The 72,089-nt window shown below is 44.3% G+C and overlaps 1 protein-coding gene across 1 annotated transcript; it reads left to right on the top strand.

Annotated features, from left to right (window-relative positions):
* Positions 1 to 26,912: 26,912 nt before the first annotated feature.
* Positions 26,913 to 71,391, top strand: PTCHD4 (patched domain containing 4). Its single transcript, XM_040347673.1, has 3 exons — positions 26,913 to 27,083; positions 28,713 to 29,193; positions 69,173 to 71,391. The coding sequence occupies exons 1-3, from the start codon at positions 26,913 to 26,915 to the stop codon at positions 70,804 to 70,806; spliced, it is 2,286 nt and encodes a 761-aa protein (XP_040203607.1). The 3' UTR covers positions 70,807 to 71,391.
* Positions 71,392 to 72,089: the final 698 nt, after the last annotated feature.

Genomic DNA, 72,089 nt, shown 5'->3' with positions numbered 1-72,089 from the left:
ATCCCCAGTGCCCCAGATGACAACCCCCCTTTTTTTTATAAAAAAAAAAATGTTTATTTATTTTATTTTTTATATATATATATATATATATATATATATATATATATATATATATATATATATATATATATATATATATATACTGTATATAGATATATTTATATTTATTAATATTATTATTATTAAAGGGCCCAGAGGTCCCCAGGGCCCCGGATGGCCACCCCCCTTTTTTTTTATAAAAAAAATATTCTATATATATATATTTGTTATTGTTATTAAAGGGCCCAGAGGTCCCCAGGGCCCTGGATGGCAACCCCCCTTTTCTTTTCTTTTTCTTTTTTTATAAATGTTTATTTTTTTTTTTGTATATATATTTTTTATTTATTTTTTATTAAAGGGCCCAGAGGTTTCTTTTTTATTATTATTATTATTAAATGTCCCAGAGGTCCCGGATGGCCACCCCCCTTTTTTTATAAAAAAAAATCTTTTTTTTTTATATTTTATTTCTTTTTTTTCTTTTTATTTCTTTTATATATATATATATATATATATATATATATATATATTTTTTTTTTAATTGTTATTAAAGGGCCCAGAGGTCCCCAGGGCCCTGGATGGCAACCCCCCTTTTCTTTTCTTTTTCTTTTTTTATAAATGTTTATTTATTTTTTTGTATATATATTTTTTATTTATTTTTTATTAAAGGACCCAGAGGTTTCTTTTTTATTAAATGTCCCAGAGGTCCCGGATGGCAACCCCCCTTTTTTTTGTCATTTATTTTTATATACAAATACATACATTTTTATATATAAATATGTTTTGTATTATTATTAAAGGGCCCAGAGGTCCCCAGATGGCAACCCCTCTTTTTAAAAATAAATAAATATATATTTTTTATTTCTTTTTTTATTTCTATTAAAGGGCCCAGTATGGCTATGTCCCTTTTTTTATATATTCTTCCCTATTTCTTCTGTAAAGGGCCCCCCCCGCTTCTCAATTCGCGGCAGCCCCCCCCCCCCCCCCCCCCCCCGGCTTCTCAATTTCATGCAGCAGCAACCCCCCCCCCCCGATTCTCTGCTTCAGGGGGCCGATGCCTGAAGCTGTGTAAGGGGCCCCATAATTCCTGATGGTGGCCCTGCTAAGGTGGCCACTTAAGTAGCATTGCTGAAAGTTGAGACAGGGGCAATGGAAGGACAGGGGGCTGAAACTGAAGACTGGAACTTGGGATCCCTGGTATCAGATGAGAAAGACTATGGCTGGTGGTACACCGTGGATACACCAAGTTCAGTTATAAGCAGTTGGGTCCAGTAACAGCTGAGGAAGAAGGCACCAAATCATGGGCAGGGTTAGAGTCAGGAACAAGCAGAGGCCAGCAACATGCAGGCAGTGAGGTACAGAGTTGATGGGCAGAATCTTAGTCAGGAGTCCAGGCTGAGGTCAGTAACAAAAGATAGACAGCAAACCTATACAAACAAGGGTAATCCAAAAGCAAGTAAACTGAGGATCATGGGAATTGAAGTCCGGGACACCAGCCATAGAATGGGAGTTGTGGACCCTCACACTACAATTCCCATAGACACTGAGGAGGAGGGGAGTGGTGGAACAGCTTTTAGCAGACTGCTCTGAAAACATATTTCTTTTGGCAGCGCAGAAGTCTATGTGAGCATCTGTGAGGGAGACCAGACTGGTGGGAACCAGATCTTGAGGACTGATAGCGGTGACACTGGAGCAGCGCTGCACGGACCGCAGCGATTAAATCGACCCTTGCTGCAGGAAAACTGGAGGGTTTTCTCACTCTCCCCTCCTTTACTTTTAAACACTGGATTAACCTGTATAGAGACAAAAGGGGCCCTTTTCCTACAGCAGAAGTCAACAGCTTCACCATGGGTGCTGATGAGAGGACACATTGCCCAATCCTTGCACACTGAGACTAAGTTACTGGAAGCAGGACACTTAATACACAGCATCTACACTGTATGCTTCATCAAGACTGTTGTTGCGTGCACCAATGCTGCTTATGGGCTCCAACAATAGCCGGCAGAAAAACACAGTAAAGGACTTTCTTGTATAAAGCCATTCTATCTACTACCCACATAAAGGGCATAAAGGTTATCACTGTCCTGTTAGCCTTGGCCTAGCATAGCTCCCATAATGCACTTTGGCAGTATAGTCTCCAGAACACAGTAAATTTACTCATTACTGGCCATTGCTGAACTTACAGTGATCTTGCTACTGTTTATGCTGCTCTTGGTGCATAGTGTTAATCTATAGCAACTTCTGACTACAGATCATACCATATATTGAGTTGTACTTTTACTTATGCTAATCCACTTTCATGCCTTTATCATTACCAATCATAGTGAGTGATAATGCACTAAGACTAGCTTTTACTAATTTGTTTGGTGTCTGTTACCTGACCCAGCATCATTATTGTGTACCCGGTATTACCTTCAGAGATTTATGTGATATTGCAAGCTTTGTTCATACACAATATACAGAAACATTCTACATTTTCATAAATTCTCCATCACTTATTAATAAAGAGAAATCCTTGCACTCAAATTCAGTGACTTTGCCTTGGGTGATGGAATTTATGGGTCCTTCTCTTGTTGACTGGGATCCTTACTTTTAATCAATGTTAAGAGGAAATTTACTTAGGTACATAGGTCTTTAGCGATGGGTTCCATTGCTTAACAACAATTTACTGAGTAACAATTAAGATACATCATTTTAATAAACCTGCATAAAATATATATAAAAAGCAAAAAAATCAGAATAACAGGCAGCTGGTTTCCTGTGGCCTTCACAGCCATCCATTCCATGTGATAAACAGAGGCACATAATGATTAGATATCCCCTCAGCTGAACTTCCAGGATGGGTTTTGAAATTGTTTTATCAGATACATCCCCCTGCATTCTATTTATCTGCTGATGCCCAGACAATATTTATTCGAGACGTAGAGAGTTCCATAGAGCATCTGATTGGTATCTGCCAGTGAATAATTCAATGTCTCTATTTGCAACTCAAGTATCCGGCGAGATCTGATTAAATGTCAGAAAACTTTCACAAGGCACCAGATAGTGCGGATGAATGTACGCATGGCTTCTCATCGACTATAAAGTCTTCTGACAGCCTAAGAGCTATGCTGCATAGCAATTTAAAGTCATTTCTGTCTAAAGGATACATTGTCAACACATGGAGGCATTAAAGGTTTAAAAAAAAAAGATATAAGTCTGGTAAAGCTTGTCTAATAAGTCTAGGACAGATTTCTAAAAGTGTACCTCCAAGTTTATTGCTAAAACATTACAACTGGAAGAGGCATACATCACTAGATATACCGTTGCTAATTTGGACTTTAAAGTAGAACTAAATGCAAAACTTTTTTTTTTTCATTTTGGATAGAGTAAGGTTATTACCCCTGTTAGGTATTTTTTGCCATCTGTGTCCCACTGGATAGACTTCCTTTTACGTTCTGTCCCATATATAAAAAAAAGAAAGTGAGAATAAATCCCTCCAAAGTGTCACCAGCACTAGTGTCCCCATTGGAAGATTTCCCCTCTATTCCTGTTCTAGTGCCAATCCAAAATTTGGGGTTTTCTTTCACTTTTGGTTTTATTGGTACTCAGGACACATAGAGAGGCTAAATCTCCCTAACTGGCGAACAGACAGCAATAAAACCCAACAGATGCTCTAATTATTCTCTACTCCACAAAAAAAAAAGAAAAGCTTTGCCTTGAGTACTTTATCACATTTTGTAGTATTATGATACAGATAGTTCATTGAAGGGTGCCTACAGTACAGTACATACAGTAGTTGCAAAGTGGGAAACTGTTATTTTGTGTAACAGACCCATAGACATCCTTCTGGACTGTTTAAGCTCTAGTGATGGATAAAAATTGTATTAAAAGCTTCCTGTCTGAAAATAAAAGCCCTGCAGTAGAGAGACAGACTGTCTTATTACCTTGGGATGATACAATAAGGCAGGACTTACTGTAGCTCACAAAAAGGGAGTTATTTCTATTTTTTATTCCTATTATTCACAAGAAAAACAATGGTGTGCTTGGTTTTAACGTAACTTTATTCTTTCATGAGTTATTTACAAGTTTCTGACCACTTATAACATGTGTTCAATGTGCTCTCCAGTGACCTGCGGCGAGTGCTATGCTGTGGGCTCTTTCTGAATGAAGCTAGGACAGCCACTGATGTTTCTTCATTAGTGACAGATTTCATGCGTCCATATTTTGGCAAAATCCTACACTGAACCAGTTTCACGAAACTTAGCAAGCAGTTTGCTAACTGTAGCATGGGAGATAGGTGGTCTTGTAGGCTGTATTGCATTGAAATCTGCTGCAATGACCCGGTTACTGCGTTCACCAGACATCAACACAATTTTTCCGCTCCGCACGTGTTAACCTTGGCGACATGTCAATGGCTGTAAACAAAGAGAAACTTGTAAATAACTCATGAAAGAATAAAGTTAAAACCAAGCACATTGTTTTTCTTGTGAAATTCCCAATAGGTTTGATGTGTCACATGACCCTCTTCCTATTGAAAAAACAAAAGTTGGATTCAAAATGGCCGACTTCAAAATGGCCACCATGGTCACCACCCATCTTGAAAAGTTTCCCCCCTCACATATACTAATGTGCCACAAACAGGAAGTTAATGGGCCAGATTCACGTAGATCAGCGGATCTATAGATCCGCTCGATCTACGTGATTTAAGATCCGCTCCCGTAAGTTTGACAGGCAAGTGGCTAATTCACAAACCACTTACCTCCAAACTTGTGGCGGCGGATCCTAAATCCCCCGGCGGAATTCAAATTCCGCGGCTAAGGGGAGTGTACTATTTAAATCAGGCGCGTTCCCGCGCCGATTTAAATGCGCATGCGCCGTCCGGGAATTTCCCGGCGTGCATTGCTCCCACTGACGTCACTAGGACGTCAGTGGTTTCGACGTGAGCGTGACTTGCGACGCGCATGTTTGTGAATCGGCGTACGCAAACGACGTTAGAAAATTCAAATTCGACGCGGGAACGCCGGCTATACTTAACATTGGCTGCGCCTGATAAAAGCAGGGGTAAGTATACGACGGGAAAGCCGATACGGAAACGTCGTAAAAAGACTGCGTCGGGTCCGCGTACGTTCGTGAATTTGCGTATCTCGCTGATTTACATATTATTCAAGGTAAATCAGCGGGAACGCCCCCGGCGCCATTTTTAAATCGAAAATAAGATCCGACAGTGTAACACTGTCGGATCTAGCCCTATCTATGCGTAACTGATTCTATGAATCAGGCGCATAGATAGGACCAGTGTAAGTCAGAGATACGATGGTGTATCTGTAGATACACCGTCGTATCTCTTTGTGAATCTGGCCCATTATCACCAACCATTCCAATTTTATTAGGGTGTATCCATATAAATGGCCCACCCTGTATTTTTTTTCTATACTCACTATCCTGGTTTTCTTGGTTATCTTCAAAACACATAGTCACAGTGACATGTCCAGCAAGCCCAGTAATGTCCTACTGTAATTTTTGTTCCACTACTGAACACTGCCATTTTCTTTTGCTTACATCAGGAGCTGACTGTCACTTCCAGACTCTTGCATCCGGGACCTTGATAACACACCGCCATGTATGTCCCATGGATTGCCCTGAAGCCTCCTGAGATGCATGACATGAGTATCCCAGGAGGTTGTGAGCAGCTGTGGATAAAAAGGCAGAAGCGGAGGATATATTATCTATGATTTGAATAAAAGAATTGTAGAGTTGCAATATTTTCAAAAGAGAGGTAAAGCTCCTCTTTAGTGTACTAGAGGAGAATGAAAAACATTTAATGGTCAGGACACAATACCAGATATTAAATTTTATCTGTAGTTGCTCATATGTGTGCATTTCTGTTTCAATTGATTTCAGTGAAAAAAAATAATCTGGGAAACATTACAAAGTAGATCCTTGCCATGCTCAAATCAATCAACAATTTAAATACATTAGCAATAAAAGGGAAGAGACATGGGGGGGGGGGGGACGACATAGCTGGAGCATTGCTAATAGGCAGGTTATCTTTGGTGTCCATGATAAGCAGAAAAACAAATCTGAAAAACAAACCTTAAATAGGTGGTTTCATAGAAGAAACCTGTTAGGCCATTGTAGATGGCCCATAACACACATAACACATAATACACCCATAACCTCTGAAGCCATGTACACACGACTGTTTTTCATGACGTGAAAATATATTTTTTTTTAAATGGTCATTAAAAACGATCGTGTGTAGGCTCCAGAGCATTTTTCATGACGTGAAAAATGGGCATTAAAAATTTAGAACATGCTCTATATTTTCATGTCGTGAAAAACGGTCTTGTGTAGGCTTTAACAACGGGAAAAAAATGTGCATGCTCAGAAGCAAGTTATGAGACGGGAGCGCTCGTTCTGGTAAAACTAGCTTTCGTAATGGAGATAGCACATTCGTCACGCTGTAACAGACTAAAAAGCACGAAGACTGAAAAGCGCAAATCGTCTCTCACCAAACTTTTACTAACACAAAATCAGCAAAAGCAGCCCCAAGGGTGGCGCCATCCGAATGGAACTTCCCCTTTATAGTGCCGTCGTACGTGTTGTACGTCACCGCGCTTTGCTCGACTTTTTTTTTGCACGATCGTGTGTAGGCAAGGCAGGCTTGACAAGAATCATATCGGAAAAAAATTGTTTTTTCTAGACCATTTAAAACGGTCGTGTGTATGTGGCATTAGGCTTTGAACTACAATATCATAAAACCTTTGTGAGATATTCTTCAAACTATAAGACATGGGGGTTGAATTACTAAAGGTAAATCCACTTGAGAGTACACTTGGAAGTGCATTTGTTGTACATCTGAGGGGTAGATATGAAATGAGGGGAAGCTCTGCTGATTTTATTATCCAATATGTGTAAGCTAAAATGCTTTTTTTTATTTATCTTGCATGTCCCCTTCAGATCTACAGCGACCGCACTTCCAAGTGCACTTTCAACTGCATTTGCAGTGCAGTGAGTGCACTTGTAGGGCAAAGTGGATTTGCCTTTCGTAAATAACCCCCATAGTATTGTAAACTTCAGGTACACTTTCCATTATCAAGACACATTGCAGTCCCACTACTGATTATTTGTTGAAAATAGGTAGGGAAAGGGGTAGAAGGGGAAAAGTGTTGGACTCAGAACCAGAACGAAAAGAAAAGGAAAAAAAAAAAGGGGGAAGAATGGAAAAAATTAAAAAAGGGGTGAGAAAGAGTAGAAAAGACGGTGAGTCTGTCTGAGGATCTACTGCTAGCCATTCCTGGAGTCAGCACCTTGTGTCTGGGACCTGCAAATAGGCAAGCCAAGTAGACCATATTTTGTCGAAGAGCCATTGTTTGTCTCGCAAGACCATTTTTTCATTTAGCATTATCCATGTGTGTTTATGTTTAATTAAGGCTATGTCTAAAACTGGGCAACGTCAATTTTGCCGGCTAGGAACAGGAAATATATTAAGGTCTGTGTGTGTCTTTAAACATTTTCGACTAGCTTATTCAGTAGGGCAACACTTTAAATGAATCACGCCCCCTACCCGCCCAATTTGAAATACGCGCCAAGAAATACACTACGCCGCCGTAACTTACGGCGCAAAATCTTCCTGGATTCGAAATTCTGCCAGGTTAGATACGGCGGCGTAGCGTATCTCTGATACGCTGCGCCAGGGCAATTCTTTATGAATCTGGCCCTACATTTTTAACATTAGATTGAGGCTCATTTTGTCAAGGGGAATCGGGTGTTTTTTTTTTTTTAATCGAAGCAGTACTTACCGTTTTAGAGATAGATGTCCTCCGCCGCTTCCGGGTATGGGCTGCGGGACTGGGCGTTCCTATTTGATTGACAGGCTTCCAACGGTCGCATACAGCGCGTCACGATTTTCTGAAAGTAGCCGAACGTCGGTGCGCAGGCGCCGTATAGAGCCGCACCGACGTTCAGCTTCTTTCGGCTACTCGTGATGCGATGTATGTGCCTGTCGGAAGCCTGTCAATCAAATAGGAACGCCCAGTCCCGAAGACCATACCCGGAAGCGGCGGAGAAGATCTATCTCTAAAACGGTAAGTACTGCTTCGATTTAAAAAAAAACACCCGATTGCCCTTCACAAAATGAGCCTCAATCTAATGTTAAAAATTGTTTTTCGGGTGAACTCCCGCTTTAAATTTAAATTTTTCAATCCTTCATTCCTAAAGATTGTTACTTCATGCCGTTTTTTGTCTGGCCAAATGTGAGTAGCCTGACTTTTGCTTCTTTTAAAGAATAAATCCACACATTGCAACAGTGAGCACTTAGTCTGTGATTATCTCTTTACATGCACCTGTCCTTTGCGGTTTGGTTGTCTTACGAGGATCTAATACATCAGCCTGGTTCCTGTTCATGACCTGCCTATTTGATTTGCTTTATTGACCATCTGTTAACTCAGTGGTCCATATATGAAGGTGAGAGTACCCATCTACAACGGTGGAGGGATCACTTCAACATTTTGGTGGATTGTCACGTGGTGGAGATTTATTTTCGTTTAATTCACTCATCTTCTGACACTTATGGACTTTTGGACTGTTTGTTTGAATTGTATTTAATTTTTAATATTTTTTTTTTTTTTTTCCATTTTTTCTGCATATTCATATTCACACTTATGGTATTGGTGTTTGAGTATACCAGTATCATTTATATATTTGAGTTTTGCGCTGCACTTTTTCTATTTTATTTTTTAAAAAATGAAATAGCCAACAAAGAGGATGAGTTCTCCTTCAAAAAGTAAACTATTCATTAAAAATACCGCTTAGTTCTTGGTATGAGGTTGACAGTTAAATGTAACTATTGCAATTAATAAATGTGCCAAATCTCTAATTAATCCCCTGATTCCAAGACTCTGACAGAAGATTTACAGCCTGCTGTGAATAGTAAGCCTCACACATTTCTCATTGCAGTTATGGCTTACTATACATTATTGCCTTTGAATGGATATTAAAGTGTAAGCAAACCCAAACACTTAAATCAATTGTCATGCAAATACTTTTGTAATTTCAAAAGTTTATACTCTTTTTTTTTTTTTTACTAGATTTCCTGCTTTTAACTAAATTATACCTGGTGGTCCTATAAACAAGGTATAGCCAAAGGCTCTTTTTTTCTTAGCATAAAGCCCTGTACACACGATCGGTCCATCCAATGAAAACGGTCTGATGGACCGTTTTCATCAATCAACCGATGAAGCTGACTGATGGTCAGTCGTGCCTACACACCATCGGTTAAAAAAACGATCGTGTCAGAACGCGGTGACGTAAAACACAACGACGTGCTGACAAAAACGAAGTTCAATGCTCCCAAGCATGCGTCAACTTGATTCTGAGCATGCGTGGATTTTTAACCGATGGACGTGCCGAAAAACGATCGTTTTTTTTCTATTGGTTAGGAATCCATCGGTTAAATTTAAAACAAGTTGGCTTTTTTTTAACCGATGGATAAATAACCGATGACGCCCACACACGATCGGTTTGGACCGATGAAAACGGTCCATCAGACCGTTCTCATCGGTTTAACCGATCGTGTGTACGCGGCCTAAGAATACTTATACAGCTTTGGTTGCGAGTTGCCCCCCTTTCCTGTGCATTCTTGAGTTGGACTAGACTAGCTGTTCCAACACAGTGCATTATTACGGGTAAAGTGTTTTTGTTCACCTGCCACTGAAACATGCACATTTCTGCTAGAGCAGCGGTGTCAAACTCAATTTCATTGTGGGCCGCATCAGCATTATGATTGCCCTCAAAAGGGCCGGTTGTATCTCTAAGATTAGATGTCCAGCGCATCCCTTCCCCTTTACATTAGATGTCAAGAGCCACCCCACCATGAGAAGTTGAGTCCCCTACTCTCCCTTCCATCATAGTGCACCCTCTTTCCTTATGCTGCTGCTGGGAAGAAGCTGGATGCATTGCTTGAAAGCAGAAAGTAAGGATCTGGAATAGGACCAGAGGAGGGCTGGAGCTCTCCAGCAGTTGCAGGAGAGGTGCGAGGGCCACATCAAATGGCCTGGAGGGCCGGATTCGGCCCGTGGGCCTTGTGTTTGACACCTGTGTGCTAGAGGTTCGTAAAATGAGTCCGCAAGATGTCCACAACACAAGGAGAACAATGGAAGGGAAAACTGTATTTACATTTTTTTACTTACCATTGGTGGTGGCAAAACAAATAATTCATTTGTAACAATTGAGTACTACTTTAACTAAAAATGAGGTAGGAGGGTGGGCCCATTACCAAGGATGGTAATAACAACTTAACTGTGGAGGTTCCAATAGAGCAGGGGTGCCCAACCAGTGACCCGTGGAGCCCTCTGATGTGGCCCGCGACCTCCTGCTCTGGGCTGGAATAAAATAGAATAGAATACGGTTATTAAATGTAAGTTTATTACTAAAATTGCAGTGTATATATAGGCATATTTGTTCTGCAATGGTTACTGGGCTGCTTTCAAACTGATCCACAGGTGCAGAGCAGTGCACCTGCGGGTTACCTGCACTGAGCCATAGACTTCTGTTACCTGCGAGTTTGGTGAACTTTCTGAAAGTGCACCACACCTATAGGATATAATAAAAGTCTATGGCAAAGTGCAACTAACCTGCAGGAAAGCCACAGGTGAACTGTGCTGCACCCCTGGTGAGGGTAAACAACAGTGTATCAGTGTGAAAGCAGCCTTCGGCCCCCTTCACACAATCAGTCTGACCCAATCGAGCCACCCATTCTCCTCTAAGGAGTTGCATATGTAAATGAACTTGTGTCTGTTTACAAACGCCTACTTCCAATCCAATCCGCTAAAAAAAGAGTAGAGTGGGCTGCCATCAACCTGCTCTGCTCATTGTGGCCCGCGACCGGTTACCAAATCGCTTAAGTGGCCCTTGATCTTCAAAAGGTTGGGCACCCCTGCAATACAGAATGGATCTCACAGGTGCCCCCCTTTGCAGTAAGAAGCGTTTTCTTATCAGACTGAGCACTGTAGATTTATTGGCATCTAAATTTCTGCTACAGGCTGCAATTAACACTGTATGCCTTATTCAGTAAGAAAAAAATCCCAGGATGTCTACTCTTAAAACCTAGGATAACTAAGGATTGTGATTCTATGAAAAAGTGTAAAGAAGCTAAAGTTTAAAGAAGTCTGTATTCGGGTTATAGAATAATTGTGAGCATAAGCTTTTAATCATTTTGTCCTAATAAAAAATAGCATTATGCCTATTTTATTATTATTGCTACTACAACTATAACTTGTATCCATAGCACTGCTGCCTAGCCATGTACTGAATATGTTGACAGTTCTCCTACTGCCTGTCTTTGATTTAAGCTGGACATACACTGTTAGGTTTCCTTTTTCCTTTTTTTCATTCGGCTAGTGGGCAAAAAAAAAAAAGAAACTAACATTCCTCCTTCCACACAAATGTGGTGGATGGAGGATTCCCCACACTGAGACATTGTATTCTGGCAGCTGAACCCACCTGTCAGGATACACTGATCAGTCCATTTTCCAACATGTCTGTATACATTAGAGTGTGAGAGACCAGTAATGGTGCATCGAACTGGTTGGGCTACTGAAGTAGTGACTCCACAGGAAAAGTTAATTCTATAAAAATAAGGATCTTTAACTGCACACCTGATTCGATGTTGGTACTATTTGAGCTCAATGTCTCATGTTGGGGCATCATTCTGCCTGAAAAAAAGATCCGATGAGGTCCTGGAACATGAACCTGTGATGCTCTACAGTATGTGAATAAAGGGCAAGTTTATCACAATCCCCCCTCCCACCCCCCGCTTATTTAAAAATAAAAATGTTTGCATGTAATATTCGGCGGCTGGCATCCACCCTCCACCCCCCCCCCTGCTTAATCTAATTTTTTTTTAAATATTTAATATTCAGCGAAAATAATGCCAGGCAACAACCCCCCCCCCCCCCCCCCAATCAATGTTTTTTTTTAGATTTAATATTATTAACAGTTAAGCTTATTAACAGTTTATTTTTTACATTTGATTCAATTTAGCAATAAGTGGGTAAATGAATTATTAAAAAAAACTTTTTTTATAATTCATTTACCCACTTATTAACAACATTTCTTTTCTATGTAAAAATTCAATCACAAATAGCGGCCGGTAACACTACCCGTCAACACCACACCACCCCCCGCTTGCAAATTGTCCTGCAACTTGGAACTGGAAAGTTGCAGGATAAGTCGGACCCGATGATTTCCAATGAGAACTGTTCATATCTGTGCAACTTTGAAGTAGTCCCTACATTACTTTTGTCCCACTTTGATGTGACTTGAGGTCCATAGACCTCCAGAATACATAGGCATTGCTTCAAGTCGCTGCAAAATCGCACCAAAAAATTGTGGCAGAATCTTGCGACTTTCAGGCTACTGCAGTCTGAAAGTTGCACAATTCTACTGCAATTTTGATGTGACTTAAAGCAATGCCTGTGTATTCTGGAGGTCTATGGACCTCAAGTTGCATCAAAGTGGGACCAAAGTAATGCAGCGACTACTTTGAAGTCGCACAGATATGAACGGTTCTCATTGGAAATCATGGGGTACGACTTGTCATGCAACGTTTAAGTCCCAAGTCGCAGGACAAGTAATGCCTGCAGTCTCTGGTAATCTTGTGCAGTATGTCCGCAGTCTCTGGTAATCTTGTGCAGTATGTCCGCAGTCTCTGGTAACCTTATGCAGTATGTCCGCAGTCTCTGGTAATCCTGTGCAGTATGTCTGCAGTTTCTGATAATCTCGTGCAGTATGTCCGCAGTCTCTGGTAATCTTGTGCAGTATGTCCACAGTCTCTGGTAATCTCCTGCCCATTTCGAGTCCTTCATTACTAACAGTGTCATATTTTAGTTTGTTTGCACCGATCTGTAAGGCTGCGCTATATACCATGATTTGTGATGCTGGGGCTGTATACTCTGTGCTGTGACGCTGAGCTGTATACTCCTGACATTGAGTGGAAGCAAGTGGAATACAGGGGACGGAGTGGTGGATTCTATAAGGGGTGTGGCTTATGAGAAGTGGGAGGGACCACATTTGGAAGGGCGGGGTATTGCGCCCCCCCCATCCTAAAACTTCACCAGCCGCCACTGATGTCCCTTCTATTGAACTTGATCAATCTACTACTGTTGATCAGGGGCTGCCACACACAGATCACAATTTGGCTAAGTATTGCTACAGATAACACTGCCAGATGCTACAAAGAGAGCAAAGAGAGTTAAAGGAGTTGTAAAGTAAAAAAGAAATTCACCTTAATGTAATCTATGCATTAAGGTGAAAAAACATCTGATGATGCCGCCCCCCCCCCCCCCGAGCCCCCGTTATACTTAGCTGACCCCTCGAAAGTCCCGCACTCGGTCTCGAGATCCTCTTCGCCGCTCAGCCTGGCCGCTGATTGGCTAGAGTGGATGGATTGAGAGCAGCGCAGCCATTGGCTGGCATTCCTGTCAATTACATCCAGTGACGCGGTGCGCTGAGGGGCGGGGCCGAGTGATAAAGTGACTACGGCCGCTCACTGTATCACGGGAGCGCGCCCTCACCACCATGCAAGCTCTCTCGCATGACTGTGGTCAGTATTTGCGGGGAGGACCAGAGACAGCCGTCGAGGGACCCCAGAAGACGTGGATAGGGGCCACTCTGTGCAAAACGAACTGCACAGTGGAGGTAAGTAAAACATGTTTGTTATTTTGAAGGAAAAAAATAATTCCTTTAAGCTGGTCGTACATGGCTTTGGCTTGAATTTTCTGTGTATATTTTCTATGAATATACACAAAAAAAAAGCTGTGGATAGCCCTGAAACACCACCCACATGAATAAAAAAACTTTGAGAAATCAAAGGAGCTGGAGAGAAAAGAAAATGGCCTAAATGTGACATCCAATCAGCTGCAATCACTGTTTGGGTATTCTGATAGTCATGGGTGGATGGAGATTCTTCCATTCCAGTCTGTTTAGAGTGGGGGGGGGGATTTATGGATTTCTCTTGCTCAGCCAGCTTTATGTGTATGGCCAACTTTAGTAAATGGGGGAAATAAAAATGTTGATACGGGCCCTGAAAATCTTAATTACCTCCTCGGGGGTTTCCACATGCTTTGGCCAAATTGTGTATTTTAAAGTCAACAATGGCAGCTGCTATATTTTATGTCGTGACAGATCCACTTACAATAAGGTGACCAGATTTTTAAAATGAAATCCGGGCACATATTTATTTTTTTACTAGTAATGGAGGCAATCAGCGACTCTCTGCCCGTCGCTGCCGCCGCCCGCCTCACAGCCTGTCAAGTCTTACTCTCCGGGCCCCGACTACTACTGGGTGGGGAGCGGAGGAAGATCACTCAGCCAGGGAAGGCAAGGAGATAAACAGACAGGCGGCTGGCCGGGACTTGAGCCAAGGCAGAAGAACATGTGAGTGGAGCTGAATCGGAATGCGCCCGAAACTGAAAAAATAATCCCTCCGCTCCGACCAGCACATGATCATCAGAAAGGGGCAGAGATTATTCTGCACTTGCCCCAGCCCCTGTTCAAATCCAATCCTGGGACAAAACCAGGGACAGACTTGGTCCAGGGACAGTGTCCTCAATCCGGGGACTGTCCCTGGAAACCGGGGATGTCTGGTCACCCTAACATACAATCAGGCCCATCGGAACCCGACAGGCAAAGCAAGCATTTGCCTGGTGCCCCCGAGCTGGCCAGGGGCCCCAGCAGGGAGGGCCCTTGCCGCACTGCTGCGTCCTCCTGCAGTCCGGTCGGCCGTGTACCATAACCGCGTGGTACAGGAGAATCAGGTTCCTGTTCCCGGCCGGACTGACAGGAAGTGCACACACTGAGTGTTCACTTCCTTTCAGTCCGGCCCCGGGAACAGCAAACTGAATCTCCTGTACCGCGCGGTTATGGTCCACGGCCGACTGGACTGCAGGAGGATGCAGCGGTGCGGCAAGGGCCCTCCCTGCTGGGGCCCCTGTGCGGACACCAACAACTGCCAGCGTGTGAGGATACCACCTCCCCCCCCCCCGCTTCTCAACTGAAAAACAGAAATGTCACATTTTTTTTTGCCTGGGGCCCCCAAATGTCTTCAAACGGCCCTGCTTACAATCATATTTTTGCTGGTGAGAAGCTCTGTTAAACTGTTAGCAGGTGGGGGTAGGTTATTGCACTGCAATAATCCATGCCATGCTGGGCTGAAACCTCCACCCACAATCAATATGAACACATTCTGAAATGAAAAAAGGGATTCAGTTAGAGTGGGTGGTACCGTGATACCAAGATATTTCTGATGAATTTTGTATCTTAATATTTTAACTACTGTGGGGTCAAGTAGGGTTTGGATGAGTCTAGTGAAGAGCCCCTTTCGGCCTAATACTATGTTTACTATACTATGTACTCAATATCCATGCAAAAAGCGGACAGACACAAGACCTGCGCAGCGCTGATCTCCTTGATGCCATATTGTCAAAAATTCAAGGACTTTTTCAAACAAAACACAGTCATAGTTTAAATTCAATGATTTCTATAAAAGGCCACATATATATTCAGAATGGTATTAGCAAAATGAATTGGCAGCAGAGCTGTATTAATGGGAGGATGCTGAGCCTTCTAGCAAAATGTTTGATTATATTCAAAGAAAAAAGCCAGGCTACATTTACACTAGATTGTATATTTATAATTTTTCTGGCACTTGGCGTCAGTTTATTCTGTATTTTGTATTTTAAATGTGACACGGTTGCTTTGTACAGCCTGGAGTTGTATTGGATGGGAACAGGAAATGTTAAAATCTGTATAATAAATCTGCGGAGCGCAGTGCGCTCAGCAGTGATGCTTGCCATTTCGCAGAGGGTAAGGCAAAGTTTTGTTTATAGAACGGCACTGAAGGAACAGAGGACAGTTCAATTCGATGGATTATTAATGCTAAATGTGTGAAAGTCATCTCTATTAAATGTTTTACATGTATAAGTAGCATATTGACAAGAATATTACCAGTGGCTGCAGGAAAAAAAGGATTCTTACTTTCACGGATTCTTCAAGCTTTACTCTGATCTAGACATTTAGCTAGATTCACAAAGACCGCCCTAACTTTGCGGCGGCATAGTGTATCGTGTTTACACTACGCCGCCGTAAGTTAGCGAGGCAAGTACATGATTCACAAAGTACAGTACTTGCCTCAGGGCCGTCTTAATAGCATCATGGGCCCCTGGGAAAAGTAATGCTCTAGGGCCCCTACAATAGGGACAGTGCAGGTAAACAGACATTAAGTAGGTAGGAGCCAGACAAGCAGAGTTTCCCCTTTTGAGTGGAGCTCCGCATTAACTACATGAACAATCATTCTGTACAGCAAAAAAACATTGGGAAAATACTACATACATAAAGTAACAAAGCTGTCCTGTGCATATAATATATCTTCTAGATTGATGCCTCCTTAGCACTATGTCTCATCTATGCCCCAGAAATCCCCCCAGCACTCTGACCCCTCTACATCCCAGATATCCCCCCAGCACCGGTAACCATATACCAAGAGATATCCCTTGTATTGTGACCCCACTACATCCCTGATACCCCCCTACACTGTGGCTTCTCTACATCCCTGATACTATAGCTACCCCCAAGCATTGCTACCCCCTATACACCCCTGATCCCCCCCTTAGCATTGATTTCCCCCATACACCCTTGATATGCCCTGCACCATTATTCCATCCATGCAGTAACCCCTTTTCCAGTGGAGATACAGAGCATGTAAACTTTTGGCTCTGTGCCTACCTCCAGCACTGCACTCACCTATACCAATCAAGCAGGCGGAGAAGGGAGCATCCCTCTGGACATTCCAAGCCTTTTGGTGCAAACAGTGCTGGACAGCTGGGCTCACCATGACACCATCCACAGTGCTAATTCCGCAGGTGGGCTCTCAGTGCTGCTGACTTAGCAACTCCCACTCCAGCTCCTACCTCACAGCCTCCCTGCTGGCTGTGAAGTATCGTTCTGCATAGCACAGTGCACCGCTGCAATCCTGCCTCCCCTGTGTATCCATCACTCTCAGTGCCATCATGGGACAGCGTGGGCTCAAGGACCAGCTGTTTTGGGGAAAGTGCAGGGACCCCCATGCAGCTGGGGCCCCTGGGAAGTGCCCAGGTGTGCCCTCTCATTAAGACAGCCCTGGGTGTATTCACTTTTGTGAGATACTGCATATCATACTGCATTCTCTATTATGTAAAATACATAGGGCCAGATTCAGGTACATATGCGGCGGCGTAACGTATCGCATTTACATTACACCGCCGCAAGTTTTACGGGCAAGTGCTTGATTCACAAAGCACTTGCCTATAAAGTTGCGGCGGCGTAGCGTAAATCCCTCCGGCACAAGCCCGCCTAATTCAAATGATCCGGGTAGGGGGCGTGGATCATTTAAATTAGGCGCGTTCCCGCGCCGAACCTACTGCGCATGCTCCGCTTTGAAATTTCCCGCCGTGCTTTGCGCGAAATGACGTCGCACCGACATCAGTTTTTGAACGTAGATGTGAGTTACGTCCTTTCCTATTCACGGACGACTTACGCAAAAAAAAATCAAAATTCAACGCGGGAACGACGGCCATACTTTTTTTTTTTTTTTTTTTTATAAATCTCTTTATTTAAATTTTCTTTTTTTATCCATACAAGAAATTAAAATCATACACATACATTACATTCATATTGTACTTTACTTAAACTCTAATGACATCAACATTAACCTTATTTTCAATACATTCATACAATCCTTACATCCAATATCATTCATTCTTCTTCCTCCCTCCCCCCCCCCTCTCCCAATGGTGCGATTATCTCCCCAATTCTCCCCTCATCCTGACGCTGTTATAGAGTTTTCTATCCAGTTTGCCCATATTCTTCTATATTTCTCCCCATGTCCTCTATTACAATATGTTTCTCTATATAATATAAGGTTGCTGTTTACTAAATTTTTCCACTGTGCTATTGATGGGGCCTCTGTTTTTTTCCAATTTAGCACTATTACTTTCCTGGCATAGAATAGTAGCAGGCCTATCTGCGTTTTCCTTTCTTTTGCAATAGCATTACCCTCTATTAGTCCCAGGAGGCATATCTCTACTTCTTGTTCCAACCTTACAGATGTCACCCTTGCTATCATTGTCAAGATTTCACTCCAAAACGCTACTATTTTTGGACAGAGACAGAATATATGTATAAAGTCCCCTGGGGCCACTACACACCTCCAACAGTTCTGAGAATTGCTCGGTGAAATCCTATGCAACTTGTATGGTGTATAATGGCTTCTATGTATGATTTTATATTGTATCAATTTATCACGGAGTGATATTAAAATCTGCAAAGGGAACCTCCATACTTCCTCCCATTTCCTCAAACCCGGAGCTTCTCTCTTCCAATTTTCCTTTAGTTTACTTATGTCATACGGTGTAGTATTTATCATGTATCTATAGAAGTTTGAAATTGTCCGTTTCCCACCTTTTATCATTTGTTCCACCTCATGTTCCCTCAGCAGCGGGGTCCCCTCTGGGAACTGGGCTATTGTGGCATGATTAAGCTGCCTATATCTAAACGCATAGCTCTCAGGGATGTTCCAGATCTGTCTCATTTCCACATATGATAAGAACTTTCCCTCTTGTATCAACTGTGATATTTTCTTCACCCCATATTTGGTCCATGCTCCCGGATCCTGAACTGAGTCTAGATGTGGCAATTCCGGATTCCTCCATAAAGGGGTATTCGGAGATAGAATATTTTTTTTTTTCCCCCCCTCTCTTCCTATAACCGCCTTCCATATTTTAACTGTTGTTTTCATTGCTGGCGTTAAGTCTCTTCTGGTTTTAATACCCCTATATAGCAATCCCTGTAATGCCTCCACCGACTGGACTACTGCTGCTTCCAACATAGTGGCCGAATCATATCCATCCGGATTCAACCATCTCCCTGTCTTGATATGTCAATACCTGTCTTCAACCTGTCTTGATATGTTAATACCTAGGTATCTGAATTCCGATACCCATTTTAATGACGTATTTGGGGCCGCTGTTTTTTTTGCTCCTTGATTTATAGGGAATAATATTGACTTGCCCCAATTTACGACGGCCATACTTTAACATGGCAGATCTATCTAAACGCCACGGAATAGCAGCTTTAACTATACGCCGGGAAAAGCCGACTAGCGACGACGTAAGAGAATGCGACGGCCGCGCGTACCTTCGTGAATCGCCGGAAAAAGCTAATTAGCATACCCGATGCGGAAAACGACGCGAACTCCACCCAGCGGGCGCCAAAGTATTACACCTATGATCCGAAGGCGTAAGAAGCCATACGCCTGTCGGATCGAAGCCAGAAGCTGTCGTATCTTGGTTTGAGGATTCAAACTAAAGATACGACGCGGCAAATTTGATAATACGCTGGCGTATCAGTAGATACTCCGGCGTACTTCTTCTGTGAATCTGGCCCATAGAAACCAAAAAGGAAGGAGACCTCCCCTCACCCAATGATGCACAATTTAGGCAAACCAGGTATTTTTGTTCAAATCCAGAGATTTGTAAGAAACTGGTGGGTAGATGAAGCAATCTACAACTGACTGAAAACTATTATGTCCTGTTTGTGTGAACCGACCAAATTTTAACATAAAAAAACACTGCTGTGTTTAGGTGAAGTGGAATAAGTCCTGTATTTTGAAACCGTTTCTTATATATTAACATATTATGGGGAAGGGTAACATGGCACCGAGCTGTTGTCAGAGTATAAATTACTGTGTATGGTGCACTGCGTATTCATAAAGAATAACAAACCCAATAAAGTCCACAGATGTTTTATGTATTCATATGCAGACAGCCACCGAGCGTTAAATTATTCGGGCCTGCGGACATCTACTTCGCTTACAAAGACAACAATCAGAGCTGCTGTAAAACTGATTTTATAGCCTTGATGGGGGCAACAGTCTCTTTTATCTGTACTTACATAAAGAACTTCCGGACAGATTGGTTATTTAAATAAAAACATGCAACAGGTAAGTAGAAAAAGGGGGAAAAAAAGTTAAAAGGCAATAATTTCACCGACTGCGGTGATGTTCGGGTCCATCCGTAAACATGTTTACAGGTGTAAAGACATAAAAACACAATACAAATGTCTTCCACACAAATGCTTAAAAGTTCTCACTTGTGGTTGGGAGTTTCTATTGGCTTTTTTTATTTTAGAGTTCAGCTTCACTTTTTTTTAGCTATTAATTAAAAATATTTTACGTGGAAGCTGTAAAATAAAAAGCAGCTCTCATGGCAATTTTCACCACCTCTGTCTCCTGCAGACTCAACACTGTTCAATCAAGTGGCCCACTTCCAGGTTGGATGACACTCAGCCCTATCCAACCCACTTGTTGTGAGCCCAGGGTGTCAAGAACAAGTCCGCCCCACCGCCATCCCGTGGTGCACTTTTAAAATAGCAATTTCCCTGTTAGGTCTCTAAGGGCAGGTTCAAACTTCCATGGTGCATTAACCAGTGCTGTATGAGCCACCAAAGCACCCCAGTGCATTGCTATGCTTTACAACCCAGTGTGGCACAGATGCATTGACATTCTATGTTGATGTGCCATTAAAAAGGAATGATACCGTGGTGCAAAATGCACACATGGTGACAGCCATTAGCTAGACTAATTTACTGAATGTTTCCATAGAGGACAGTCACTGAAACAATGCCTAATGTGATATTGACTAAAGGAACATGGGCAGCAGAGGGCTGTGATGTGTGAAAGGAGCGCAAACTCAAATATTTTTTTGATATTTTGCAGTGAGGTTAGCGTGAGCCCATCAAATCTTCCCTTTAATAACTAACAATACAGATAGAGGTCATGTGCACCAGTGCATTCTTTGACCTTGTTTATTAGTAATATCACCCTTGTCATGTTGTATCCACTACTAAATGAGGCCCCAGCTTCTCTGACATATGGCCTTATAACAACTCCAGTCATACCTTTTACTTATTGAATTCTCTGTCACCCTAGATTTCCATCTGTGGGGGTGTGCATTCATTTGAATGGGCTGTTGTGCCTACTTTTCCCGTAGAAAAAAGGTTCATGCATGGTTTTGGAAACATAGTTCCCGGGAAATCGCATGGAGCTTTTGGATCGTGTAATTTCCCTGCGGTTCCTGCACCCACAAATGCAAGGCGGTTTGAGATGTGTGGGGTGCCATTATAAATGCCAATGAATGTCAGCCCTGCGTGTCTTTAAAGAACAGTGCAGTTTGGCAGGGGGTGCAGGAACAGCTGAGATTCCCACACCCGCAACCACCCTTCAAGCCTCATTGTCAACTTTCATTGGATAATGGGATATCAGAATGAGCAGAAATTAAAACATAGCTCCACTGTTGGGGAAGGGTTGGGTTTCACTACAGTGTGTGCTTGTGATTGGGTCTTCCCACCTCCACAGAAGGGTATCTGAAAAATAGTAATGGTAGCTATAGACATCATGTGGCGCCTTATCTTTATCTGCAATGTAAACTCAACGTTAGAAGCACCTGAGACATTTGCTTTAATTAGATGAGTTTTTCTTTAAAGTGGAAGAGGACTCCAGTGGCAACCTGTGACGCTCTGGTGAACTCCATGCCCAAGAGGGTTAAGACAGTGCTGGAAAATATTGGTGACCACACAAAATATTCACACTTTGGGCCCAAACATGACACTGGGAGGGAATATGGCTAATTGGGCCTAATTCAGACATTTTCACTTAGGGGTGTACTCACTTTTGTTGCCAGCAGTTTAGACATTAATGGCTGCGAGTTATTTTGAGGGGACAGCAAATTACACTGTTACAATCTGTACAATCACTACTTCACATTGTAGCAAAGTGTCATTTCTTCAGTGTTGTCACATGAAAAGATATAACTAAATATTTTCAAAAATGTGAGGGGTGTACTCACTTTGTGAGATACTGTAAATGATCAAGCAGGCTTTGGTTGTATATTCCTCCTATGGCTCCCAGCATAGGAACAAACTTTGTACCTCCACTTACGAAGATTTGCATCAGAAAAAAGAAAATACTCCCATAGTGATATACGTTAAAAACTTGAGTCTTTTAATAAATCCAAAAGAGATATTGGACAATAATATGCCACAATCACACTTAGATTTAAGTGTTATGGTGTTTAATCACAGATCTGAATTGAACGAATAGCAGGCTTATAGATGTCAAAAAAATGCCGGCTCTGACCAGCAATAGTACGGAATGATGCCATGTGCATGCTTCACCCTACATGTTTCATCGGAAATTACCTCTTTGGGGATGGGAGATCTCCTGAGATGTAGACAGGGAATACTACATAACTATGTTGGATTCCTATAGCATTACATTGCTATATATTATTACACTTAAATATTCCTCTGAAGTGTTCAGTTCTCTAGTGGTACCATTTACCATTGCTGGTGGCAATCATAGCAGCCTATCAGCCCAGGGTTTCACAGATGCAGGAAAACGGAAAATTGTATACTCACCTTTCCGTAATTTTCCTTTCCTGACGCATCTTCATGGCAGCACACAATGGGTTGTGACTCCGCCCCCACAACCTGACAGGATTGGTTACCTATAAATTTGAAGAGGGAACACCCCGCACCATTCTCTGTATATATCATCATTAAACAGCAGGGTGGGATCTGTGTGCTGCCATGAAGATGCGTCAGGAAAGGAAAATTACGGAAAGGTGAGTATACAATTTTCCGTTTTCCTGACGCATTCATGGCAGCACACAATGGGAAATAACTCGCCAGTCGGGAGGGTTTAATGCAATAGTATTTATTTCCTAGTGAGCGGAAGAATTGGCCCTGATGATGGATCTACCAAAGTCGGCTGTAGACAAAAGAGCAGCGTCCACTCTATAGTGGGATATAAACGTATGCCTGGAAGACCAGGTTGCTGCCCTGCAGACGGATTCTGATGAGACACCACAATATGCTGCCCAGGATGTTGCCACTGCCCTGGTCGAGTGCGCTCTGATGCCCTCCGGAACTGTAAGTTGTTGAACGGAGTAGGCCTTCTCGATAGTTTTGACTAGCCAGGAGGCGATGGTACGAGAAGTAGCTGCTTGGCCGCGTCTGGCTCCGTGTGGAATGATCAGGAGAGCCTCTGTCTTTCGAAGGTGAGTGGTAGCCGAAAGGTAGCTGGATATAGTGGTCTTAATGTCCAAGGCGTGGGGTTCGCCGTTCTCGTCCGTAAGGTGTGGAAGGACGATATCCTGGTTGTAGTGGAAGGCCGAAGCAACCTTTGGTAGGAAACGATCTGAAGGCCTTAGTACCACTCTGTCGGATAAGAAGACTAAGTAGGGCTCCTTGGCCATCAGAGCCTGGATCTCTGACACCCTTCTGGCTGAAGAAATAGCGATGAGGAAGGATAATTTCAGAGTCAAGTCCCACAGGGAAATGGAGTCAAACGGAAAAAAGGGTGGTAAGGAGAGAGCTTCTAGAACCACCGAAAGGTCCCATGTAGGAAAGGATGGTCTTCTGGGGGGTCTGATCTTCAGACAAGCTCTCATGAACTGAATAACCAGAGGGTGAATAGCCCATCTAGTGCCTGTTTTGGCGGACAGGGCGGATATCTGTACCTTGAGGGTACTTGAATTAAGTCCCTTATCAACGCCCGACTGCAGGAACTCCAGAATTTGGGATGGAGCTGGAGAGACAGGATCCCAGCCTTTTAATTGTGCCATCAGGAAGAATCTTTCCCAAACCCTAGTGTAGGTGGTATTTGTGGAATTTTTCCTGGCTTGCATCAGTGTCGTTATCACCTCTTGGGAGCAACCTTGTCCTCTCAACCTAATCCTCTCAACCTCCATGCTGTTAGGTGCAGTCTGTCCGGGGCCGGATGGAGGAACTGGCCTTGATATAGGAGATCTGCTGAGAACGGCAGGTGGATTGGAGGCCGGGTGTTGAGCTGCAAGAGGGTCGTGAACCACGGCCTCCTCGGCCAGAATGGCACCACCATGATTACTGTGACTGAGGATCTCCGGAGCCTGGCTAGGAACCTCGCTATTAGAGGAGTTGGGGGAAAGATGTACCCCAGGTTGAAGTCCCACGGGTGTACTAGGCAGTCCGTCCCCTCGGCTGACCGAAAGGGAGCTCTGGAGAGGAATCTCGGGCATTTGGCATTCGCTGGTGTTGCTGCCAAGTCGACCTCTGGGATGCCCCATGCCTTCGTTAGGAGGGAGAATGCCCGGTGGTTCAGAGACCACTCGTTGTTCGAGAGCGATTCCCGACTCAGATAGTCGGCTAGCACATTCTGCGCTGCCGGGACATATACTGCATTCAGATCCAGAAGGTGTATCTGAGCCCACTCCACTATGGGACGAACTTCTTCCGACAGCGTGCGACTCCGGGTACCCCCCCTGTCTTCGAATATAGGCCACCGCGACCTTGTTGTCTATTCGGAGAAGGACACTCTTCCCTCGTAGTAGAGGTGCGAAGGCCAAGAGGGCTTGGAAGGCTGCTCGTAGCTCCAATACGTTGGAGACTACACCCTGGGCTGGAAAGTGCCAACGACCCTGGACCGCATGGTCCTGATAATGAGCCCCCCAACCTCTCTGACTGGCGTCCGTAGTCACTATTTCCGGACTTGGAGGGACTATAGGCCTGAATCTTCTGAGGTTGGGGTGGTGAGTCCACCACCAAAGTGAGTGCTTCACCCAGTCGGGAATATGGATGGACTGGGACATTGAGGTCCCGTTCCACTGTCTGAGGAATGCGTTCTGCAACGTTCTCATGTGCCACTGGGACCACTGCACCATGGGTATGGTTGATGCCATGGAGCCCAGCATGCTCAGGCAGGTTCTGGCTGACGGACGTCTGGACGACATTAGGTTTTGTACTTTCTGTACCAAAGGTACCACCTTCTCTGACGGGAGCTGTACCCTGTTCCGCTTGGTATCCAGCTCTGCTCCCAGGAATACCATGACCTGTGAAGGTTGCAGGCTGCTCTTCCGCCAGTTGATCAACCAGCCAAAGTTCTGGAGGGTAGATATTAGGGTCTCCCGCTGGAGGAGCAGAGTCTCCCGATCTTCTGCCAATAGGAGAATGTCGTCTAAGTAGTGGTGCACCCGTAGCCCCTTTTCCCTGAGGAGTGCAATGAGGGGAAGGAGAACCTTCGTGAATGTTCTGGGTGCCGAGGAGATGCCAAATGGTAGACATCGGAACTGGAAGTGGCACCTGTTGATGGAGAAACGGAGAAATTTCTGGAAGGCTGGATGGATTGGCACATGGAGATAGGCGTCCGACAAATCTATGGACAGCATCCAGTCTCCCAGATTTACTGCCAGAAGGATGGACTGGAGGCTCTCCATCTTGAAGGCCTCTATTCTGATGCTTGCGTTGAGCCGTTTGAGGTCCAGAACGGGCCGAAGATCCCCCGACTTCTTTCGCACCAAGAATAGAGGGGAATAAAATCCCCTGCCCCTTAGGTGCGGAGGAACCTCTATGACTGCCTCCTTCTGAATTAACTCCGAGACATACTGCAGGAGCAGTTTCCTCTTGTCCGGGGAAGAAGGAACCTTGGTAGGACGAAAGAAACTTCCTGGGAATGACATAAAATTCCACTTGTGGCCATATCTGATCGTGGAGAGTGTCCACGGGTCTCTTATGTGCTCTGCCCAAATTCGTGCAAAACTCCTGAGCCTGGCGCCCACCTGAGCTGGGTGGGCAGGCGAGCTTTCAAAAGGACTTCTGCTGGTCTCCGGCGGTGAAGGCCTTGGATTTCTGGACCCTCGCAAAGGAAGGACGAGTCGACCTCCAATCCCTTCTGAAATCCTTGCCCGGGTTCTGCCCCCAGCGGTAGGATCTAGTATCCCTGTACCTGTCCGGCAGATTGCGCCTGAAGGCAGGGCCCTTCTGAGGCTTGGGCTTTCTGTCGGAGGGAATAAGTCCAGACTTTCCTCCAGTGACTTTAGAAATTGCTGAGTCCAGTTTCGCACCAAACAGATTCGTGCCGTCATAGGGTATTTTACACCAATTAGACTTGGAAGCAGAGTCAGCGACCCAGGGCTTCAGCCATAAGGCCCTGCGGGCCATTACTGAGGCCAACATAGATCTAGCGGCGGAGCGAATAATGTCCACTGAGGCTCCTGCCATGAAGTCGCCTGCTAGCCTGATTTCTTGTAGGGAGGAGAGCACTTCATTCTGGTCAGTCCCTTCTCGGAGGGCTTTTTCCGCATTGGCCGCCCATGCAGAAATGGCCTTAGCCACGGCCGCTGTGGTGATGGCTGGCCTGCAGGCCCCCCCTGCCGAGGAGTAGGCTTTTTTCAGTTCCAAGTCGATCTTACGATCGAGGACATCACGGAAGGTGACCGCATCCTCTATCGGCAAGGTGACATGCCTAGCGAGTCGCATGAGGGATGAGTCCACAATAGGAGCATTAATGAAGGAGGTGACCTTGGACTCCTTTAGAGGGTACAGCTTTGCCAGCTTATTGGACAGGCTGGGCCGCTTGTCCGGCTTTTCCCATTCGTCCCTAATGAGATCCTCCAGTTCCTCAATGAATGGAAATAGCTCAGGATCTTTTCTTAATTCAGGGAAGTATTTCCCAAGTTTTTGGGGTTCTTCTATGGCTTCCTCCCAGCCGATAGCCTCCTTAACAGAGCGGGCAAAGGGCTCCACTAAGCTGAAATCAAATCCTGATGTTGGCTCGCGTTCTCCGAAGTCAGAGTGGGTCTCTGCTAGTTGGGCATACGAGCCATGCGCAGATGAAGGACCCGGAATAGGGTCAGTAGGCATGGCCGTGGTCTCCATGAATGATTCCCGTACCGACTCTCTTAAGATATCCGTGGCCATTCTGGCGTCAGCTTCCTTCTCTCTGGTTGCCTCGGCAAAACAGGAGCGACAGGCTAATTTTCCTGGCAATGCAGCAGCACCGCACACCCAGCAAGCATTTGCTGCAGGACGGGTCTGAAAATGCTCGCGGTGGACTGACGGAGACCGTCTGCGGTGAGACCGGCTTCGACGGGAGCGGCTGCGATGTGATCGGCTATGCCTCCGATAATGGCGAGAGGGTGATCTTGACCGACTTCTGCGTGAGCGTTTGCTGGATGCACGGCTGGACCTCCTTCTTTGCCGTGGACTTGCATCTCTAGGCCTGATGGGACTGCAAAAACAATGCAGTGTTAGTGGCCGGCACTCTTTTGTCTCTTCACTACTTACCAACTTGGACGGCCTCCTTACCTTGTTTGCTGGTGGTGGTCTGCTAGGGCAGTGGACTCCATGAAAGGATGCAGGGACAGCAGCAGGTGTCTGAAAGGAGAAAGGAAGATGTTAGCTTAGGGGAATGAGAAAGGAGCAGGAGGGCCTGAAAGGAGAGAAGCCCCCAGGTACCTGGATAGCTTTCCTGAAGTTTTTTAGGCAGAGCAGCAGCCTAGAGAAGGAAAAAACAGATTTCTCTGTTTTTAAAATTGGCGCCGTAGTCGCGGCGCTAATGACGCGTCCGCGCATGCGCAGTAGCGTCCCGCGCCGACCGCCGCCATCTTGGGTGAGGGCGAAAGGAACCGCCGACATCATCAGCCTGCTGCGCGCATGCGCAGAACGGCCGGGAGATGCAGCGGTGGCGGTGAGAGGGACAGCAAAGCCCAGCAAAGCCAGCAACCCAGGTAAATCATTGCAGGGGCCAAGAAACAGAAGAGCCTAATAAGACCAATAACCAGGCAGCAGCAGCAGACTCTGGGGAAGCCATGAATATAGTAAAAGGAAAAAAAAAGGGGGAGCCATGCCACATTAAGCTTATTTAAAGCTTGTAAGATAGCCAGGAAAAGACCTTGAACAGACCCCTGAGACCACCAGAGCGGGGTTCCCACCATATAGCTCTATTAGAGACTGTACAGGAGGGACTTCCAACAGGAGAGGCCTGAACCTGCTGGGGCGATTGCGGTAAGAGGCAAATCTTCTTGTAACGTCCAGTCTTGTCAGGTGAGGATAAAAAAGAGAATGGTGCGGGGTGTTCCCTCTTCAAATTTATAGGTAACCAATCCTGTCAGGTTGTGGGGGCGGAGTCACAACCCATTGTGTGCTGCCATGAATGCGTCAGGAAAGTCAATTTTAAAGTTAAAGCGGGGGTTCACCCTAAAAACGATTTTCTAACATTACATCCAGCTCACTCTCTACATTTACAGTATGCCGTTAGTTTTTTTTTTTTTTGCTGTACATACCTCGTACAGCTATTTTCTTCCCCGGCTTCCGGGTGGGGCCTCCCGCGGGAGTGGGCGTTCCTATCCAGCAGGTGATTGACGTGATGACAAAAACGACCTCCACCCGTCGCATAAGGAGCGTCACGAGTTGCCGAAAGAAGCCGAACGGCGAGTCAGCGCTATACAGCCCCTGCGCACCGACATTCGGCTTCTTTCGGAAACCTGTGACGCTCCTTATTGCGACGGGTGGAGGTCGTTTTTGTCATCACCTGCTGGATAGGAACGCCCACTCCCGCGGGAGGCCCTACCCGGAAGCCGAGGAAGAAAATAGCTGTACGAGGTATGTACAGCAAAAAAAAAAAAAAACTAACGGCATACTGTGAATGTAGAGAGTGAGCTGGATGTAATGTTAGAAAATCGTTTTAGGGTGAACCCCCGCTTTAACCTTTCCAGTCAAGTGTAAATGTTATCATTATTTGTCTATGTAAGATTTTTAATGCAGCTATTTGTTTTATTTCTGTACAGGATGGAAGGCAGAGTTTTATTGGACACCAGCTGGGTGGGGTTGCCGAAGTGCCAAACAGCAAGGATCAGCGGGTCAAATCCGCCAGAGCCATCCAAATGACCTACTACCTCCAGAACTATGGCTCTGTGATCCAGGACCACATCAACGAGCAGTGGGAAAATGAATTTTGCACACTAATTCACCAGCTGCAAGAGGAACACCCAGACATTCAGCTCTATTCAATGGCTTCGTTCAGCTTGCTAAGAGACTTCCAGAAAACCATAGAGTTGTCTAGAAGTAAGATAGTGGTGAGTCTCATGCTGGTCCTTCTGGCTGCCACTCTCTCCAGCTCTATGAAAGACTGTCTACGCAGCAAGCCTTTTCTGGGCCTACTCGGAGTACTAACAATCTGTATCTCCATTGTCACCGCGGCAGGGATATTTTTCGTTACTGATGGAAAATACAACTCAACTCTGCTGGGAATACCATTCTTTGCCATGGGTAACTATACTGTCTTTGATTTGAAAAAAAAAAAAAAAGATATCCAGTGTGTTTCAAGAACTTTATAGAGCAAGGGGTTTGTACATTTGTTTATAACATTAAAGGGGTTGTAAAGGTACAACTTTTTCCCCCCTAAATAGCTCCCTTTACCTTAGTGCAGTCCTCCTTCACTTACCTCATCCTTCCATTTTGCTTTTAAATGTCCTTATTTCTTCTGAGAAATCCTCACTTCCTGTTCTTCTGCCTGTAACTCCACACAGTAATGCAAGGCTTTCTCCCTGGTGTGGAGTGTCGTGCTCGCCCTCTCCCTTGAGGGGGAAGGGGGTGAGCAGGAGAGTCAGGACGCCCACTAACACACAGCTCCTTTCTCTATTTGCAATCTCTAGAGAGCTCTCCTGTAGTCCAAGGGAGGGGGCGAGCACGACACTCCACACCAGGGAGAAAGCCTTGCATTATTGTGTGGAGTTACAGACAGAAGAACAGGAAGTGAGCATTTCTCAGAAGAAATAAGGACATTTAAAGGCAAAATGGAAGGATGAGGTAAGTGAAGGAGGACTGCACTAAGGAAAAGGAAGCTATTTAGGAAAAAAAAATTCCTTTACAACCCCTTTAATGGCTAAACTGATTTGAGGTGTAGAATGTAGCTTAGATTTCAAATCCTCCATGAATCTAAGCTCCAATATGCAAGTTATAATTATGCTAGTAAAAATATTGGTTACAAGCCCCCATACCTCATTTGGGGCTTAAGAGGATGCAAGAGGCAAAAGAGGCCACTCCACTAGGAAATGCTAATACTAACATATAAAAGTACCTGTTTATTGGAGGATCTGGAGGTGCTCAGTAAGACTTATGAAAGTTAGTGGAGGCATGCATTCTGCTCATGTAGTTGTTTTGAACATTTCCCAAATGGTCAAACTGTCCAGCCAAGATTGATGAGCAGCGGCGGTGCATCCTAAAGGGCGCAGGAGTGCCGCCCCACCCTCTCCTGTCACCGCTCTAATTACCATAGATAGATCCATGCCTGCTACTGCCACCCGCTGCCCACCCGAGACAAGATAAGTGCCAGGCAGACAGCAGGCGGGGGGCAAAGTGGCAGCACTTGGGGCACAGGGGCACTGTGGCAGCACTTGGGGCACAGTGACAACATTTGGGACACAGTGGCTACATTGAATGGGCACAGTGGCAACATTTGGGGCACAGTGACAACATTTGGGACACAGTGGCAACATTGAATGGGCACAGTGGCAACATTTGGGGCACAGTGGCAGCATTTGGGGCACAGTGGCAGTGTTTGATGGGCACAGTGGCAGAGTTTGATGGGCACAGTGGCAGCATTTGGGGCACAGTGGCAGTGTTTGATGGGCACAGTGGCAACATTTGATGGGCACAGTGACAGCGTTTGATGGGCAAAAAAGGCTGCGTTGATGGGCAAAGTGGCTGCGTTTGATGGGCACAGTGGCTGCGTTTGATGGGCACAGTGGCTGTGTTTGATGGGCACAGTGGCTGTGTTTGATGGCACAGTGGCTGCATTCGGTACAGTGGCTGTGATTGATGCGCACAGTGAGGCTGCAATTGATTTTTCAGAATTGTTTGCGCCCCCCAAAAATGTTGAGCACCAGCCGCCACTGTTGATGAGTTATAGCTGTGGGGGCTATGTAAATAGTGACTATTTATAGTGAATTCCCAGACTGTCCTAACTAATGATCTGCCAAACACCCCCCAGTTTGGTTCACACCAGAACTCCCGAACAGTTAAAAAGTTCAGACCCGAGCCCCAAACTCTATTAAAGTCTATAGGACCCGAACATGAAAAATCAAAAGTCCCCATTTTGAAGACGTATATGCAAGTTATTGGCCATAAAAAAGAGTATGGGAGCCCGGGTACTGCCCCGGGTGACATGTATCAATGCAAAAAAAAACGTTTAAAATAGATTGTTTTACAGGAGCAGTGATTTTTGTTTAATGCTTAAAGAAAAACCAAAAAAATGAAAAAATCCTTTAAATATAGAGCCTCGGGGTGGGGGTCCCCTTAGTCTGCATGTCAAGTGGCACATATATACTGTGTATAGGACCAGCTGACATTTGTAAAGAAAGAAGATGACATTTGTAAAGAAAGGAGATGACATTTAAATTGAATATAATGACTGCTAGTTATTGCTGGTAATGGAAAAAAACAAAATTGAAAGAAACGGCGTGGGGTCCCTCCTAAAATCTATTCCAGACCCTTATCCTACATTGCAGCCTGGCAGGCGAGGAAAGGGGGGGATGAGCAAGCCCCCCTCCTGAACCATACCAGGTCACATGCCCTCAAAATGGGGGGTTGCCTTGGGGCAGAGGGCTCTGCCCCCCTTCCCAAAGCATTTTGTCCCCATGTTGATGGGAACAAGGGCCTCTTACCAACAACCCTGGGCAGTGGTTCTGGGGGTCTGCGGGCAAGAGGTTTATCAGAATCTGTAAGCCCCCTTTAACAAGGGGGCCCCCAAGATCCGCCCCCATTGTACCCCTACTCATTCACCAAAAAAAGTGTCAAAATAAATAAAGACAGGAGGCAGTTTTTGACAATTCCTGTATTTAAAAAAAAATACATTTAAATTGATTATCGATGCTGCACTGCAAGTTACTGCCGTCAATAGAAAACAAAACGGCCTAAGGTCCCCCCCAAAATCCATAGCAGACCCCTACCTGAGCATGCAGCCTGGCAGGCCAGGAATGGGGGGAATGACCTAGCACTCCCCCCTCCTGAACCATACCAGTCCACCTGCAACATGGGGGGTTGAGCTTTGCTTTTTAACAAGGGTGTCCCTAGATATGTGAATGAGTAAGGGTACATTGTACCCCTACTCATTCACCAAAAGTGCACAGTATATTTGCCTTTAGTAAATCAACTCTACTGCATTCAGTTCTATAGATCAAAACAAATATCTTGAGAAAGATGCCAGTACATACTTTCAGGTGTATGGTTTCCTGGCTACTGATTATGAAATGAGGTCAGCTGGTGAACTCCTTCCTGTGTCATGACCTACAGTCTGACCTGGAAGTAAGGCAGAAGCAATGGATATGTTTGGAAACATGGATAAGGACAAATGAATGAAGTTTCTGTAGATTTAATGGAAAAACAGTATATAAATTATATATTGGTACATTTGGGAGCTGTAATTTAGAAAAAACAGGTGAACAGAGGTGAACTTATCCTTTAAGTACAAAATGGTCTCTGCCATTTTAAATGAAAATAGAATTTTTTCCTTTAGAACAGGAAGGTTTTACATATTAACACTCTCAGCACAAATAAAATAACTGCATTAAGTCTTAAAGTGGATGTAAACCCACTCTCATCCTTTCTAAACTACTGCCATAGTGCTGATCTATAAGGATATAGATGCCTCCTGCATGTATCCTTACCTGTCAAATGTCTCCCCTCTGTCTGTTATAAGAACTGAAAAACTGCAGATTCTGTGGGTGGATCTGTTGTCTGAAGCTCTGTGGGTGGAGTCGTGATGTCAGTAGACTCCCCATCCTCCTCTACACTCCCCTTGTCAACATGCATTTAGTCCTGTGTATTCCTTACACTAAATTCTGCTATGATCAATAACATCCAGTCAAAATCCAGAAAAGTAACCACATGATTTCAGAAAAGGAGTGGGGGTGGGAATTAAAAATGAATGCCTGTCTCCAGGCTAGTGCATGAGACATGTAAATAATTTGTCATTCCCAGCAAGGGGGCGGAACGGACTAAGGTTTTTCTCTGTAAGTCCGTTTTATTTCACTGAACAATAAAAGAGGATTGCTCAGAGCTGGATTAACTCTGTGTGGCAAGACTGGGCACAGATGATAGGAAATCTTATACTCTACATTGTGACATCAAAAAATAAAAAATAAATACATTTTTTGGGGTTTACATCCACTTTAACTGCAGAATGCGCAGCTGTGTGACATTGTACCCAAATAACATTCAAGTAATTTTTTCCCACAAATAGAATTTTCTTTTGGTGGAATTTGATGATCACCACTGCGTTTTTAAATATTTTTTGCGCTATAAACAAAAAAAGGCCGCCATTTAAAAAAAAAAAAACAATATTTTTTGCCTTTTCAAAACATATCTAATAATTTTAAAAAAAATCGAATTTCTCCATAAATTTGGGCCAATATGTATTCTGCTACATGTTTATGGTAAAAACAAATCCCAACAAGCGTATATTGATTAGTTTTTGTGAACGTTATAGCGTCTACAAACTATGGGATATCTTTATGGAATTTTTATTTATTTAAATTTTTTTATACTAGAAATGGCGGTAATCAGCCACTTATAATGGTACTGTGAAACTGTGGCGGTCAATTGGACACTGACACTTTTGACACTTTTCAGGAACCAGTGACACTCATACAGTGATCAGTACTAAAACTATGCACTGTCACTGTACTAATGACACTGGCTGGGAAGGGGTTAAACATTTAGGGCAATCAAAGGGTTAAATCTGTGCCTAGCCAGTGTTTGACTTTACTATGTGTGCGGCTTTTACTAGCGGAAGACATGGATTCTGGTCCCTGCTTTGCATAGACAGAGAATCCATGCCTTCCCCCTGTCAAAACCAGGATCTTTCTTGCTTACATAGGCAGATCCCGGTTATGTGTAGTATACTGGAGATCGGTGGGTGCTCGAGAACATTGAGTGCCAGACACCCGCAGATCAACTTCTGCTGTGAACTCGCACAGCAGAAGCAGCCCACAGGCAGTGCGCCCCCTGCAGGCGGAAGTCCAGAATCATTTATATATATATATGTGATCTGGAGGACAGCTGCCGCCCTTTAGTAGTAAAACTGCTATAGGGCGGTCGCTAAGTGGTTATAAATCTGATCTAAGTCTGGTAGTTTCCTGTGTGTAATCTATTCATGTGTTTATAACTGGAAGCAATGCTATACTATAAAAATATATATACTACTAAATATATATACACTGAGCAAAATTATAAACGCAACACTTTTGTGTTTGCCCCTATTTATAATGAGCTGAACTTAAAGATCTACAACTTTTTCTATGTACACAAAGGGCCAGATTTACAAACGAGATACGACGGCGTATCTACTGATACGCCCTCGTATCTCTGTTTCTAACTATGCGACTGATTCATAGAACCAGTTACGCATAGCTAGCCCTAAGATCCGACAGGTGTAATGGACTTACACTGTCGGATCTTAGGATGCAGTACCGCGGCCGCCGCTGGGGGGAGTTCTCGTCGTAAACCAGCGTCGGGTATGCAAATGAGCACTTACGGAGATCCACAAAGCTTTTTCCCTTTGTTAAGTCGCCGTAAGTGTTAGTTTGCCGTCGCAAAGATAGGGTACCTTTTACAAAGTGTAAAGTTAGTACACCATGTAAAAGTGTACCCGTCTTTCCCATGTCGCTGTCAAATTTTTTTTTAATTTTTTTTTTTCCCGGCGCAACTCTTTTTTTCCCGACGCAATTTTTTTTTACCCGTCGCGATTCACAAAACCTCGGCGCATCGTAACTTCGCGCAAAGCACGTCGGGAAATTTGCGTCGGGAGCATGCGCAGTACGTCCTGCGCGGGAGCGCGCCTAATTTAAATGGGACTTGCCCCATTTGAATTGGCCCGCCTTGCGCCGGCCGGATTTAGGATACACCGCCGCAAATTTCCAGGTAAGTGCTTTGTGGATCGGGCACTAACTTGGAAAAATTGCAGCGGTGTAACTTAAATCGGAAAAATTAAGTTGCGCCCGGGCTACGTGAATCTGGCCCAAAAGGCCTCAAATCTGTCTAAATCTGTGTTAGTGAGCACTTCTCCTTTGCCAAGATAATCCATCCACCTCACAGGTGTGGCATATCAAGATGCTGATTAGACAGCATGATTATTGCACAGGTGTGCCTTAGGCTGGCCACAATAAAAGGTCACTCTAAAATGTGCGGTTTTATTGTATTGGGGGGGTCCGAAAACCAGTCAGTATCTGGTGTGACCACCATTTGCTTCACGCAGTGCAGCACATTTCCTCTGCATAGAGTTGATCAGGTTGTTGAAGGTGGTCTGTGGAATGTTGGTCCATTCCTCTTCAATGGCTGTGCGAAGTTGCTGGATATTGGCAGGAACTGGAACAGTCGTATACGCTGATCCAGAGCATCCCAAACATGCTCAATGGGGGACATGCAGGAACTGGGATGGTTTCAGCTTCTAGGAATTGTGTACAGATCCTTGCAACATGGGGCCGGGCATTATCGTGCTGCAACATGAGGTGATGGTCGTGGATGAATGGCACAACAATGGCCTCAGGATCTCATCACGGTATCTATGTGCATTCAAAATGCCATCAATAAAATGCACCTGTGTTCGTTGTCCATAGCATACACCTGCCTATACCATAACCCCACTGCCACCATGGGCCACTCGATCCACAACGTTGACATCAGCAAACCGCTCACCCACACAATGCCATACATGCTGTCTGCCATCTGCCCTGTACAGGGGTCCCTGACTTACGAACGCCCGACTTATGAACAACTCCTACTTACGAAAGGGACGTATCTGCCTTTTCAATGGTGCATTTTCAATGGTGGGCACATTTGACGGAACATCGGAAAACATCGGAAAACAACGTATCTTCCATTCTGCGCATGCGCGGCCATTCAACTGAATATGGGAAAACATCGGAAAATTGCCATTCTACACACGCGGTTTCTGACTTATGAACATTTTCAACTTAAGAACAAACCTAAAGTCCCTAACTTGTTTGTAAGTCGGGAACCCCCTGTACAGTGAAAAACTTGATTTAGACATGAAGAGAACACCTCTTTAAAGTGCCAAACGCCTTTGAATGTGAGCATTTGCCCACTCAAGTCGTTTACGACGACAAACTGCAGTCAGGTCGAGACCCCGACGAGGACGACGAGCTTGTATATGAGCTTTTCCAGAGACGGTTTCTAACAGTTTGTGCAGAAATTCTTTGGTTATGCAAACCAATTGTTGCAGCAGCTACCCAGGTGGCTTGTCTTAGATGATCTTGGAGGTGAAGATGATGGATGTGGAGGTCCTGGGCTTGTGTGGTTACATGTGGCCTGCGGTTGTGAGGCCAGTTGGATGTACTGCCAAATTCTCTGAAACACCTTTGGAGACGGCTTATGGTAGAGCAATTAACACACAATTCAAGGGCAACAGCTCTGGTGGACATTCTTGCAGTCAGCATGCCAATTGCACGCTCCCTGAAAACTTGTGACATCTGTGGCATTGTACTGTGTTATAAAACTGCACATTTTAGAGTGGCCTTTTATTGTGGCCAACCTAAGGCACACCTGTGCAATAATCATGCTATCTAATCAGCATCTTCATATGCCATATCTGTGAGGTGGATGGATTATCTCGGCAAAGGAGAAGTGCTCACCAATGCTGACCATACACAGGTCGAATTTCGAAAGAACTTTCTTTCAAAGTCTTATTTAAGCATTTTTGTTCGTATTTTGCACCATTAGTGGGCTGCAGCAACGGACGATTTTTGTGTGGCCATCAAATTTTAATAATCCAACATGTTGGATATTTTTTGAAAAAGCAAACGATTTTCTAATCAGTGGCCCAGATTCAAGAAGCAATTGCGCCTGTGTAACCATAGGTTACACAGCGCAATTGCTTACTTGCTCCGGCGTTACGAATGCTCCTGATTCAGGAACATCGTAACGCCGACTGCAGCCTAAAATCTGCGTGGCATAAGGCTCTTATGCCACGCATATCTTAGGCTGCATTCTTGCGATGACCGCTAGGGGGCGCTCCCATTGTGCTCAGTGTATAGTATGCAAATTGCATACTAACACCGATTCGCAATGTTGCACGAGCCCTGCGTACGCAAGTTACGTCGTTTCCGTACGGCGTGTTTAGCGTAAGGCTGCCCCTTCTAATAGTAGGTCAATGCTAAAGTATACCCGTCGTTCCCGCGTCGCGAAATTTGAATTTCACGTCGTTTGCGTAAGTGATTCGTGAATGGCGCTGGACGCCATTCACGTTCACTTGGAAGCAAATGACGTCCTTGCGACGTCATTTGCCGCAAGGCACGTCGGGAAAGTTTCCCGACGGAGCATGCGCTCTACGCTCGGCGCGGGAGCGCGCCTAATTTAAATGATTCCTGCCCCCTACGGGATCATTTAAATTGCGTGCTCTAGCGCCGGTCAGATTTGCTCCGTAAATCAAGGGCAGCAGAGCAAATTTGCGGGGGCGCAGGGCAAAATCGTTGCCCTGCGCCTCCGTAAATAATGCGCAAATCTCTTTGAATCCGGGCCAATGATGGGAGAATCGTGCGAGAAATGTAATCGAAAAAGAAATGTGCCTGTGCAAGAAAAGAAAATTCCCGGAAAGAAAAGAAGATTCCCAGACATGAAAGTTCTTTTCTGTAGGAACACGAGGTGAAATTGAAGGTTTGGCCGGTCGAATTTCGAAATCAATGGTGGCACCATTGCATTACAAAACGCACAAATTTTCTGATTTTCAAAGGAAAGTTCTTTTGAAAAGCGACCCGTGTATAGCCAGCATAACACAGATTTAGCCCTGGTTCACCAAATCACATGTCAAATGGGAAGAAATTGGCGGCAATGGCTCCGTTTTAATTGGTGCGACGCATTTGCGGCGCCGCACCGATTTCAAAAAGTAGCTTCTGTACTACTTTTTGCAATTTCAGGCTGCGATTTACATTGACATCTGTGCAGAAACCTGCACAGATGTCTTTGAAATTCTGGCCGAAATCAGGACTGACACGTGGGAGTGAAATTGTGCGAGTTCAGCTGAACTCGCGCGGCTTCATTCCCACAGCGCAGTGTGAACCTGGGCTAAGACAGATTTGTGAGCAATATTTGAGAGAAATAGGCCTTTTGTGTACATAGAAAAAGTTGTAGATCTTTAAGTTCAGCTCATGATAAATAGGGGCAAACACAAAATCGTGTTCATAATTTTGCTCAGTGTATATACTGTATGCATATATATATATATATATATATATATATATATATATATATATATATATATATATATATATACTATACTATATGTATATAAAGCTTTAAATGGATTCCAGAACTTGCCTACATTTTATTGCGTCTCAGAAGTAAAGCCCAAAGGTTTTACAATATTAAAAAGGTAATTTACTTTTTGTTCTGAGCAAAAAAAAAAAAAAAGCAGGAGAAACTTATATTGAAAGGATGACAGAAGATAGATTGTAGAATCAATATTATATTTGTGTTTTAGAGAGAAGCATGATTGTGGGAATACTAAAAGAATTTTTATATCATTTTCTTCTTCATCTAATCTGCTCAGTGTCCCTCTGGTAATAGCATAAAAAATCCAGGAAAGTTTCAGCATGTAAAGTAAATATATGTTACGTTACATTGCATTTAAACCACCAGGAAGCTTTGCCTACCAGCTGGGAAACTACATAAAGATATAGGGGGTTATTTACGAAAGGCAAATCCACTTTGCACTACAGGTGCAAACTACAAGAGCAAAGTGCACTTGGAAGTGCAGTCAGCCCGGATTCAAAGAGATTTGCCCCTTTTTTACGGAGGCACAGGGCAGCGTTTTTGCCCTGCGCCCCCCGCAAATTATCTGCGCTGCGCGCGATTCACGGAGCAATAGCTCCGTAAATTGCATGTGCGCTCTTTAAAATTGCCCTGCGTAAGGGTGCCTAATGTAAATGATCCCGTAGGGGGAGGGAATCATTTAAATTAGGCGCGCTCCCGCGCCGAGCGTAGAGCGCATGCTCCGTCGGGAAACTTTCCCGACGTGCATTGCGGCAAATGACGTCGCAAGGACGTCATTTGCTTCCAAGTGAACATGAATGGCGTCCAGCGCCATTCACGAATCACTTACGCAAAACGACGTGAAATACAAATTTGGCGACGCGGGAACGACGGGTATCCTTTAGCATTGGCTGCCCCTACTATTAGAAGGGGCAGCCTTACGCTAAACACGCCGTACGGAAACGACGTAACTTGCGTACGCAGGGCTCGCGCAACATTGTGAATCGGTGTTAGTATGCAATTTGCATACTATACACTGAGCACAATGGGAGCGCCCCCTAGCGGCCATCGCAAGAATGCAGCCTAAAATATGCGTGGCATAAGAGCCTTATGCCACGCAGATTTTAGGCTGCAGTCGGCGTTACGATGTTCCTGAATCAGGAGCATTCGTAACGCCGGCGCAAGTCAGCAATTGCGCTGCGTAACTATGGTTACGCAGGCGCAATTGCTCTCTGAATCCGGGCCACTCTAAATTTGAGGGGTAGATCTGAAATGAGGGGAAGCTCTGCTGATTTTATCATCCAATCATGTGCAAGCTAAAATGCTGTGTTATTTTCCTTGCATATCCCCCGCGGATCTACAGCAACTGCACTTCCAAGTGTACTTTCAGTGCAATTTCAAGTGCATTTTGCACTTGTGGTTTGCACTTGTAGTGCAAAGTGGATTTGCCTTTCGTAAATAATCCCCAAAGAGTCAAGATCACTTAGTGGTCACCCAGAGACAATGGGGATCTTCTGTCCGTTCTCCAGTATCCTTCTCTCGTAGAAGTGTCACCAGTGGCTCAGAAGACAAGATTGTTAGTGGAGGAGAAAGAAAGAGAAGGACGGGCTGTGACGGTATCGGTATGATATCCCCGTCAAAGATTCCCTTCTTCCATAAGAACATCACCCAATATTCCACTAGGAGGAATATTCCTGAGATCGCCCATTAAGTCACACATGAGTCCAGGCTTACTGCTAGAACAAGACAGACTTTAATGTTATATCACACAGCTTATATGTCATTTCCAAAACTGTTACAATGACAAATCTCCGCCCCTTCACACTGGGGCTTCCATACAGATCATGGGCAGACACGACGGAGCCGATGCTGAAAACACATTTTCTTTAGACAATGACATTAAGGACGCTGATTACTAGTTGTACTGAATACATTAACTAGACCGCTCGACCCCGCATATAGAGAGATAATTACCACACTGGAGCAATCAGAATAATTAACACAAGCCACTTAAACACAGATCTCCTTCACACAACACAATAGATCAATTAACCTTTAGAAATAGTGAGGGGACATTAGCACGTCAATAACCTGCTAGCCGAGGACAGAATCACACAGGGCAAGTAGGGAGAATTAGACTGAGACATATAGGCAAATGCATCACACGGGCTTCTTATAGTGTAAAATGCTTCAGATTTATTTTAAAAATATCCGTTGCCGATGTGCATACATAAAAATGTAAAAACATGGGAATCCCATTAGTACAAAAGGACACCATGGGCTGCTAGACTCCAACATGCATTCTACCTGCATAGAGACCTAAATTGGGCCGTCCTGTGGATCATTTTTGAGGATTACACAACCTAATTGTTTTGGAACAGCAGCTCCACTAAGTTGCACTGGTGACGCGACTGTGTATATATCATTAAAGTGGAAGTAACCCCTTTTTTTTCTTCTACTTACAGGTAAGTCTATAATAAGGCTTACCTGTAGGTACAGTGAATATCTCCTAAACTGTTTAGGGGAAAGTCACACTGCATGCAGCTGGTGATGTCACCAGCACATGCGCTCTGAAGGGACTACAGTGATAGATACTAATAGGCTGCACTGGTGGGCATTAATACGTGGCACTGATGGGCACCAATAGGCTGCACTGATTGGCACTGATAAGGCAGCACTGATAGGTGGCACTGGTGGGCACTGATATATGGCACTGAGAGGTGTCACTGATGGGTGCCACTGATGGGCATTGATAGGTGGCACTGAAGGGCACTGATTCAGACAGTGCCATTGCCGGAAAAAGCCACAGATTTGGCTTGTGATTTGACATGTCAAATCGTATACCAAATCGGCCCAATGTGAACGTGAGCTTAATGTCTTTTAAATGTGAGGCCTCGTACACACGACCGAGGAACTCGTCGGAAAAGACACATTGTTTTCCTCGACGAGTTCCTTGTTAGGCTTGTCGAGAAACTCGACAGGCTTTCTTTGCGTACACACTGTCAAGACCAAATCTCGTCGTTCTCAAACACGGTGACCTACAACACATACGATGGCAGGGGAAGTTCGATTCACTGGCACAACCCTTGGGGCTGCTTTTGCTAATCTCATGTTACTGCGTGTTAAGTAAAAGTTTGGTGAGAGACTATTTGCACTTTTCAGTCTGTTACAGCTTTAAAAATGTGCTATCTCCATTACAAACGCTACTTTTACCGAAGGTGCGCTCCCGTCTCATACTTTATTCTGAGCATGCGCGGGTTTCTAAGCATACACACGATCGTGTTTCTCGTAGAAAACCAGCCCGACAAGGAACACGATGAGGAAATTGAGACTCCCGTCGAGGAAAAAGAGAACTTGTTCTATTTTTTCCTCGTCGAGTTCCTCGACAGTTTTCTCGATGAAAAACATACACACGACCGTTTTCCTCTGCAAAAAAGCTCTGCCACCAAGTTTCGTGATGGATTCTGTCGAGGAAAACGGTCGTGTGTACGAGGCCTGAATGTATTTTTATTGTTTTTCATTTTACAAATATATTTTAATAAATGCTACACTTAGTTAGTGGCCCTTTTTTTTCTGTTTAAAAAAGGTAAAAAAAAAAAAAACACTACTTACCCCCCCCCCCCCCAAACACTTACCTGACACCTCCCACAATCCAGCGCTACCCCCAGCCTGCCCATAGGTTCCTGCTGCTCTCAGTTAAATCCTGTAAGGGGGAGGGTAGGGCATGGGCAAGCCACAGCACGACTTAGGACTTCACCTGCATGAGTGGTCCTATAGCACACTGTTTGCTATAAGGGCACTCGGAAGACAGGAGGAACAGAGAGTGCCGGTGGGGGACCCCCAAAGAAGAGGTAAGGGACTGCTCTGTGCAATATTGTTGCACACAGCAGGAAAGTATATGGGCCCGGATTCACATACATCGGCGTATATTTATGCCGCCGTAGCGTATCGCAGAGAGGCAAGCACTGGATTCACAAAGCCAGTGCTGCCAAATCTGCGCTGGGTTTCCTATGCGTAAGTCGTCGTAAGTGGAAGTGGGCGTGAGCCATGCAAATGAGGCTTGATCCCATGCAAATGATGGGCCGAGCGCCATAAAGATACGAATAACGAACGGCGCATGCGCCGTCCCGTGGACGCATCCCAGTGCGCATGCTCAGAATCACGTCGGAACGAATGCCTAAGATACGACGGATCACTGCCTACGGCGTGAACATAACCTCCGCCCTGCCATATTCCCATACAACATAAACGATGTAAAATACGACGGCTTGAGTTCCCTTGTCCATACCTTTGCATGGGTTGCGCCTCATATATGGGGAATAACTTTACGCCGGACCTACGACTTACGCAAACCGCGTATATTATGCGCCGGGCGCAAGTACGTTCGTGAATCGGCGTATCTCCCTCATTTGCATATGTGCATAGAAAATCAATGGGAGCGGCAAATGTGCCCAGCGTAAATATGTGCCCACGATACGACGGCGTAGGCAAGTTACGTCAGTCGTAGGAAGCCTATTTTTAGGCGTATCTCAGTTTATGGACCCGGCGCATAGATACAACGGCGCATATTTGCACTTACGCGGCGTATCTCGAGATACGTCGGCGTAGGTGCTTTGTGAATCCGAGCCATTATGTTTTTTATTTCATAAAAAAAAAAAAACTTTGGTTTTTTATCATTTTAAATGGGTATGTCTGTAAACACTTCAATCAAGTGTTTTGTAGCATATTTTCAGATAATGTTTAGACTGTTAGAACTGGCCTCCATCCCCTAGTGCTTCACATTGATTAAAACCAAAATACCTGAAGCTTGAATACACATGTAAAGCACTTTAACCACTTGAGCCCTGCGCTATTGACAAAAGACGTCAACAGCGCGGTTCTCAGGTGACAAGTGGACGTCTTTGGACGTCATTTGGAATGCATTACCCGCGCGCGCCACTGGGGGGCGCGCGGCGGGTAACCACTGTGCAGCCACATCGCTGAGGACCCAATGCGTGTACCTGGCGGCCGCGATGTCCGCCGGGTACACGCGATCGTCGGGAACACAGCCGGTAACAGCAGGGACGTGGAGCTCTGTGTGTAAACACAGAGCTCCACGTGCTGTTAGAGGAGAGGAGACCGATCTGTGTCTCTTGTACATAGAGACACAGCATCGGTCACCTCCCCCAGTCACCCCCCTTCCCCCACACAGTTAGAACACACCCAGGCTACACAGTTAACCCCTTCCTCACCCCCTAGTGTTAACCCCTATCCCTGCCAGTCACATTTATACAGTAATTAGTGCATTTTTATAGCACTGATCGCTGTATAAATGTGAATGGTCCCAAATTTGTGTCAAAAGTGTCCGATACGTCCGTCGCAATATTGCAGTCCCAATAAAAATCGCAGATCGCGGCCATTACTAGTAAAAAAAAAATAATGAAAAAAAATCATAATTCTGTTCCCCATTTTGTAGGCGCTATAACTTTTGCGCAAACCAGTCGCTTATTGCGATTTTTTTTTTTTTTTACAAAAATACGTTGAAAAATACGTATCGGCCTTAACTAAGAAAAAAAATTGTTTTTTAAAAAAAAAAAATGGGAGATTTATTATAGCAACAAGTAAAAAAAATATATATTTTTTTTAAATTGTCGCTCTTTTTTTGTTTATAGCGCAAAAAATAAAAACCGCAGAGGTGATCAAATACCACCAAAATAAAGCTCTGTTTGTGGGGAAAAAAGGACGTCAATTTTGATTGGGAGCCACGTCGCACGACCGCGCAAATGTCAGTTAAAGCGACGCAGTGCCGGAAGCTGAAATTTCGCCTGGGAACGAAGGGGGTTTATGTGCCCAGTAAGCAAGTGGTTAAATATACCAGTACTTCTAAAACATGAATCTACAGTATGCATGCAACAATGCCCGAACATTTTTCTGCTCAGATGTGAATGCAGCCTAAAGGGTTATTATTAAAAATTCATGGCAGTAAGCAAACTAAACTTGGCTTCAGCTTGGCACCAAAAATCAATGATCTCTGCCCCTATTATTTGATCATTTATTTTTATTCAGCTAAAGTTCTGCAGTATATTGGAAACTTTATGTGGAAAGTGTTCCTGCATTACAGTGCTGGGCCTTAAATGCCAGCTCACTATCTGCATTGAGGTTCTTTTCCTCAGATCTAAATGAGTTTCTTCCTCAAGGTGTTTTGGATTTCTTGCACTGTAACGTCGCAAGCCTAAAATATCCATTTTGTTTCAAAAGGGGGAGGGAGAGGAAGGTGCCCGGCATGGGCGTCCGCTAAAAATTTTTCAGGGAGGGGCGCTTTGGCAGCGGCGATACACAGTCGCATTTAACCCTTTCTTCAAACGCTAGCGGGAATTAAACATGCCCCACTAGCGGCCGAATAGCGCAGCTAAAACGATGGTAAAGCGTCACTTTTTAGCGGTAATGTGGCCAGCTGGCAGTTTGAAATAGCTCTTGAGATAATTCATCTTCACTCCATGCCCATATAAATATAGCCTTGAGAGTGTACAGACCCCCCTTCAGCACAGATGGACCTCCCCTTCAGCACAGACCCCCCCTTCAGCACAGATGGACCCCCCATTCAGCACAAACCCCCCTTCAGCACAGATGCACCCCCCTCCCCCCATCCCATTCAGTACCTCAGATCAGCCATCACCGCGGCACAGGCACAGCAGGTTCCCTTCCCCTGTGTACACATAAACACTGGAGGAGGGGTGGCTTCACTCTGCTCGCTGCTCGCAGATGGACCGCTCAGACAGCCCGCAGCCGCAAAACTCTTCAACACCTTCTCGATTTTCCAGGGGGGGTCAATTGCCCCCCCTTGCCCTATGGAGCGGACACCCATGGTGCCCGGAGATAATCCTATTTGTTCGAATTTAAGTTTACCATGGTCCTTTATAACACAGCTGTAATTCAAACCAATAGGCCCATGGAAGGGACTTCAGAACATGCCACATCACTGCCCAGGAATAAATCATTATGAGGGGAAATCAGGAAAGTTATGGGTTGTGGAGGAACCACTTTTTGGTGGAATAAGGACAGGATACCACAGTTGACTGGTAATTCCAAAACTGGAGGTGCCATTTGTTGTAATCAAAGTGGTTACAAAGTACAAATAAATAAATGCACCTAATGTAGGGTTACCAGACATCCCTGATTTCCGGGGACAGTCCGCGGATTGAGGACACTGTCCCCCGACCAAGTCTGTCCCCGGTTTTGTCCCCGGATTGGATTTGAACAGGGGCTGGGGCAATTTTAAAAGACAGTCAGTGCAGAATAAAAAAAGAAAATCTGAATTTCACACCCCTGCTCGCTTAGGGGGTGTATTTTTTCCATTATCTGTGCCTCTTTTCTGATGATCATGTGCTGGTCAGAGCGGAGGGAATATTTCTTCAGTTTTGGGTTTATGCCCATTCAATTCCGCTCGCATGTTCTTCTGCCTTGGCTCAAGTCCTGGCCAGCCGCTTGCCTTCCCTGGTGGAGTGATCTTGCCCCGCTCCCCACCCAGTAGTAGCAGGGGCCCGGAAAGAAAGACTTGACAGGCTGTGTGGCGGGCGGCGGCGACGGGCAGAGAGTTGCTGATTGCCGCCATTACTAGTAAAAAAAAAATATGTCCCTGGATTTCATTTTAAAAATCTGGTCACCTTAACCTAATGAAATACCTGAACCCTCCAAATATTCAGTGAATTGTCTATTACCCATCTGCCACTTCAAACAAGTAACCCTTGTGTTGCACTAAATATACTAAAACAGTGGCACTAATAGATGTGTATATATGAAAAAATTAACCAACAAAACAATACTTTCGTAATGATATATTCTGTTTCAAAATGTGGCAAAAGCTTAGAACAACATTTTGCAACCCCATTTTAGCACATCCAAGCAAAACCCTGTGAGGAGTATGACAGCCTCAGCCCGGGCTGCAAACAGGCTATGCCCCCAAGTATTGTGGTGATAGACATAACTGATTAGTCCATACTGTATATACACTGCTGAAATATTTCTCCACAAAAGGACATCTTTTGGACAAAACACGTAGGGGCAGTACTTAGGTGGGCTGCACTGACGTCATAATCATCTGATGGAATACAGTACATGCCAGCTCCAGGCAGAGTACAGCAGTGGCATATCCAGGGAAAACTGTGTCTGTTTCTGTAGTGCAGCAAGAAGGGATAAAGTACTTGCCTCTGGCTCTTGTATGTGTCTAATTGTGTGTGGAGAAATAATTCATCTTTGAGACTTTGCTCTCTGGATTGTTGTTTGACCTTATTGAGACCAAGTTGAAGAGAGGGTGAGTAGATCACCATATCCTAACAGTGTAGTTGAAGAAGTCACATAGGATAAAAGTGCATACTGAACATTTCTTTTGGGATCACATGATGGAGTGAACATCACTGGAGGAAGAGTGGAGTGTACAATGTGGCACCTAGGCACTTATGAAAAGTGTATATATGGACTAATCGCTTATGGATGGACTAATCATGTATGTATACTATATGTAAAAACTTGTTGCAACCAACACATCAAACCTTGAAGCAGATGGGCTATAGCCGCAGAAGAACACAGCAGGTGCCACTTCTGTCAGCTAAGAAACCGAAGCTACAATTTGCCCAGGCTCACCAGAATTGGACAATAGAAGATTGTAAAAATGTTGCCTGGTCTGATGAGTCTCGATTTCAGCTGCAACATTCAGATGGTAGAGTAAGAATTTGGCAGAAACAACATGAAAGCATGGATCCTTCCTGGCTTGTATCAATGGTCCAGGCTGGTGGTGGTGGTGTAAGGGTGTGGATGCTATTTTATTGGCACACTTTGGGTCTCTTGTTATCAATTGGGCATCATTTAAACACCACAGCCTACCTGAGTATTGTTGCTGACCATGTCCATCCCTTTATGACTACTGTGTACCCATCTTCTGATGTCTCCTTCCAGCAGGCTAATGTACCATGTCACAAAGCACAATCATCCCACCACTGGTTTCTTGAACATGACAATGAGGACTGTACTTCAATAACCTCCACAGTCACCAAATCTCAATGGCCTCCACAGTCACCAGATCCCAATGGCCTCCACAGTCACCAAATCTCAATGGCCTCCACAGTCACCAAATCTCAATGGCCCCCACAGTCACCAAATCTCAATGGCCCCCACAGTCACTAGATCTCAATGGCCTCCACAGTCACCAAATCTCAATGGCCTCCACAGTCACCAGATCTCAATGGCCTCCACAGTCACCAAATCTCAATGGCCTCCACAGTCACTAGATCTCAATGGCCTCCACAGTCACCAAATCTCAATGGCCTCCACAGTCACCAGATCTCAATGGCCTCTACAGTCACCAAATCTCAATGGCCTCCACAGTCACCAGATCTCAATGGCCACAACAGTCACCAAATCTCAATGGCCTCCACAGTCACCAAATCTCAATGGCCTCCACAGTCAGATCTCAATCCAATAGAGCACCTTTGGGATGTGGTGGAATGGTTGATTTGCATCATGGATGTGCAGCCGACAAATCTGCTGCAACTGTGTGATGTTATCATGTCAATATAAACCAAACTCTCTAAGGAAGGTTTCTGAAACCTTGTTGACTCTATGCCACGAAGAATTAAGGCAGCTCTGAATGCAAAAGTGGTCCAACCTGGTACTAGCAAGGTGTACCTGATAAAGTGGCCGGTGAGGGTATATTACCAAAGCACTTGGGGTTGCAAATAATTTATGCTAAGCTTTTGCCACATTTTAGATACTAAGGTATTGTTTTGTTGGTTATTTTGTTTACATTCACATTTATTAGTGCTGCTCTTATTATTTTGTTTTTTAATCAAAGTGGTTTGCATAGAGCGGCTCCAAAAAAGGGACAACACTGTTTTACTTTGTACCCTTGTACTCGATTTTCTTTGGCCGGCTGTTTTGCTTTAAACTGAGAAGCTCCATATCAGTTCATTAAATAAGCTGGCTGCACTTTCTGTCTGAAAGGACCGCAGTGCCTATAAACTGCTGCTTGCCCCGATAAGCCAGTATTAGATGAAAAGTTCAAATAGATTAGAAGCCATTTCAGTGAAAGATAGCAATCTAAGCAATGTTTTTATTGGTACACAGATGGCTGTGGGATGCCACTTGCTGGTCATTGTCAGCAAATATAAAATTGCATTATAATTAAAGTTTGCATATGTATTCTAAAACAACACAGTTTAAAATATAACACAAATCTAATTGAAAATCCAAGTATTTCACTGTAGATTTGTGTTATGTCAATGCCTATAGGTCCCTGCCTACAGAAGAATTTATGTCTTAATAAATACAGATCAGCTATCGGTTTTCTGCCCAGGAGATATAACTTAGCGGATTGTACTCAAGATGTAAATCTTCCTCCATAAGCACATCAGTGTAATTGGCTGGGGAATCAGCTTGTTCTCTATTATATACAATACTATTGATAAGGGTTTTCACTTGACTAATGTGGCTATGAATTATTTAATTCGCAGTGAGAAATGGCACTTCCCTTACATCTCGCTAATTAAAATTACTTTTTTTTTTTTTTTTTTTTTGTGTTTACTGAAATTGAAATTCAGCCTTAGGAATTACTAAAAATAAAGTTGATTTCAAACTATACATAACTGATGAAATGGGTTTGAGGGATATTTTTTAGCCTCATTAACTGGAAGATGGAAAAGTAATGAGAAGTGAATGTGTGTGATATATAAAGAATGCAAATGAGCACTGCCACTGTATAATGGGTATGGTAGTGAAGCTTACCCTCACTGCAATCCTGCGCCACTTCTGGAGCCCACTGAAATACTATACAAATACCAACCATCTGAAACCCCTTCTAATGGCAATATGTAGGCTATGTGATTGGCTGTTTGTGTTTCAAGTGCTGTATGGTGGGGGTGTGCATGTGTGCCCTATACCCCAAAGTATCAGGTTTTCCATAGGGCCCCCGAAGAAGATCAGAAGATGGGTGAAAATGGTAATTTTAATGTCAATACAATTTTTATTGAAACATTTTCAAGTAGCAAGTAACAAGGCTCAAGGCCTATAGCTGATGCAACAGCAAAATATATATTCAGTACGTAATATCGTTGAGCAATGTAGTCTCAAGTAAGGTGAACAAGATAAGTAGACCTGATGAGTCAAGAAAATCAAGGAATAATAATAAAATAAGAGAAATTAAAATACCATAAAACAGTAGAAAAAAAGGTGAAGGAGTAAAATAAACAAACACAACATTCCGTCATCCATTGATCACACCAATGGAGGCAATAGTCAATGCATCAAAAAATCAAAGAATTTTGTAATGCTCGTACCAGTCGAACCATAATTGCCACAAGGGGCGTGTTTTATGCAGGGAATTTTGCGTAGAGGCGAAAAAGCATTTCATATGTGGCATGGGTGTGAGTGGTTGTGATCACCTCTTGCAGGGGAGGAGGGTGTACTTGTTTCCAATGACGGGCAAGTACTAGTCTCGCACTCAGGAGGATGTGTGTAGCTATTATTCTTTTATCAGGGGGAACAGTCTCAATACCCAATGAAAGCAGCGCCATACCTGGCTCCATTGGCAGTGATAAGCCTAGGACGGTGAAAATAAATCGAAAGACATCTTTCCAGTAGGTGACCACTGAAGGGCAAGACCATAAAATATGGAACAAAATTCCCAGATTTCCACACATCCTCCAGCAGCAGTTTGAGGCCTGCGGGACAAATTTTGCTATTCTAGAGGGGGCCAGGTACCATCTCAATAACATTTTCTGGTTAGTTCCCACAAGTTCACACATTTAGTAGCCGCATATGTTGTGCTGAGAGCCTTTCGCCATTGCTCGGGGGAATATTCTTTTCCCCACTCCCTTTCCCATGTTAGTATTGCTGAAGATTTAGTAAAGACATCCTTATCATTAAGCAACATGTAAAACATAGAAATACCCCTGGTTTTGACCATAGGGCTGGTGTAGAACAGGGTAACCTGCCATGGCAAGGAGAGGGTCCTCATCGGGTGGGTTCGCAAAAAGTGACTGACTTGTAAGTAAGTATATACATCCTGAGCCGATAAGCCAAATTCTAACTGAAGAGCACGAAATGTTTTCAGGGCCGGGCCCACCATTAAATCTGTTACATCTCCTATCCCCTTGGCCACCCAACTATCCATATTTGTATTGGGGATTGCGCTGGCTAAACACTGGATCGGAAGAGGTACACTCGAACAAGCCTGGTGGTGAAAACTAAGGGAGGTAAGCACATCCCACCGCTGGAGCGACGCCAAAATCGTCGGGGAAAACTCGCCCCGTTGCAGATTAATGCTACGAGACATTAAGAGAAAAGTATATAAATCATGCCCCGGTATCTGATAGCTCTCTAGCTCCGACCACCTATTTCGCCCAGAAGTTGGAAACCATGTTTTGAGTTGGGCTAGCAGAGTTGCTATATAGTAGTCCCTCAGCACCACCAGGCCCACTCCCCCCCATACGTCTAGACTTGACTAGTTTAGAAAAGGCACAACGTGCTTTCCTACCTTGCCATAGATACCTGTTGAGAAGTGATTGTGCGTCATTGAAAAAAGATTTCGGCACTGGAATAGGGAGTGTTCTGAACATGTAGATCATTTGTGGCAGTACCTCCATTTTAAAGGCCGCCAACCTGCCCGACCAAGATAGTTCTGTTTTTGCCAGGTCATGAAGTTTGACTCTAAGCTTGTCTAGAAAGGGTGTGTAGTTAGCAGGGCCGGACTGGCCTACCGGGATAGCGGGAAAATTCCCGGTAGGCCGCCTGCTGTCTGTCAAAAAACAATCAACTTAGCTGCCTGTGTGGCCGGGCCACGGTGGCGGCCGCCATCGCGGCCGCACTTTTCAATTAGCCCTCTCCAGTGACTGTCATCATGTAATGTCCCTCACCTCACTCCTGTATGCCTGTATGTTTTTAAATGCACTTTCGCGGCTGTGCGGACTGTCTGGACTCTGGAGCGATCGTGTCTGAGGGAGGGGAGGAGCCGAGCAGGAGAAGAAACGAACGTCAGATGTTCTTCCTTCTTCCCGTGCGGCGCCAGCACCGCCCAGTGCAGAGTCACGTGACTCACGTGTCTGTCTTCAGCCGCACAGGAGAAGAAGATAACGCGCGGCCCGGCCACCCATGGAGCACAAGGTGAGGAAAAAAAAAATAGAAATCCTGTATATCTCTCGACTCTCTCTCTCTCACCATATAACGGTGCACCCCCCCGGACCCCCCCCTCCTCTCTCTCTGCCACCTACCTATATTTGCTGCCCCTGGAAAATGTAAATTGTCTAATAATCTCAGAGAGAGGGGGGGGGGGTTGACCATGGAATGGTGAGGGAGAGAGAGAGATTGTACAGTTTTCAATTTGCAGGGGCAGAAAAGGTAGGTGCGGGGGGGGGGGGGGGGTTTGACCATGCAATGGTGAGAGAGAGTATACCGTCCAGATTACAATTTGCAGGGGCAGCAGAGGTGAAAGAGAGGGGGGGGGTTGCATGGTGCACCCCCTTTCTCTGTCACCTATGCTGCCCCTGCAAATTGTAATCTGGACTGTATAATCTCTCTCTACCCAGTCCCCTGCTGTCACCCAGCCCTCTGTCACCCCGTCCCCTGTCACCCCGTCCCCTGTCACCCCGTCCCCTGTCACCCAGCCCTCTGTCACCCAGCCCTCTGCCACCCAGCCCCCTGTCACCCAGCCCTCTGTCACCCCGCCCTCTGTCACCCCGCCCTCTGTCACCCCGTCCTCTGTCACCCAGCCCCCTGTCACCCAGTCTTCTGTCACCCCGTCCTCTGTCACCCAACCCTCTGTCACCCAGTCCCCTGTCACCCCGTCCTCTGTCACCCCGTCCTCTGCCACCCAGCCCCCTGTCACCCAGCACTCTGTCACCCAGCCCCCTGTCACCCAGCCCCCTGTCACCCAGCCCTCTGTCACCCAGCCCCCTGTCACCCAGCCCCCTGTCACCCAGCCCTCTGTCACCCAGCCCTCTGTCACCCAGCCCTCTGTCACCCAGCCCTCTGTCACCCCGTCCTCTGTCACCCAGCCCCCTGTCACCCAGCCCCCTGTCACCCAGCCCCCTGTCACCCAGCCCTCGTTCACCCAGCCCTCTGTTACCCAGTCCCCTGCTGTCACCCAGTCCTCTTGTCACCCAGTCCCCTGCTGTCACCCAGTCCCCTGCTGTCACCCAGTCCTCTGTCACCCAGTCCCCTGCCACCCAGCCCTCTGCCACCCAGCCCTCTGTCACTCAGCCCTCTGTCACTCAGCCCCCTGTCACCCAGCCCCCTGTCACCCAGCCCTCTGTCACCCAGCCCCCCACCCAGTCCTCTGTCACTCAGTCCCCTGCTGTCACCCAGTCCTCTGTTACCCAGCCCTCTTGTCACCCAGTCCCCTGCTGTCACCCAGTCCCCTCCTGTCACCCAGTCCTCTGTCACCCAGTCCTCTGTCACCCAGTCCTCTGTCACCCAGCCTGCTGTCACCCAGTCCCCTGTCACCCAGTCCCCTGTCACCCAGCCCTCTGTCACCCAGTGCCCTGTCACCCAGTCCCCTGCTGTCACCCAGTCCTCTGTCACCCAGTCCCCTGTTACCCAGTACCCTGCTGTCAACTAGTCCTCTGTCACCCAGTCTCCTGCTGTCACCCAGTCCCCTGCTGTCACTCAGTCCTCTGTCACCCAGCCCCCTGCTGTAACCCAGTCCTCTGTCACCCAGCCCTCTGTCACCCAGTCCCCTGTTACCCAGTCCCCTGCTGTCACCCAGCCCTCTGTCACCCAGCCCCCTGCTGTCACCCAGTCCCCTGCTGTTACCCAGTCCCCTGCTGTTACCCAGTCCCCTGTCACCCAGTCCCCTGCTGTCACCCAGTCCCCTGCTGTCACCCAGCCTGCTGTCACCCAGTCCTCTGTCACCCAGTCCCCTGCTGTCACCAAGTCCTCTGTCGCCCAGTCCCCTTGCTGTCGCCCAGTCCTCTGCTGTCGGCCAGTCCCCCTGCTGTCGCCCAGTCCCCCTGCTGTCACCTAGTCCAAGTGACAAGTGAAACGCTGTGGGATGGGTGGCAAGTGACACACTAAATCTGGTGGCAGGGGACGGATGGCAAGTGACATGCTGAATCTGGTGACAAGTGGCAAGTGACATTTCCGAGTGTCTCCGATGCTCTCCGGCGCCCCCCACCACATGCGGTATTGCATTCAATTGAAGTCAATGCGGAACAAATTATTTTCGTTTCCATTAACTTCAATGGGGAAACTCACTTTGATATGTGAGCACTTTGGATTACGAGCATTCTCCTGGAACGGATTATGCTCGTAATCCGAGGTTCCACTGTGTAATATATATATATATATATATCTCCCTAGCCCTATGTGCTTTCATATCTGTCTTATCTTTATATAATACGCTCTTTAAATATTTCTTTAAAATGTATGGTTTTCTCTTTTATGAACAAAAAAATAATGACGTTATGATGTTGGGCTGGTATAATAATGCTATGGGGCTGGTATGAAATGTTTTCCAGGGCTGGTTTTTACTCCCAGTCCGGCCCTGGTAGTTAGCCCTGACCAGGTTAGCAGCTGTAGGTGTAAGGGTGATGCCTAGATATTTTATCCCCACTTTGTCCCAAGTATATGGGAAAGAGCTGGCCAGCTTTCTCTGTAGTCCGTTACTAATATTCAAGCCCAAAATATAGGATTTATGTTCGTTAACTTTGTAGTAGGACATTTGACCAAACACTTGCAAGGACTGATGTACCGAAGCCAGGGATTTTTCCACATCTGTTAGTATCAAAATTACGTCGTCAGCGAAGAGGCTGATCGTGTGTTGTATTAGGGGCTCTAAAACCAGAGATCTGTGGGTGATCGCAAATGTAACACGCCAGGGGCTCCATCACCAAATTGAAAATCAAAGGAGAAAGCGGACAGCCCTGGCGCGTGCCATTTGTGATTTGGAATGGCGTGGACAGAACTCCAGACGTGAACACCTGTGCCGTTGGACAGGTATACAACGCCATAATGGCCGAGAAAACTGATCCTGCAAAGCCAAAAGCAGCCAACACCATAGCCAAGTAACCCCAGTGCACTCTATCGAATGCCTTCTCTGCATCCAAAGCAAGGAGCAGAGAAGGCGTTTGTGTTCGGTTTACGCAGTGAATAATGTAAATTAAGCGCCTGGTGGCATCCGATGTCTGGCACCCCTTCGTGAATCCAGATTGATCAGAATTCACTAGGACCGGGAGAATTTCATTCAAACGAAGGGCAATGAGTTTAGCATACAACTTTAGATCTAGATTAAGGAGTGAAATGGGCCGGAAATGTTGTGGTTCAGATGGGTCTTTCCCCGGCTTGGGTAACGTAATAATCAACATTTTTAACATTTCTGAGGGGAAAGAAGCTGAGGCAACCGCACCATTAAATACCTTAACCAGGTGGGGAGACAGTATCTGCTTGAATGTTTTATAATATTCTCTTACAAACCCATCTGGGCCTGGGGATTTGTTAGATGGTAAGGAGTCTATGGCCAAATTAACTTCCTGAATGGTAAATGGGGAGTTTAGCTCCTGGAGTTGATCAGAGGTCAATCGGGGTAGGGACAATTTAGATAAAAAATCATCTATCAAAGCTGGCTTAGGTTGATAAGTGTGGGGGTCTTGCTCAAGATTGTAAAGGGATGCATAGTAGCTGCTGAAAGCATCTGCTATATCCTTAGGGTGATAGTGTTTAATTCTAGACGTGGGGTGTATAATGAAAGGGATCTTGGATTTATATCTATGTCCGCGGAGTCAACGTGCCAATATTTTACCTGCCTTGTTGCCATTAGCGTAAAATTGAGCTTTAAGCCGCCTAGACGACTTCTCGAAGTCATCCAGAAGGCACATCCTAAGGTCACATCGTAGCCTCGTTAGTTTGCTAGACACCAGGGGAGAAGGAGCCTGTTTATTCTGGGTTTCTAAAACATCAATTTCAGTGGTTAAGTCGTTGATGCGTTTTTGCCTCCGCCTCTTTACCCCTGCCCCAATCTTAATAAAAATTCCCCTCATGAAAGCCTTATGTGCATTCCATAGAACAGAACAATCATCCACTGAGTTTACATTAACCTCAAAAAATTCCCATAAATGATCCTCCAAGGAGGTCTTCGAGTCCGGCATTTGTAGGAGTGCAGGGTTAGCTCTCCACACTGGGCCCACCGAAAGAGCATCGGATATTGAGAGAGATACGGACGCGTGGTCCGACCAAGTGATAGCATTAATGGCCGTTTTAGTAGTCTTGTATAGAAGGCCAAAGTCAACCAAAAATAAGTCTATCCTCGAGTAGGACCTATGTGGGGATGAAAAAAAGGTAAAGTCTCTCTCGTCGGCATGGTGACATCTCCACGCATCAAATAAGTTATGTTGGCATATTGTTTGCTGAAGTGATGGGCCCACACGAGAAGGAGTAAAAGTAGAGTCTATAGTTCTCTCAGGAACTAGGTTGAAGTCTTCACAGAGTAACAGGGCACCTTTCCTGATGCGCTCAACTCTTTTCATGAGCCTGTTAATGAAGCGTATTTGATGGCGGTTGGGAGAGTATACGTTTACCAGTGTGTGCGTAACGGAGTTGATGTCACAAATTATGATAAGATATCTGCCATTACCATCTTGGATTTCCTCATGAAGCTGAAAGGAGACTGAGTCCCGTATAGCCGTGAGGACACCCTGCTTCTTAAGTTCGGCACTTGCCATGAAAACATGAAGAAAATTCTTGTGGGAGCATTGAGGTTGAGCCGAGACACGGAAATGCGTTTCCTGAGCGCACAGAATATCACCTCCGTGTTGCAAGGCCTCGGCCCACAGCGGGGTGATTTAGGCCCTTAGTATTAATAGAGAGAAACGTCACTCCCATAATGTCTGAGTAGTGTTATTGAGTTGAAGACTCCACATCGGAGTCAGGTGGCGTGGAAAATGAACAAACTCCCCCATTGTGAGTAGGGAGCAGCATAAGCAGTTGCAGGTGTACAGGGCAAGTGTATTCATAGTACTCACGATTAGGAGAACATTCATGCAACCTTTTGGAATCCTCGGTGTCAATGATACTCCATTGTGGACCAGAGTCGAATCCAAGCCATAGTCAGTGAGATAGTTGTTCAGCAGATGAAATCTCAGGTGATTCGTAACGAATGGCCAGCCGGCCTTCTGGATGTGCTTCGAAGGACGGGAAAAAACAAGGCAAGAAAATAAATAAAATAAGCAGAAAAATGAAAATAAAAAACAAAACTGCAGTTCCGGCATGAGAGCTGCAGCAGACATTCAAACTTCAGAACCGACAAATTGGTCAAAAGAGAACAACAGTTTCTCAGAGTGCAGCAGGAAGCTGCTCAGGCACAATTAGGGGGGAGAGTTTGTGATGAAGAAAGCCAAGCCCCCCCCACGGGACTTAATACTGTATTTATGCATGCCAGGCTTAGGCGTGTTTTTTAGAATTTTTGGTAGTGACCATCTTCCACTCCTGGTCCACTGGTCTTGGTTTTTTCACAATGTCAGCTGTGTCTGCAGCATCAGGGAGAATGTTCCATTCCCTAAGTAAGGTCAGGCCACCGTCCAGCGAGGTCACCACATGGTTTCTGCCCTCCTTAGTGATGGTGATGCTGGTTGGAAAACCCCACCTATAGGTTATCTGATGGTTCCTCAGTGCCTTAGTTATAGTAGCCAGGTTTCTCCGCTTTTTCAAGGTATACTGAGAAAGGTCAGCGTAGAATAGCAAGTGCTGGTAATTGGATGGTATACGGTCTTTGGTGCGCATGACTGCCATTAACTGTTCCTTAACGTGGAAGAAGTGCAGTCTCAAGATAACATCCCTGGGTATATTGTCAGGGAGATAGGATGGTTTCGGGAGGCGGTGGATTCTGTTGATCGTGACATCGATCGCAGTGAGGTCAGGAAGTAGTTCTGAGAACATAGTGGCGGCGTAGGCCTTGAGTTCTCCTTGCTGCACTGATTCAGGGATACCTCTAATTTTTAAGTTATTTCTCCTACTCCTGTCCTCTAAATCTGCCAGCTTAGCTTTAACGCCCTCCATCTCATCCTCTCCCTGTTCCTGGGCATCTACAAGATCATTGATTGTAGTGGCATATTCGCCCATCTTGGATTCGATATGTTCTACCCTCGTTTCCACTGCTTGTATGTCTGTGTGGAATTTGTTCATGCAGGACATCATGTCTGCCTGAATGGTGCTTCTGAGGGAGAGCAGCATGTCCTTTAACACCGTATCCAAAACAGGCTGATTTGTGGTGGGGAATTTTTCAATTCTAGCAGGGAGTTCACTTGTGTCATCCCCTGAGTCTGCATCAGGCCCTGGTACTGGGCTGCACTGTGGTTCCTCCATTCTGAATCTAGCCTTTGCTGGGCTAGCTGTTTGTGGAGTGTCAGGACATGACTGCGGGCTGCCTTGGGACCCACTGTGCCTGCTTTGTGAGGTAGAGGAGAGAGGAGGAGAGCGAGCGGGGCGCGCTGGCATGTAGGACAAGCCGGCGCCATCTTACCTACCTCCATGCTGGCTGAACGGGAAGAATTCCGTCAGCTTGTGCGGTTTCCTGTCCTCCTTTCTCTTCCTCGTCATGGTCGGAGGGTTCCCCAGGGAGATAGGCACTGGTCCCGGGTGTTGAAGTTCGCCTGGTCAGCTGCTATGTGCCGCTATGTGTCCCGCTGGTACGGAGCTCCGCTCTCAAGCTGCCATCTCTGACCGCGGCTAGCCACGCCCCCCCTTTTGGTAACCGAAAATGGTAATTTTGATAAATGGTATGCTTTACATAACACACCATTGTACTAGAAAATATATGATAGAAAATGTATAATAGGTAAGTGTAAGGTCTGTATAGATAGCTGTATAGGCACTATATTACCAAAAGTATTAGGACACCTGCCTTTAGGCCCCGTACAGACGACCGAACATGTCTGCTGAAACTGGTAACTTTCAGCATACATGTTCGGTCGTGTGTAGGCCCGAGCGGGCAGGATTCCAGCAAACATTTGCCCGCCGGGCCTTTTCCCAGCGGGCAAATATTTCCGGGTTTGTTTTAAAACAGCACGCTGGAATCCTGTCCCCTCGGACATGTTCGGTCGTCTGTACAGACCTAGTGTACATGTCCGAGCGCCCGCAATCCCTCGCATGCGTCGAATGACTTCGACGCATGCGTGGAAGCATTTAACTGGCAGGACCGCCCACGTCGCCGCGTCATCGTCGCGGCGACGGCGCGGACACGCCCCGCGTATTGTTTACGCGCGGATTTCTGTATGATGGTGAGTACAGTCACCATACAGAAATCCCCGGGCATACATGTACGGTGAAAACGGTCCGGCGGACCGGTTTAATCGTACATGTATGCTCGTCTGTACGCGGCATTACACGCACATGAACTTTAATGGCATCCCAGTCTTATGCCACGTACACACGATCGGTTCATCCAATGAAACTGGACCGATGGATTTTTTCATCAGATATCCGATGAAGCTGCCTTTCATCAGTCTTGCCTACACAGTCAGAACGCGGTGACGTAAAACACTACGACGTGCTAAGAAAAATGAAGTTCAATGCTTCCGAGCATGCGTCGACTTGATTCTGAGCATGCGTTGATTTTTAACCGATGGATTTCCCCACAGACGATCGTTTTTTTCTATCGTTTTTTTTACCATCAGATAATTTTAAAACAGGTTCTAAGTTTTTTCATCGATGGGAAAAAAAAACGATGGGGCCCACACACTATCGGTTCGTCTAATGAAAACGGTCCATTTTGATCAGACGAACTGATCGCGTGTACGCGGCATAAGTCAATATTGAGTTGGCCCACCCTTAACAGCTTCAACTCTACTAGAAAGGCTGTCCACAAGGTTTAGGAGAGTGTCTATGGGAACGTTAGACCATTCTTCCAGAAGTGCATTTGTAAGGTCAGGCACTGATGTGGACAAGAAGGCCTGGCTCGCAGTCTCCGCTCCAATTCATCCCAAAGGTGTTCTGTCATGTTGAGGTCAGGACTCTCTGCAGGACAGTCAAGATCCTCCACTGGACATTGCTTTGTGCACTGGTGCACTATCATGTTGGAACATGAAGGGCACATCCTCAAACTGTTCCCACAAAGTTGGGAAACTGTCCTAAATGTCTTGTTATGCTGACGCCTTAAGAGTTCCTTTCACTGGAAGCCCAACCCCTGAAAAGCAACCTCACACCATAATTCCCCCTCCACCAAATCGATTTGGACCAGTGCACAAAGCAAGGTCCATAAAGACATGGATGAGCGAGTTTACGGTGGAGGAACTTGACTGGCCTGCAGAGAGTTCTGACCTCAACCTGATAGAACACCTTTGGGATAAATTAAAGAGGAGACTGCGAGCCAGGCCTTCTCATCTAGATCAGTGCCTGACCTTACAAATGTGCTTCTTAAAGAATGGTCAAACAATCCCATGGACATACTCCTAAACTTTGTGGACAGCCTTCCTAGAAGACCTTTTAGAACTGCAAAGGGTGGGTCAACTCAATTTTGAACCCTATGAACTAAGAAACGGATGCCATTAAAATTCATGTATGTGTGTGTGTAAAGGCATAGGGGCCCGATACCTTTGGTAATATAGTGTATCTGTAATAATGTAAAATGCATGTTTTTACATTGCTGTAACTGTTGGAGTTTCTGAGCGTGCATAATAAATGTTATGCAGGATGAGTGTCTGTCTCAGATTCTGAGGCTATCTATACTAGGACATTTTTAATTAAGTAAGCCGCTTATTAACAAACTTCAATAAATTATTCATTTCACAGAGGAAGCATCTAAGTAATGTAAAGATGTTATCTTTTTAATCAAAGCCCTTTGTTCTTTTTTCCCAATAGAGACGTGCAACTTTCAATGGGCTCTGTAAACTGGATGGGCAGCAGCAATGTTTTTATTCATTTCAAAGGGAATGTGCAGTGGTTGTGTACGGTACATATCTTCTTTCTTTATTGTTTTTCAGGACTAAAAAATAAAACAGGGAAAATTTGTGTTTTGTTTTGCATATTAATATTTTTTGGCCACCTGATTCATATGATTTCTGTTCACGTTAGCCTGTAGTTTACAGAGCTCTGTAGCTCAAGCTGGTATTTTTTCACACTCAAATGACAAGAACCCTCTCCCCATACAAACAATGGCAGTCAGACACATGGCCCTATCCCCACAGCATCCATATATGTAAGCCTTTTAACACCCTCATTCACCACTATCACCTTGGCAGGCATACTTTATATCTCTATATGAAAACAGGACATGGCAAGTAAATGTGGTAGAGATCTGAGTATTCTCCTATCCCAAAGTTGTCTCAATTTGAGCAAAAATTATTATATCAAATGTTATTTTTTTATCAAGAATAGGGGGTAAAAATCTTGCATGTGTCATCTAAAGTTCCTCCAAACCTTAACGAAAAGAAAAAATGAAAAAGTGAATTAACAATCTATAGCCTCCTCACCTTCCCTGATCCCTGCTGTACTCCATGGGTGAGGAATTGTCAGTGGCTGTGCAGCTGATGCAAAAAATAAAAGGTCTGGGGACTTGAAATACACTCTGTTCTCCCCCTTTTTTCTGGTGGGCTTCTAGGATGGATCAGAGCAATTCTGATAGGTCAGTGCCGGCACAAAGTATCTTTGTTGATCTACTCATCCTTATTCACCACTCTGACTATATCCAACTTTCAAAATGTAGCCTTTAATGCTTGTAACTCTTTTTCCAATGCCTATTTTTCTGGACCATTTGGACGGATATGTAATAACTGTCCAATTGGGATATACTGTATCATCGCCAGGGTATGATGGCTAGTCACATGGTGGAGCATATCTCCTGTGTCAGTTTTCAAAATGTGGGGTTACTTATCCCTGTACCTTACTTTTTATTTTTAAATCCTACTTATCCCTTTCCATTGTTTCAATGTATGCATTAAGTAAATATTACATAAATTTAGAATGATTTTTTTTTTTAAATCGATCAACACATCATCTATTACCAAAAGGAAATCGTTTGATTTATTAAAATTCAGACACAGCAGAGGGCTGAAATGTCTACCACTTTTTATTTACTTTCTTGTTTTTTATATAGTTTTTTTTGGTAGAATAAGCACCCATTAAGTATAAGTGTGTCTAGATATGAATCTATTAGTTATAGTATATTGTATTTCCTGTATGAACTGATTTGTATTACTTTATATGCATGCAGCTATATATAAATATATGCCCCCCCCACCCACCTTATATTTTTTTGTAAAGAGTTGGGAAGGGTTAGAACTCCTGTATCCCCACTGAGGTGATTCTCTCTCACTGTCTTGGTGACCATTGTTTCTAGGACTATAAGCAATGGAAAGTCCAATATTTTGAAAAGAAATGAAAGGGAAATCATCCAATAGGAACACCTTCCTGATAGCAACTATGAGGGGATTTTCTTCAATTTGGAGAGATTTTCTCCCACTTCCTGTTGTGTCTGAACCACCCGACAGTGGTTTCAACCATTCCTTACTCTAACTAAAATAAAAAAAAGGTTCTGACTGTTGAAATATTTTAAAAGAGAAGTATGACCAAAGCTTTTTTTGCTCATGTGTCTCTTCTGGATTTACACTTGTGCTCTCCTGTGACCCAGATTCATCTGTCTGTGGGATAAAGTCTACTGTCAGCTGACATCTCATAGCTCCTGCAGGTTCTGGAAAGATACCGACATTTTTGTTGGGATCCATCCAGTTGCCTGATCGACAATTGGATCTTACCTTCAGCATGTGGCGAGCCGAGGCCAGCTCTGTCAGCCTGTTCTCCAGCCCAGTGCTCCAGTGAGTGCTGTTGGAGCAGAGCAGAGAGAAGTGACTGACAGTCACTGCTGTCCCAGAACACTGAGAACTGAGTGATCAACAGTCATGTAATTGCTCAATTCATAGTCTTAGAGCCAACGTGGGACAGCTGCAGCATCACACTGATGCTGCAGCATGTTTGTTTTTTTCCCAGCCCATGCTTCTCTTTTAATCTTAATCCTTGCAGCGGCTGTCCTAATTCCCCTACAATCTGCTTTGGATTAGACAGGTGACCTCACACACTGTGTGCATTGCTGTAGGGGCAGGAAAGTCACATGACACGTAGAGGAAGCCTGGTCCCAGAAAGTCACTTGACATGTTCAGGAAGCCAGGTCCCAGTTTCTGGGAAGTGCAATGGATCGCCAACCTAATTGAGAGGTTTAAGTGGAGAGACCTCAGAGCTGCTTGTCTTAGCCACTAACGTACCTTTTCCAGTCACCATAGCAACCAGGATTTATTCAACCCTGCCCTGTACTACCTAATTATGGCTAACAAAAAGGCTTTCATTGCACACAGTTGTTAATTATTGCTTGTCTGTTACAACCAGAGAAGCTTGAGTGGACAGGTTTGCAAGGAAAAAAAATCATTTCGTTTTGGCAGACTGTTAACATAATTGACTTAATTAAAATTAATGAGCACTTTCTAATGAACACACTTTTCTGTTTTTTTTTACCAATAAAAATGTTTCTTTGTGTAAGGCTAGACAAAGTTTATCAGGGTTTATTCAGGTCGCTATCAGCCTGATTGATTGATTCCTTTGGCAAAGTTCTGGAAATGAATGACACGTTGTCAGCTCTCAGAGAATAAAATCTTCTGAAGTTTGCATAGATTCCGCGTGAATCTGATTCTATTACAGTATCTCATCCTCATCAATTATTTATGGTGTTTGACTCGATTCCCCTTCGACCGAGGGTGCATATTGAAGTCCAAGCATGGTGGGTAGCTTGCCTGCTCATTTTAAGCAGATTCAAGTTTAATTTTGCCTAGAATTCTTTCTATAAAATATTTCCTTGTTAAACATTTATGGATTATATTAGGTGATATAAAATATCTTAATGGATTGCTACAGTGCCTTGAAAAAGTATGCATACCCTTTGACATTTTCCACATTTTGTCATGTTACAACCAAAAACTTAAATGTATTTTATTGGGATTGTATGTGATAGACCAACACAAAGTGGCACATAATTGTGAAGTGGAATAAAATGATAAATGGTTTTCCATTTTTTTTTACAAATAAATACCGGTATGTGAAAAGTGTGATGTGCATTTGTATTCAGCCCCCCTGAATCAATACTTTGTAGACCACCTTTCACTGCAATTACAGCTGCAAGTCTTTATGGAGATGTCTCCACCAGCTTTGTAGATCTAGAGCAGTGGTTTTCAACCTTCTAGTGCCGCGACCCCTTGATAACATTTCCCAAGTTGTGGGGACCCCTAACAGTAAAATTATTTTCATAGCGTGGGTTGAAAGCACCCAAGGCAAGACAAGTAATTTGTGCCCCTAACCCATGGACATTTAGCGCTCCCTGAGTGCCTTCCACTTGTACAGTATTAAAACCCCTTAGGGTACATTTTAGGATGTACCACTCTTTCTCTTTGTTCTCCTTTCTTCCCTTTCATGTCTCTATACCCTAATTCCTTGTTTTTTTTCCCCCATCCCCCCCTTTAACTGTCTTTCTTGCTCTCTTTTTTTTCTTTTCTCTCCCTTTTTCTTTGTTCCTTCCTCTCTTATCTCCCTTCCTAGGAGAACAGTGCGGGCTTCAGGAACAGCCCAGGATTTGGTGACCCCTGGCAAATCATCATTTAACCCCCAAGTTGAGAACCACTGATCTAGAGAGTGAAATTTTGCCCATTCTTCTTTGCAAAATAGCTCAAGCTCTGTCAGATTGGATGAAGCATCTGTGAAGAGCAATTTTCAAGTCTTGCCACAGAATCTCAATTGGATTTAGGTCTGGACTTTGACTGGGCCATTCTAACACATGAATATGCTTTGACCTAAACCATTCCATTGTAGCTCTGGCTGTATGTTTAGGGTCGTTGTCTTCCTGGAAGGTGAACCTCTGCCCCAGTCTCAAGTCTTTGCAGACTTTTTTCTAAGATTTCCCTGTATTTGGCTCCATCCATCTTCCCATCAACTCTGACCAGCTTCACTGTCCCTGCTGAAGAAAAGAATCCCAACAACATGATGCTGCCACCTCCATGTTTCACGGTGGGGATGGTGTGTTCAGGGTGATGCACAGTGTTAGTTTTTTACCACACAAAGCAATTCGATATTTTTTTATGTATTTGCATTTTAAGGGGAATTTTTTATTTATTTTTCCAAGTTTGATCAGTAATGTATTGTTTTACATGGGAAAAAAGTGCAGCGCTAATACTTATTAGATCCGTGAAGATGCTGCCAAATTCACATCACATAAAAAATTGAAAATGAAATCAAACAAGAAATATGTGAAAATGAGATTCATACAGCATGGATGTAATGCTGTTGAAAGTCCATACATATGTTTCCAAATTGGAAAATGGAAACGCCAACCAGGTGTGATTAACAATATGAATAGTTCATAGGTGTGTTTCCCAGTAGATGGATGGAACACTTCACATGTAAATACCGGCATTACATGTGAAGTGTTCCATCCATCTACTGGGAAGTTTTACCCCCTTCATGACCAGGCCATTTTTTACGATACTGCACTGAGTTAATTTAACTGACAAGTGTGTGGTCGTGCAATAATGTACACAAATAAAATGTATGTCCTTCCCCCCCCCCCACAAATAGAGCTGTCTTTTGGTGGTATTTGATCACCTCTGCAGTTTTTCTTTTTTTGCACTATAAACAAAAAGAGCCTGTCAATTTTGAAAAAACAATATTTTTTTTACTTTCTGCTATAAAACATATCCATTAAAAAAATGGGGAAGTTGGCAAGAGGTTAAAATAGAGACATGTAACAAGAGATGAAACTGTTAAATAGAGCTTATACAGGGTGATCTACTGAAATGAATGGGCTAAGTAGTAAAATAAGGGCATGTCCTGGTTAACTAATATTGGTTCCCTATGCACCCAATAAACATTCTCATGTTAGCTGCAGCTCTCTCATCATAGATCACTGTCTGTCAGGAACGGAGATAAGATAGCTAGTATGTTACTTATGTTAATGTTTACACTGAATGATCATTGCAATTGGCTGTCACAGTGATGTATCATGAGGAAGACTTCTGAATGGCTCCCAGTCTTAGGTTTGAGATGTTATCTTTCTACAGACACCAGGTCTCACAGGGCTGTGCACGGGGAGGGAGCATGGGAGATAAGAAACTGCAGGAGAAAGGACGTACAGGAGACACCTTGTGGAGGAGATTTTATTGATGTGTTTGTAACATGCCTAAGGTAGGCAAATGGATATACCAGTAGCTTAAATCCCAATGTGCATAGTTGGCAATGAGGAGTGCACCGAGGTAAATCCAAATTTTAGATCGCACACCTCAAATCTGGACATTATGAGACCAACGGAGAGCAGGGATGAACCAAAAATACCTGATTTTGATTTAATGCAGGTTCAACTAACATTACTGAAGTTCAGGACTGAATCTGAACCCCAGTGAAGTCAATGAGAGACAAATGTAAGAAACAGTAATGGGCCTTTTCTAAGGGCTGGGCACTGCCCTGGGGAATATTTACCCAAGCAAAACAAAACAAAAAAAGAAAAGAAAACTGTGTAGCACTGCTCCGGCAGGAACTGCTTAGGTATTGGTACCTGGGTCTCCCACTGATTATCCTGCAGCCAGTAACACGTATTCTCACACAGCCAGGTGCACGCACTCTTCCGCTCTTTGCCTCCAATGAAAAGTCTAGGGGATTTGTTTTTTATGTTTTATTTGGAGAAGAAGCAGAAGAGACTCAGTGGACTTAACGGGGTTGTAAAGGTTCGTTTTTTATTTTCTAAATAGGTTCCTTTAAGCTAGTGCATTGTTGGTTCACTTACCTTTTCCTTCCATTTCCCTTCTAAATGTCTTTTTTCTTTGTCTGAATTTCTCACTTCCTGTTCCTCCTCAGTAAGCTTGACCCCATCATCAGAGCCGTTCTGGCTGGGGGTTAGTCAGCCAGAACAGCTTACTGAGGAGGAACAGGGAGTGAGAAATTCAGACAAAGAAAAAAAAACATTTAGAAGGGAAATCGAAGGAAAAGGTAAGTGAACCAACAATGCACAATTTAGAAAATAAAAAACGAACCTTTACAACCCCTTTAAGTCTTCAAGACACCAGCCAGTGTCCCCTTTAGCTCACACACCCAGTTTGCTGACTTTGAGGACCAGATGGGGATTTCAGCAACAGACTCAGTCTCAGGGATCCCTTCAGGGGTCTGTACTCACAAAATGTCCAGGGACAGCTGGTAGCCTCCTTCCAACTTCCAAGCGACACTCTATACCAAGACCAGATCCCTAGACGTCCTCCCTCAGTCAGCGTACACAGGAACTCTGGGTTGTAGCTTTCAGGCTTTAGGCCCTCGGGTCTGGTACCTGAGGCTGCATGGTAGCCTTTCCTGGGAAGAGGCAGCCACCTGCTCCCCACCTCAACCTCTCTCCTTAACCTCCCTGGCGGTATGATTCTGTCTGGAATTACGTACCAAAAGCGGTACAATTATTTTGCAAGGAAATTTGGCGTTTTATACTGTAGGCCTGCAATTCTTAGGAATAACTCATTTAAATCTGACCAAACAAGAGTCTTGTAGGCATCCCGGGTATGATTTTTTTTTAAAAACTAAATTATAAATTATAATATAATAAATAATTATAAATAATTATAACACATAATAATATATTTATAATAAAAATTATTTAATAATGTAATCAACTCAAAATCAATGGAATTTGCTCAGTTGCATAATTGTCGCTGTCATTACTTTTATTTTTTTATGACGAATTTCCGCACAAATCACTATCGCACAATTCTGCAAGTGATTATAATTTATTATCGCTGTTTTCTAGCTGCTCTAAAACCATTTTTGACATAAAGAGACGCTTTTGGTTGCTATGGACAATCTACAGTTTGCAGTCAGAAAGAACTGTTTTTATTATATAAAAGAACATGTAGGGCACTGGGCAGACCACTAGGGACAAGGGGGGTGTGTATTTTTTACATACAGTACTGTACTCTATAAGATTACAGTATACTGTATGTAATGTGTTTGTTTACTTTTTTGAATTTGGCACCGTTCTTCGCCACCGTGCGTCGTAACGTCGCAGGGAACGGAGATCGATGGCACACGGGGACACTGTGAATCGAGCGAGGTCCCGCTCGCTCACACAGCGGGGATGCATCGCAGGATCCAGGGACAAGGTAAGTAACTTTGTCTGTGGATGCTGCGAGCAGGTAAGCCGCGCCACTGCACGCTCTCCACATCTACCCCGAGCGTGACTCGGGGATACCGATCCTAGCATGGAAAAACCACCCGCTAGGGGGGTTAAAGGTGGGCTGTAACTGGAACCACAAGCCCATGTGCTCCTCCAATATAGATACAGTCACCCAGCATGCAATGGGGCACATCCCCTTCTAATTGGCCAGGGCTGTATCTGCATCCATGATTTCACCTGCTAGGTTTCCTCCCACTGTCCAATATGCCTCCTTGCTATTGGATCAGTATGACACATTAAGACAGCATGAGCCGCACCAATGCACACTGAGCAGACCTACCAATCAATCAATTACTGCTCTCTGTTAAGCAGACAGCACCTAAATTTGCCTGTCTACTTCTCCGTTAAGCAAAAAAGCCAAAAACTATATACACTTCCTAGCACCTACGTTAGGAGGGTGCTACACCTGTTTAAAAATCAATTTGGCAACATTTTATTACTGATTAAAGTGAAATATTATAAGTATAGAATTCCTTTCAATGACATGCCTGGGGGATGGCTGGAACCTGTCTGTAAAGTGCTGCATCTGTACATATATATAACCTACTACACCAAAACTGACATTTACAAAGAAAAAAAACTGCTGTTTAACCACTTGCCAACCACCTTCTGTAGCTTTACTGCCACAGGGTGGCTCGGCTGTGTAGAATCACATAGATATATATGATTTGCATTTCCGGGTAGGGGGACATGAATTACTGGAACCATGTCCTGTGGTCTTATGAGACCAAGATTATCTTATTTGGTCCAGATGGTATCAAGCGTGTGGGGCAGAAACCAGGTGAGGAGTACAAAGACAAGTGTGTCTTGCTTACAGTAAAGCATGGTGGTGGGAGTGTCATGGTATGGGGCTGCATGAGTGCTGCCGGCACTGTGGAGTTACAGTTTATTGAGGGAACCATGAATGTCAACATGTAGTGTGACATACTAAACCTGGGCATGATCCCCTCCCTTAGGAGACTGGGCCGCAGGGCCGTATTCCAACATGATAACGTCCCCAAACACACCTTCAAGATAACCACTGCCTTGCTAAAGAAGCTGGCCAAGCATGTCTCCAGACCTAAACCCTATTGAGCATCTGTGGAGCATCCTCAGATGGCAGGTGGAGGAGCACAAGGTCTCTAATATCCACCAGCTCCGTGATGTTGTCATGGAGGAGTGGAAGAGGACTCCAGTGGCAACCTGTAAAGCTCTGGTGAACATCATGCCCACGAGGGTTAAGGCAGTGCTGAAAATTAATGGTGGCCACACAAAATATTGTCATTTTGGACCCAATTTGGACATTTTCACTTAGGGGTGTACTCACTTTTGTTGCCATTGGCTTAGACATTTATGGCTGTGTGTTGAGTTATTTTGAGGGGACAGCAAATTTACACTGTTATACAAGCTGTACACTCACTACTTTACATTGTAGCAAAGTGTCATTTCTTTAGTGTTGTCACATGAAAAGATAGAATAAAATATTTACAAAAATGTGAGGGGTGTACTCACTTTTGTGAGATACTGTATATCATACTGCATTCTATATTATGTAAAATACATAGAAACCAAAAAGGAAGGAGACCTCCCCTTGACCAATGATACACAATTTAGGCAAACCAGGTATTTTTGTTTAAATTCTGAGATTTGTAAGAAACTGGTGAGTAAATGAAGCAGTCTACATTGACTAAAAACTATTATGTCCTGTTTGGGTGAACTGACCAAATTTTAACATAAAAAAACACTGCTACGTTTAAGTGAAGTGAAATATGTCCTAGATTATAAAAACTTTTCTTTTGCTTTGTCTTTCAGGTCATGGAACAAAAGGAGTTTTTGAGCTTCTTTCTGGATGGAGGAGAACTAGAGAAAGTTTGCCTTTCAAAGACAGGGTAGCAGATGCCTACTCAGATGTAATGGTGTCGTATACAATGACCAGTTCTCTGTACATCATCACTTTTGGAATGGGCGCTAGTCCTTTTACAAACATTGAGGCAGTAAAGATATTTTGCCAGAACATGTGCATTACTATTGTCCTAAACTATTTCTATGTTTTCTCCTTCTATGGCTCGTGCCTAGTCTTTGCTGGCCAACTGGAGCAAAATCGATATCACAGTATCTTCTGTTGTAAAATTCCTTCCGAGGAGTATTTGGACAGACAACCAATATGGTTTCAAACAATGATGAGCGATGGGCATCAGCATTCGACCCACCATGAGCCAGACCCTTATGAGAACCATTTCATTTACCATTTTATAAAAGATCACTATAATGAGTGGATCACAAATACATATGTCAAACCCTTTGTGGTCATATTATACCTCATCTATGCATCATTCTCATTCATGGGCTGCCTCCAAATTAGTGGTGGATCAAACATTATAAACCTTCTAGCAAGTGACTCTCCCAGTGTTTCTTATGCTTTTATACAACAAAAGTACTTTAGCAACTATAGCCCTGTGATTGGATTCTATATCTATGAACCTCTTGAATACTGGAATGCAACTGTTCAAGAAGACTTGAAAACCATAACTCATGGATTCAATACGGAATCTTGGATGGAGCAATTCTACCACTTTTTAAAGGTTGGCAATATTTCGGCATCAAACAAAACTGAGTTTATCAACGTTCTCCAAAATGTGTTCTTAAAGAAACCAGAATTTCAGCACTTCAGAAATGACATAATTATTTCTAGGTCAGGCGATGAATTGAATATCATTGCATCCCGGATGTATCTGGTAGCTAGGACTAGTGAAAACACACAACGGGAAGTGGTTGAGCTCCTTGAAAAGCTGAGGCCACTCTCGTTGATACAAAGCATCAAGTTTATTGTCTTCAACCCCACATTTGTTTTTATGGATCATTATGGCTTGGCAGTGACAATGCCAGTCGCTATTTCTGGATTTAGCATCTTGCTGGTGTTAATTTTAACCTTCTTCTTAGTCATTCAACCTTTGGGAAACTTCTGGCTGATAATTACTGTCACTTCTATTGAATTGGGGGTATTGGGTTTAATGACATTATGGAATGTTGATATGGATTGCGTATCCATCATGTGCCTTACTTACGCTTTGAACTTTGCCATAGATCACTGTTCCCCTCTGCTTTATACATTTGTCTTAGCCACTGAGCACACAAGAACTCTATGCATACAAGATTCACTCAAGGAGCATGGCACAGCTATTACCCAGAATGTCATATCGTTTCTTGTTGGGCTGGTACCCCTTCTGTTTGTGCCTTCAAACTTGACCTCCACACTGTTCAAATGCTTGCTGCTGACTGGCAGTTGCACGATACTGCACTGCTTCGTCATTTTGCCTGTTTTCTTAACCTTCTTCCCTCCTTCTAAAAAACGCCACAAGAAAAAGAGAAGAGCCAAACGGAAAGAGAGAGAAGAGATTGAGTGCATTGAAATTCAGGAAAATGCAGATCACGTGACTTCTATTTGAGAAAACAGTGGTCATTACTTAAAGTATTTGGACAATTGCAGGGATCGTAGGCAAAAATCAACTGCTTGTGCTGGCCAAAGTTGTACGAAGGGGTATTTTTGAAACATCAAGGTGCAAGATTTTTATACTTTTGTAACAAAAATGTATTCAATTCAATTTTCTATTACCTCATTTTCATAATGAGTCTGTTTGGTGGAAACATGGGCATAAATAGGAATTTCCCTGGTTTGCAACTGTCTTGATCCTTTAAAGTTTCAAGAGCAGGAGATTTGACTTGTTAAATGTGTATATTTTTATACATGTTAAACAAGCATGTTTTGGTGTGTCAGATTAATCCCCTATATTTTATCCCATGCTTTGAAAGGACTGAAGTTAAGATCTAATCCAAAAAATTATATATATATATTTTAGATTTGGATAGAGAAGGTTTAGGAACTCTCTAATTTTTGTATTGCTGTCTGTGTCTTTGCTGTGGAGATTTTTTCCACTCTTCTTGTCTTGGTGGCCATTAGGAGAGCAGGTAACGGGGTTATGCAAATGTTATGTTTTTCACAATTTCAGTGACAGGAAATACAGTAAATTGTAATCGATACGTATATATATATATATATATATATATATATATATATATATATATATATATATATATATATATATATATATAGATAGCAATAAAAAACTGATAGGGTTTTTAAACTCTCCTAATTCTATTGAAAACTTAAACAAAGTTATGGCTTTGTTGAACTTCAAGGAAACTACAGATGGCCTGGTATTTGGAAATGCTACAGCTGATTCAAGCATTTTTTGTGATAATCAGTCAGTATAAACAGTCAGGCCCCGTACACACGACCGAGTTTCTCGGCAGAATTCAGCCAGAAACTCGATGGGAGCCGTATTCTGCCGAGGAAACCGGTCGTGTGTACACTTTTGGCCGAGGAAACCGACGAGGAACTCGTCGAGCCAAATAGAGAACATGTTCTCTATTTCCTCGTTAGTCAATGGGGAAACTTGGCTCGCCGAGGTCCTCGGCGGCTTCACAAGGAACTCGACGAGCAAAACGATGTGTTTTGCCCGTCGAGTTTCTCGGGCCTCACAAGCAATTACTAACACATGCATGAGCATGAGAAGTACTTTCTGTCATTTGCAAATATTTCCTAATGTGTAATGGTCATTTTACCTTACACATAGATAAGGGCTCTTACACTTAGATACTGCATATCAAAGTACTTTTAGCAATTGTGCTAAAATCCTGACATCAGATCCTGTAATTATCTATTCCTTAT

This window comes from Rana temporaria, chromosome 4 (genome assembly GCF_905171775.1).
Source record: "Rana temporaria chromosome 4, aRanTem1.1, whole genome shotgun sequence".
Lineage (NCBI taxonomy): Eukaryota > Metazoa > Chordata > Amphibia > Anura > Ranidae > Rana > Rana temporaria.
The sequence above is the reverse complement of the archived record's forward strand: the minus strand, read 5'-3'. Positions and strand labels throughout refer to the sequence as shown.

Bases quoted from the DNA above. Each gene is read 5' to 3' on its own strand.
- PTCHD4 (XM_040347673.1), top strand. From the start codon at position 26,913: ATGCAGCAGCACCGCACACCCAGCAAGCATTTGCTGCAGGACGGGTCT. The intron at 27,084-28,712 runs GTGAGCGTTTGC...ATTTCTGTACAG, and splicing joins TGATCTTGACCGACTTCTGC to GATGGAAGGCAGAGTTTTAT. The intron at 29,194-69,172 runs GTAACTATACTG...TTTGTCTTTCAG, and splicing joins AATACCATTCTTTGCCATGG to GTCATGGAACAAAAGGAGTT.